General features: G+C 41.9%; 2 protein-coding genes across 2 annotated transcripts; one reads left to right on the top strand and one right to left on the bottom strand.

Annotated features, from left to right (window-relative positions):
* Positions 1-2,838: 2,838 nt before the first annotated feature.
* ALDH7A1 (aldehyde dehydrogenase 7 family member A1) lies at positions 2,839-19,449 on the bottom strand. The gene is made up of 18 exons (XM_082784395.1): positions 19,253-19,449; positions 19,094-19,147; positions 18,763-18,828; positions 17,006-17,086; positions 14,031-14,154; positions 13,310-13,442; positions 12,678-12,722; positions 11,589-11,666; positions 10,866-10,963; positions 9,820-9,861; positions 8,295-8,389; positions 7,296-7,380; positions 6,876-6,982; positions 6,015-6,131; positions 5,470-5,567; positions 5,232-5,305; positions 4,200-4,275; positions 2,839-3,345 (listed from the first exon to the last, which is right to left on the bottom strand). Exons 1-18 carry the CDS (start codon positions 19,424-19,426, stop codon positions 3,291-3,293), a joined length of 1,602 nt encoding a protein of 533 aa, XP_082640521.1. The 5' UTR covers positions 19,427-19,449; the 3' UTR covers positions 2,839-3,290.
* A 19,511-nt stretch (positions 19,450-38,960) lies between these two features.
* Positions 38,961-56,459, top strand: FEM1C (fem-1 homolog C). The gene is made up of 3 exons (XM_082783888.1): positions 38,961-39,056; positions 39,291-39,976; positions 50,776-56,459. Exons 2-3 carry the CDS (start codon positions 39,433-39,435, stop codon positions 52,083-52,085), a joined length of 1,854 nt encoding a protein of 617 aa, XP_082640014.1. The 5' UTR covers positions 38,961-39,056; positions 39,291-39,432; the 3' UTR covers positions 52,086-56,459.
* Positions 56,460-71,718: the final 15,259 nt, after the last annotated feature.

Below are 71,718 nucleotides of genomic sequence, written 5' to 3'. Positions count from 1 at the left end.
GGTTTCTGCAGGTTTAAGCTTGTGTCATCCATTTTGTGCCAAGAGACCTCTGAAATAATTGCACTAATTCATTTTGTTTTTCATTACTAGCAGATGTTGCTGAGTGAAACAGGGATCCAGGGTCCTGCATAATAAAACAAACACTGCTCCACTACCTGTCCGCCCTGGATGGAAGATTTCCTTGTCCAGCAGAAAACCGAAAATACTGAAAGACAACAATGAACACTTTTCCAATGGTTTTAATAATAGCACTGCAGGGCTGCTATTTGCAAAAATCCAAGTTGAATCCTGCTATTGGCAAGTCGTATTACCTGGCTCCTGAAAACAGCTCCAGTAACAATAGCCTGCTATTTTCTGTGCTATTAGAAACTGTGATAAGATGCAGTAAAATGGAAGAGTAGCAGCAGTTCACAGCCTGCAGTTTTGATTTTTCACCATTCATTAAAAAATTAACTGCTGTGTTTGTTTATAAGTAAAAATTAAAACAGCAGAATTAGCATTTTACTTTGGCTAAAATTAACATGTCCAAAAGAAAGTAAGTTACTTGCGAGACTGTTCCCGTCAAGGTCATTTCACAGTAAGCAATACTGTGCTGATAAATGAATTATTGATCATGTGTCATTTAACACTTGTTATTCACTGGTGTTACACAGTCAGAGGTAATTAAGTTTATGCAACGGTGGAAGCTGCTAGTAGAGTTTGTATTGTAACTGCAAGTTCCACCATGCTGCATATACTAGAAGCTCCAAGATGTATTTATGAACACTCAAAATGTTTTTCTTCAGTGAGATAAGCCAATGACAGATAATGCAGCTTAAAATCTCCTGAATGGACTTTCCTAACTAAAGCAAAAGTTCAGTAACAGGGTGTTTACGTTATCTGTAAGCTTACTTGACTTTATTACTTCGTCATAATCATGACTGTTCATAAGCATCTAAATCCCTTCCCAAACCTATTACTCTCTGCAACTGGATCCTCTCTTTAGGGCAGTTTCCCTAGACCTCCCTCACTGGAAGACAGCTAGTCAATTCAGGTAACATTCTTCAAGAATAAGTGACTAAATAAAGGGGTGGAGAGAAGCAAGATTGGAAATATCATTTAAAAAATCCAGAGTTGTCTGGAAAACAGATGAAATGTGATTATCACTTGCAATGCCATACTAGAAGTCAAATGACAATGCACCTAACATCATCTTTGCAACAGTATTTTATACATTCAGCAAAAGTCAGGATCAAATTGTAATCAAAGTGCATCTGATGTGCCTATTCACAGAGGTAGTTACAAAAGTATTTGAAGCTGAGAGTCTTCTACAAGACTACTCAAGTTTGTATTGAAGAAGGGATTGTTATACATCAAAATTTCAAAATAAACTTCAAAAATAACTTAGCAGATTTGCTGTAAAGCTCAGTCACCCTCACAATGACATTCCTGTATTTTTTTTCCATTCATACTTGTCACCATCCATTTTTGTTCTATTCCACCATGGCTTGATTTCATGTATTTAAAGCCAGATTGCACAGCTAACGTTATTCCTGCACACAGAAACCACTGGATTTGTGAAATCATTTTCTCCAAAAAAGTAAGGAGGCCTTTTATGTTCTAAAAAAAAACAAACAGATGTGACATAATAAGGTTACCCAAAAACGATTAATAAGCAGTATGAATAGGAAAAAGAAAAGTTTTGCTTATTTTTCATTGTTAAGACAATTTCATAAAGACATTCCATGACACAGAATGGTGTTAAAGAACGGAACTTCTATAACTGGTGCTATTTTCAGGAAAAAGAAAAAAAAAACGGAAATTAGATTGTTTTTTTGTGGTCTATCTGCTAATGATTTATATGTCTGCTTTAGGAATTTCAGTTCCTTCTATGTGCAAATATCTTTCTACATGCAAATTTCTTTCAAGAAATCTGTTCCCTAGTTAAATGGCCAAGCACAAAGAACTTCAGGAGAGTTCACCTGAATGTGAGAGACTCATGATCTCCAGTATGAAAAAACTTTAACTGCCTACTGTTTGCTCTTTAGGAAGTGCCACTCGAAACATTTTCCATAATACAGATGCAAATTTAAAACACTATTTGTTTTAAAACTAGAAATTATGATGAAAGAACAGCTGGTGTTGCACTATGCTGGGTCTCTAACACTGTTTGGACAACATTGCTATATGTCAAATCTTAGAATCAAGATAAATATAAAGCTACATCTGTGTCCTATAATCGGAGCTCAAAATGAACGGTTCTGCCACGTTCAGAGATTGTGGAAGCATGGTATGTATGTAAAACCTAGTGGAAAATAATTTTTTACCAAAAGTAATGCATAAAAAACCTCTGAAGTTACTCAGTGGAAAAAAATCAGCATAAGAGCACTGTGCCTTTTCTGGCCTTGCATTCTGAGCTAGACTCCCAAATGACCTCCCAGTGTCTGTAGTCTTCAGTCTCCATGAGAAAATGCCACCTAATTTGAAATTGCACACAAACAACTTGCCTTTCCACAGCAAATGCCTGCTAGAAAAGTATTCCCTCCTGGCTGCACATCTGGTTCTTCAGCTCATTTGATTGAAGAATGTGAAAAGGGCCATGGCAACCTCAATCAGCTCTCAAACCTTCTAGCCTAAGAGATGGTTACACAAGCCTGCAATAACCCTTGATCTTTCCCATTATTTCCCAACACATGGGGCAAAAGTGTCCTTTCCAAAAAAGATGCAGAAAACTAAAGTGGCTCATTTAGCTGAACTACGTTCCTCCCAGCTGTCAGCTCAGTGAGAGGAAATGGATGGACTGCTCAAAGTTTCTGCTTCAAAACAGTGAGCAAAAAAAACTAGAAGCCTAAGGAATTTCACAAAAGGTACGTTTATTTATGCATTGAAAAATAGCGCTGCACTGCCCAGCTCCCATAGCACCAGGTAACCGTAGGAAATTCAACATGTAGTTTGAAGTATAGACCCACTGGATGGAAATAATTAGCAAATTGTAAGGAGGCAAGAGATACAGACAATGATGATATTGAAGTACAATGATAAGGCAACAGAAGACTATCCAGCCCACCTCAATCCAAGTTTGCTAATTTTGGCCACCTTCCCTTCTTCCCAAAGACCGCAGATTTCTCAGTTGAAGACAGAAGTAGTAATTTCATACATTAAAAGTTAAGCAATTTTAGAGTATCTGATTTTTGACAGAATCATCATTGATGCAGCCAAGTTTTAGGCAATTAATTTTCTTCGCCATGGGGCTTAGAAGGTGCATGGTTCTGAAATGTTAGGCGTTCATGGCATGACCATTCATAACGTTGTTATTGAAACTTGATTCCTTGAGCCAAAGGTAAATCCTTGCTGTAGTTGATTGTACTGGAAGAGAAACAAGTATTTAGAGATGAAGCTCGATCACTGAGACAGATTATGCAGCCCACTTCCCAAGTACATTGCTTCTGACTGCTGTTAAATAGATATGAAAGACTTCTGGGAATGGTTTGTCTGTTCAAAGTCATCAGCTGTCTTTAGTTCAGTTTCTAGAACAGTATCCACATAAAGGGAAAGACCACATTCCCTGTGCTCTCTTCCTTGGTAGATCGAAGTATAATCCCTTATTTCATCTCTTAACAACAGAACATCCATATAGGAAATCAACGTGTGATTTCTCACATTCATATGTCTTCACACAGTAACCAAGTTAGCAAAGGAAAATGCCAGGGAGGGAATGGGAAAGATAACTGCTAGAGGCCAACCATCATCAGACTCATGGAAAGACACCCAACACTTCAACAAATTATCATCCCATTGGCAATAATGGCCCCCTCTCTGTGGGTGCCACTTCACGTATTTCCTGAAAGTTTCCAGTAATCTAATTTCTAGCTTGGTTTAAGATTAGGCAAGAGGGGAATCAAAAAATAAACAAATTATTAAATAAATAAACCATGTTTAAAGAATAAACTCTTTTTCCAGCTTTTACAAATTGCCCTATTCTGTAGAAAGAGGTTTTCCCTTTGAGGAATGGTGAGTAAAGATAGGTCTTTAAAGAAATCATCTTCTATTAGGAACACAGTTGTAAATTCTTACATGATGAAAAAGAAAAACTACACTTTTACATGTTTATCTCACACTTAGTGTAGATAACCTCCCGTAGTCACAGATTTATATATTTTGGACTTTAGCAAATCTATCTGTAATTTACACTTAAATGCAATTAAAAATGTCTGCCTTACCAAGTTGACCGTCTCATATAAAGTTTCCATGAATCGCTTCCAGATTCTCTTCCCCCACCAGTGTGCTTTTCACCACCTGTAGGAGAAAGGTTATAAATGAAAACATGAAAATTTTCTGGAGCATGGAAATATGGACTAACTTCAGGAGGTGAGACATTTGTAAAAACTCATGGGGTAAACTATTCCCTCTTCCTTGTTCTAAACCTGAAATAAATTACCAGAATACCGCTAAGTACAGCTCACATAGCTTGTTCTCTCCCTGTTCTCAATCTAAAAACCATCTGTCCAAAGTTGAAAGTCTCACCACACTGGCACCAGAGAATGCTGTTTTAAACATATTTTAATGTGAGACAACTGTACAAGAATGTGTTGGTTCTTATACTGTTTAAATGATCAGATTAATATTTCTTCTTTCCTATCCCATTTTCTTTTGTATATAAAAAAGAAAGGCAAAAATCTTGCGAGACTCTTGCAACAGTACTCTATGCTGTACTTTTTTGTAAACATACACAAGCATATATAACAAGTATGTTCAAGACTGCTTTAATTAAAACTCCATTTTAAACAGTTTTCCACTCAGACATATCTCTAAACAAGTTCAAAACATAATTCTGAGTTACATTACCTTAATGGAGGAACCAAAATGATACCAGTCTTTGATTTTTAAGTATTCCATATATTTTTAAAAGATGAAACCCAACTACCTCCAGTCATTTTTCTGTTTTCTGCTACAGCAGTGTGATTTGAAATTAACTTCATTCATTTCTTCAGATTTAGTAATTTAAATGGACCGATTAAAGTCTTGAAAAATAAATAAGATGAGATCTAAGCTACACTAACTTTACAGTAACAATGCTTTGACTTCCACCTGAAGCTTTTCTTTGCATGAAAAGCTAATACAGTCATTAGTTAAAAAATCCACTCAGCATTAAAAAAAAGAAACCTTAAGAATAATAGCAACTCTGTAGAAATGGTACCAGTGAATTTCATTGTTTAAAGGAAAAAAGAAAGCATACAGTGCAAGTAACATACCAAAAGCACCACCAATCTCTGCCCCACTGGTTGGGATATTGACATTCACAATGCCACAGTCAGATCCCTTTGGCCTACGAAAAGAGATAGGACACAATTACTGCTGAGGATCAGGAAAGGCTCCTTCCCTAAAATGAGGGCCGTAAAGTGTTCAACTAGCAGTATGTACAGACAAAAGAAGACACAAAATACAACAATCTTATATTTCAAGAATGTAGAAAAGTAATTTTAATCATACCCAAGCCATCGGAAAATCCTTCCCAAATCCTTGGTAAAGATACTGCTGGAAAGACCTTGTTTTACTTCATTATTCCAGGCAAAAACCTCCTCTTCCTCCTGTACAGAAGCATGTCAATAGCTAAACCACACCTTCTCAAAGCAAAGCAGTTAAAAAGAAGCTCTGTCAGGAAAACTCCAATATGTTACAACCAGAATACAAATACACTAAGTACCACTCGGCACATACACATGCAGCAAGTCAGAGATAGAATATTCCCCCTGACTGCACTGAAAAACATAACCTACTCTAGAGCAGGCAGACATGAGCAACAAAGATCTATTCCTGTACAGACTCTCATCTTAACAGCAGTGTTCTTCACAGAAAATATATAAATATAGCTACACAGTGAGGTAAGCTATTACAGTTCATGTCCCACAGTACACACCTATGGTTAGTGCTTTTTGAACTGTCAGGACAATTGCATGAACATGACACACATCAGAAATTGCTCTCCTGAAATCCCTGATCCCTGACACCAGACTATTTTCACATTGCTATTTTACCTTAAATTTCAGCACATACAGTATGGGAGCAAATGTCTCAGTGTGCACAATGGGTGCATTATGTGGAAGGCCAGTCACAATGGTTGGTTCAACGTAGTTTCCAGGACGATTTATAACCTTCAAAATATATAAAAGAAGAAACAACTGACTAACTTCAGCCAAACCAGTATCCTGCTTAGTACCATTGAAGGAAGGGAATCATTAATATTTTGGTTACTACAGCTGTACCTATCAATCAGACATCGGAGGTCAGACCATCTGAGCAGATAACCTGAATTTTACTCTTGCTTACAAGTTTAATATATAGAGGTATTACTTAGTCTACTAAACAGGTAACCAAATCTCAAAGTCTACCAGCTGTTAAAAAAAAAACAAAAAACAAGTTCCTTTCTCCTACTTGTAAGCTGATTAGAATTTTAAAGGCACTAGGAATAAAGATGCCTGTAAAAACAAGAATTATCAGATCCTTATGTCCGGGAGAGTTAAACATCACATACGATGAAGATGAGCAAGTGACTTTTTGAATCTCTAATGTTTCTTGAAGTTTGACATTGTGAATCCAGTCACAGAACAGTATTTTTTCTTTGTTATGTGTTTGTTAGGCACTATTTACATTGTCATTTGTATTTTCATCACGTGACTGAATGGACAAAGGCTCATTGCCATTTCTTGGAGTAGAGTAAGTAGAGCTATCTTTACCCTAAGCACAGGATTGCAATTCCGACATTCTTTGACTGATTAACATAACATCCTGTAATGGATGACATGACAAACCAAAATGCAATCTTGGCCTAAGCTACCATGTTGCTGTATTTCTTTCCTAGAAGACTAACTGCAGCAGGGAGAATAAAAGTAAGTCACCTTTCCACCACAGACCACAGAGCCACCTTGTTGTTTTGCTTGTTCTACTGCATCAAGAAACATTTTCACTGCTTCTTTGGTATGAAGAGGCCCATACAGAGTGTCAGCTAAAACAAACAAAGAAAAAAACAAAACACACACACACACAAAAAAATTCTTTCAGGACAACTTTTTATAACATTCTTTATCATAGCATTTTGAGAGTAACTATTTAACCTGTCCAAGATGAACAGTAACAGTAGTAGCTGGATTCTCCATCTCCCTTTCAGGGTTCGTATTCTGAATTAAACTAGCTATAACCATTCCCCAGTAAACTGCTAAAATTAGGTATCTTTGACCTATAATCATTTTGGAACTTAAACAAAAAGATGCAAACAGAAACATGTCTCCTAAGGCCATGAGTTGGAAAGAGCTACTTACAATCCCATGGATCACCAATGCGGACCTGGGCATAAGCTTTTGCAAGCTTTTCCACCACCACATCATGGATGCTTTCATGGAGGAACTAAAAACAAAACATGGTAAGAAGGCTGTAAGACAATGAAGCCTGTGCCACTAAGCCTGATGTACTGATGAAGAAAGTGCAGTAAAGTAAAGTAAAGTAAAGTAAAGAAAGTAATAATATGAGTATTATTACTCATATTCAGCAAATACCATATGTGAAAATAAACACAAGAGCAAAGCCTGATATATAAATATAGCTAGCACCACCATGAAAGCAAATCATGAAGATTTAAAAGAATCAAAGAAAAAAATACATTTTAATTTAACTGCATTACAGATCAATGATACCCACACATTTTGTAAACTCTTAAGCTAAGCATTTTGGTACGAATACTCAAGTGATTTTTATTGCTGTAATTTGAGGAATTACCACCCCTCCTATCTGCACAAAGTTAAACCACATCTTTCTTTACAAAAATTTACCCAATCAACCCAATTCTGGAAAAAAAATACACAAACACATGTGATACATTTAAATTTGCTCAGTGATTGGTAAAAAAAAAAACAAAGAAGGAAAAAACATGCAAGCAACACATGCACCCTTGCACTGCTGAAATTTAAACTCCACAAACCATAATTTGAAGCAGGCACACAGGAATGAGTTCTTGCAATGCAACAGAAGAGAAATACAGGAATTATGATGAGTTTTAATTTGAAAGTTTTAGGGCCATGTGAGAAACAAATTCAAAAAAAACCTCTCTGGAATTAGAATTATAGTGACAAACTATAATTCATCTGCCAGAAAAACTGCTGTCATATTTTCCTATCATATTGATTTTAGTCAGAATAAAAACGTCTAACAAATACTGTTTGTTGTTCTCCACAATATTAGTAATTGATAAGCATTTTCTGAACAAATTCGGAATTAATTTTAAAGTCAGAGCTACCCAAACAAGTTCATACACTGTTACTTACCAGTCTTCTGGCAGTTGTGCACCTCTGACCTGCCGTTCCCACAGCAGCAAATAGAGCAGATGGGATGACTAGGTTCAGATCTGCGTCTTCAAACACTTAAAAGTTAAACATCGCAATGTTACTTAAAAAAACAGACAAGATGAAAACTGATGTTTATGTGCTGAAGGTTCTCTAAACTTACAAAACCAAAAACACTAGAAAGAATATAATAAACTCTGATGTGTTGCTCAAGAAGCATTAGGAATGGCAGCACTAGCATAGTACACTAAGATACACAGAAACACCTCAAAACTCCCATTGTACCTGGAATTAGACACCTGCAACTGGACATAAACATAGCTTTGAACCTGAGAATTTGAACTAAAGAGCCTATCATGATAAAATTTGCAAAGTATCTCAGCTTCATTTTAATCCAAAAAATTACAAGCAATTTCTTGCCACTTCTTCACCTTCCCTCCATGAGTAGAAGTCTAGTTGCATAGAGAAACAATGGTAAAGGATATCTTGATAGCATTAAAAAAAAAGGTAGCTGTAAGGCACAGGTTCACAGTAGTGTAAAACACAAATGAGCTGAACAAATTCATGTGTCCAGAGACATGAGAATCTTATATCAAAGCCTGTATGTATAAGCCTCAGAAGACCCCCAATATATCATTCAGCTTAACCAGTCCCACAGAATTCTCCGTGTCCAAAACTATTACTAAATCTGGAAATAAGTCCAAGAAAGCAATTTTCTTGTAATCATTCAAAGTCAATTTCAGAAAAAGCAGGACTTTTATATGAAAAAGGAAACATTTCTCTTATGACAAAACAAGTTTACACTACTTTGTGCCAAACAGCACAGGCAAGAAAAAAGAAATGGATCATACCAGATTTTCAAAAGTGCTCAATATTCTAGATAGGCAACAACATTTGTTCAATTCACAGCAAAGGTGAAAAAGAAGGCTGTAACACGGTCTTCTTAGAACAGCAGCTTAGGCATTTAGTTGGTTTATATTTTCTTTCTGTCATACCACTCAGTGTTACAGAACTTGCATCATGCTTATCTGGGAATCAGAACGTGCCCTAAACTACATGAACCTGTAAAACAGGCTACTGAAATGAATACCTACATGCTTTACTTTCAAGTAAAATACTATCTTAGGTGTCATATATATACATGTATGCCTACATATATATGTAGATGTACTTATACTCTAAAATGCTAAAAGTGTCATGTTCAGAGTAGATTCAAATTTCATTAGCAGCATTGTCCACATCACATTACTGATGCCTACTGCTTCGCCAATTCAATTTTTCAAATCAAAAGTAATAATATGAATTTGAATTCTCATTTTCATCCTAAAGCACTACCCCTCAAGAACACCGAAGACAGAAAGAGAAAAAAAAAATACAACCACATTCCACTAAGGACTTTTTAAACCCCCCAGTGTAAAAATAAATAAATAAATAAAAATGCTATGAACATTTATATACTAACTTCCAAATAACATCTATGGGACTAAATTTCTACGCTGCATATTACCAATAATGGCGTTGTTTCCTCCCAGTTCCAGCAGACTCCGGCCTAATAAAAACACACAGAATTATATCAATTGCACGTGTTTATTGCACATTTCAGTAAATTTCAGTAAAATCATCTCTAATTAAAGCTAGGTTTCATTACATGTATTCTTCTGTATAGACAGTGTAGTCAACTAATTGCACTAGTTAACATAGAAAATTACACTGAATACTACATCTATCACATAATGTGAAGAAAAATACCTGGAGAACAGCTAGAGCAGAAAAAAAAAGCTTTTTTAAAAAAAATAGGTGAAAATAGCACTGGAAAAGAAAAAGAAGAATGCAAAACAAACTGCAGGATAAATAGTATGAGGCAGATGAAGAAGAGGAGGAGTTACTATTCAGACTGAAATGTATAAATTAAAAAAATAACACTTAAGCAGGCTTGTGTATTTCTATGGCACCTGTTTTATCTCAAATCTGAGAGAAAGAATCAGAATCTACTTCTAGGTGAACCTTTGCAAGGTGTTCTGAATTTTTCGACACTAACAAACTTCAAATATGCAAAATAAGGAAGTCTTGTTCACAATGAAACTTCTAACTAAAGAGTTAGAATCCAGCAGCTGTGCATGGACTCACAGCTATGCATCCGTGAATATCTGAAACAAATATGGTACCTCAAAGGTCCTAACTTTTCTCCCGTATTTATAAGTAGTAGAAGGCAAAGGAGTGTTTTTCCATGAAAGGAGTTGCCAAAAGACCATAGGCCCCATCTGTCCATTTGTAAATCTCTATACAATACAGCTACAGAAACCTCCAAATTAACTGCAGGACCATGGATTTGTGGACATCTTGGGAAAAAAAAATCCTGATATTGTGACTGAACTAAATGAAAAATGTAATAGTTAGTTCTGAGCTGTTTCCTCATCCTACTCCCATCAAGCTGAAAAAAAGATAACAAAGGAGGTAAGTGAAATAAGATGTAATTTTAAAATAATATGGGATTGCCCTACCTTTTGCAACCACGGAAACAAAAGAAGAAAAGATCCCAGCCCTGACACTCACCAAATCTCTCCTGAACCATAAGCGCTACTTGTTTGCCCACTTTTGTGCTGCCAGTGAAGGACAACAGGTCCATTCTCTCATCTCTTGCCATTGCTGTCCTGCACAACAAGACATACATTTATTAGAAGAGCAAACAGCTGGAAAAGACACTCACACCTTTCACATACACCAAACATAATTAAGTGACTGAGCAGACATCAGGAAAGCTTCTCACTCAGAAAAGAGGAACAACTGTTTCCCTCCCCTGTTTCATGCCAAACTGTAAGTTCATCACCTGTATTAACTTTGCAATTCAGCCCAAGCTACACAGTGAGATCAGTTCCCATTGTTGTGTTCCCTAAGAAGATAAGCACACCTATGATTTTTACTGGTTACCATATTTATTTTTTTCACTTCTCCTTCTGAAACTCTCAAGTATATATTTGTATTAGGAATTTCCACATTGCAATAATCACATGGAACACTTTTACTCATTTTGCACTTATATGCAAGTACACAGTCCCTACGTGAGCATGGCAAATGGCGAAGTATTCTCCTCTACAAGTGGTCTGAAATACTAACAGGCAAGAAAGTGAAAAAAAGTATATGATTAGTGGAATTTTATGTTGTACTTGCCTGTACAGGCAACTCCTGGAGATGGGATTAATTTTAAAACCAGGAATCCTTTCAATAATATTATTTGTCCTCTATCCACAATCACAAAACACAAGAAATGTTACCTACCCAATGTCTGCTCCACCACAGACCAGAGAACAGATTGCTCCAGGTATTTTGTTATCCTCCAAGACTTTGGCAATTATCCTAGAATCAAAGATGCAAAAATTTCAGAGATTTCTGACAGGTGCACATGAAAGGCAATGAGCCATTAAAACTATCTGACCATGCAAATGAAGAAGAATCAGGTTTAAAAAAAAAAAAAGTCTTGCAGTTAAAAAGTTTGCAAAAAACACGCACACTTCTCCATTCAAGGACCTTGGTGTTATAATCACTGCTCAGGCAGAAGTAAGACTCAAAATTATATCCCATATGTATCCACACAACTGGCATAGAGAAACATAGATCAGTGGCCATATGTAGTCTTTCTGGCCATGAAAGACCGTTAGAAAGAGACATATAACTTCATGAGGTTACTTAAAATACTTACAGGTAGCTTGTGGCCATGTTTTGAGGCCCATTTTAAAGCTACAAGACATACTAGCTAGTTATTTTGAAGGGGACCTTTTATACTTAGAATATAAAAATAAATCTTATTTTTAGCTTGCAGTAGGTAAGTATTTAAAATGCTAATACAGTAAAACAAAGTAGCAATAAACCTAGAATATGTACCACTATGACACTATGCTTCAGAGTTCTCTGTATCAGGAATGGGTTTTGAACCCTGGAAAGGTATGTTGTGATGTTACTAGTTTTAGATAATAAGGACTGTGTGAACACATCTTCAGGAGATACGTCTTCACAGACAGACAGAAGAATTTGCCAAAACCAAAACAAACAAAAAACAAAAATAGTGCTGATGTGGGGCTGAGACTCCCAGAAAAACAGATTATTCTAAAACATGAGTGTGTGATTATGGGTAGGTGAATTTCATGAGCAATTCATCTTTTACAGGGAAGCAAGCCACAGAGCTAGACCTTTTTCAGGAGAAGCACAGAACTGGTCCCAGAAAAGATGGTAATGGTACAGGTAACATGCTATATATACTGTATACATTTTATGTAACAAGAGAAAGCATTTCTCACCACTGAGCACTACCTCAGACAGAAAACAAGTTGTTTAAAATGTAAGACAGAAAGCAAAGAAACCAGAACTCACTTTGTAACAGCAACACTGATGAGGGATGTTGTAGGAGCACCTTTCCTAAAAGGGGAAAAAAATAATTAAATATGCAATTTCATGGTATGTCAAATACAGCAAACTTAGGCTGGTTATCAGATATATGTTAAGACAATTCATGTGTTTCTGTCCACAGTTGAGCATTCAGAGCTCCTACTGAGCTCAGCATGAACAAGAGCAAGGCCAGACATTTAAATGAAGCAGTTAAATGGCAATGAAGCTGGAGTGTAGAGAGAAAGTAAAGTCAATTACTTAACTGACAATACAATAATTTAAATTTTTAATTTGAACTGTACCAATTGTGAAAGTGTTTTTTCTTCTGTTGTTAATATCAGTGCTGCAAGACCTAAACCTTGTTTCTTCACTAACTTGCCATATGCCTGAGCCTTGTGCAGGTCTGGATCTCAACATTTAATAAAGAGGTTACTGAGGTTACCATAAAAGAAAATTTTTTTTGACTACAAGTGAACATTAAGAATACAAATAAATTAAGCCTACATAAATGGAATCAAACACACAGATACAAGTGATGTTTGATAACAAGTACATGTCTGAGATAATAGCTCTGCAGTTTTAAAATACTGTTAGCACATAGGAGAGCTGCATCATACCAGAGGCAAGCATTTCCACAGATCATTGCAATTGCACTGTTCCACCCATAAACTGCGACAGGGAAGTTGAAGGCCGTGATGATTCCGACTAAGCCAACAGGATTCCACTGCTCTATAAGCGCATGGCCAGGTCCTGGAGGCAAAGACACAACACACCGCAATTTGCAACCACTGAATGTTTTTCAAAAAGGAAATCACAAAGCCCTGTGAACAAGGGACTTTGCAGCACTCCTCTGGTCATCAGAGCGTTAGCTTCTGGAGAGCTGTATTGCAAGCTGTATTGTTCAGCCTACTGGAACAAGATTAACTAGACTTTTAAAAAAATAGTAACGTGGCAGCGTGAACTTTTTCTACTTTAACTCTTCAGTTAACTGAATGCTGGTTGCTTATTAATCAATAACCAACAAAAGGCCTCTCAGATCTAAGCACACCAACAAACTTTTTACATACTTTCCTCTACCGCCTTCACTACTGAAATGGCAAAGAGAATCTAATGCTTCAGAGAGCAGAGGAGAAATCTCTTGCCTCACTTGATACAAGTCCTAGGACAGACACTTCTGGCAGTGGTGTTACTGCCTAACAGCACATCTGTTCCTAGACAACATGCTCCATAAATAACTCACAGCACAGCGTTTTTGTTGAGATATGTCACTATATATTTAGGATATTACAACCCCATCCCTTCAGTAATACAGAAAAAAAAATTTGCACACATACTTACTTTCTGAAGGCAAAACAGGTCCACCAATCATTCGGGACAAACCAACAGCGTAATCACAGACATCAACATACTCCTGCACTTCCCCAACACCCTCGACATAAATCTTTCCCATTTCCAATGAGACCTGAAAACATTAAGAACAAGACACAATTCTTTTTTTTTTTTTGTAATTCATACTCGTTTCCAGTACTTTTTATCTCCTACTATTATTAGGTTTATCTGTACACCAAGTAAGATTCAATGCAGATTTTTTCACTAGAAGAGATTCACCTATTCCTAAAATATTCACAGCTTAAAGGAAAAAAAAAAAAAACCCACAATAGACAACCAGATTAAGAGTCACATTCCCATACAATAGAAGGAAATTAATATAGGAAATTAATCAGCAGAGGTAATTAATATATTTAAAGAAGTATCCAACAACAATGAGATTCACAGCTTTGGCTCAAAGAACATTTTTGTCAGGTCATTCGCACACACTTTCAAATCAGGTGTGAAATAAATTGGAAAGGAAGGATTCCTCTGCTCCAGCAAAAGAAAATCACAGAATCACAGAACTGTAGGGGTTGAAAGGGACCTCGAAAGATCATCGGGTCCAACCCCCCTGCCAAAGCAGGTTCCTCAGAGCAGGCTGCCCAGGTAGGCGTCCAGACAGTCCTTGAATGTCTCCAGAGAAGGAGACTCCACAACCTCCCTAGGCAGCCTGTTCCAATTCTCTGTCACCCTCACCGTGAAGAAGTTCTTTCGCATGTCAGTGCAGAACTTCCTGTGCTCTAACCTGCACCACTGCCCCTTGTCCTATCCCCACAAACCACTGAGAAGAGGTTGGCTACATCCTTCTGTCCCCCACCCCTCAGATATTTATATGCATTGAGGAGATCCCCTCTCAGTCTTCTCTTCTCCAGGCCGAACAGACCCAGGTCTCTCAGTCTTTCCTCATAGGGAAGATGCTCCAGGCCCCATATCATCTTTGTGGCCCTCCGCTGGACTCTTTCCAGGAGATCCCTGTCTTTCTTGTACTGGGGAGCCCAGAACTGGACACAGTACTCCAGGTGAGGCCTGACTGGGGCAGAGTAGAGGGCGAGGATCACCTCCCTTGACCTGCTGGCCATGCTCCTTTTAATGCACGCCAGGATCCCATTGGCCCTTTTGGCCACATAAGTAATTTAGATTTTTTCTTAAGAAAACTACTAATTTTATAACATCCCAAAGTGAGTTTGAGAGTTCCAATTTTCAAACATTGATGAAAACAACTGCTCATTTTTAGTCCTTTAGTGACCCAGGTGAGGTGTTTAGTAACAAGTTTTTTTTTTTTGCTTTTCTTCGGAAGTCAGTCCTAAGCTATAGCCTTCTATTCTGTTAGAAGCACGTATGCATACACAGCAGACATACTGTTTGCCGATGAGAGTAAATTGATATTTTAAGATATTTTCCTCCATAAGTAAGGAAATTTACTGACCTAGGAACTGGAAAGTTACCCATTTACTCCTACTTAATTTTGCAGTGATGCTATGATATCTACAGGTAACTTTATGCAAGTATCACCTACCACTTTAGGCTGAGGATTGCACTTTTAAAAAGCTGTTAAGCGAGGAGTCGGGTTCAATGATTGCCATAAGATTTTATTCTCCATGCAGAGATTAAAATAAAGCTGACTAAATACATCTCTAGGTATTGCTATGATGCCTATGGTTCCTATGTGAGCTACTCTGCTCACAGGAAAACTGCACATCTGATTTCTGCTTCATCCTAAAGAAAGGGAAGACATTTGAGAAGGGAGAGACCAGAATATAAAGGTTTTATGTAACACATTATTTGTTGGGAACAAATCATTTAGCATCTGAGCACCACACTCAGCAAACAGGATGCCTGGCCATCTCAAGGCAGAAGGAAAAACCCCTGTGGACAGCTATCAAGAGGCATCAGAAACAAATTGTTGAGCCTGTGGAAGTATTAGAAATACATCTGAACAATTGGCAAGGACATTCTGAGGCTAGGCTTTAAAGTCTCAATTGAACATGTAAAGGTGAGTTGCCATACTGCTCACTTTTACATATGCCAGTTTCAAAATCTACAGCCAAGAGAAGTCTGAATACCTGGACACCTACTACACAGCTTTCACCCTGAGATTCAGCCCCTATCCTGGAAGAGCTCATTATCTGTTTGGGAAAACTACAAACACACAACAAGGTTTCTCTAAGGAACATACAAACTGCTGTCGGTCCACACACTGGGAAGCTATAACGTTTCTGAATACAAATGTACTTCTATACCACAGAAACTCTCACAGGGAGCCAGCATCTAGGGAACTAGCAGAGCAAAGTTTTGTAGGTTAACAGTATGGGTTTGACTACACATGGAGTTATTCAAGGATAGCTGTTTCTGAATAGCAGCACATACTGGCAAGCCTTGTAAAAGGAAAGCGGCAAGCTCCCCACTTGTCCCCTTTTCTTCCCTAGTTACTAGTGAGCGTTTTAAAGGAATGGTCCTTCAACCTTTACATCCTACACAGCACTGCAAGAAGATCTCATTAAGACCATCTCACCTTCTGAAGCCTTATACCTCCACATGTCAATTCTCAAAACCCTGCAGAACACCAGAAAAGGGCTCAAGGTTAAAAGCTCTGTGTTAGAGAAAGATCTTTTTCAGGATATCTTAAGTATACGATGGTGCTCTATCTGGCAGGCAAGTGGGAAAACAGCATGGCAGCAGTTGTAACTCTCTTCAGTTTACAGGCTCAGAACAAATTACACTTGGTTCGCCCAACAAGAAATACCATTTTCAGTGTAGGGTGTCAGAATGCTATAATACTTTTTTTTTTAATTTAAAGTTCTTTATGCAAGTTAACAGAACCAACAGCACTTTAATGGTTACTAAGGTTAGTATTGCAGAGTAGTACATTAAAACAAGAGCAAAACAGTTTTGACCTTTTTTTTCCCCCCTCTAAAGTCAGGCTGCTCCTTAAAACACCTTACCAAGCTTCCTAGAACTTTGATTTTTTGTCTCAGGGCATCGCCAATCTGTCGTACTATTTCTCCACGTTTTGGTGCAGGGATCTAGTCAAAAAAAAAAAAAAAAGAAAACATAAGAATGCATTTGAGATTGAACATCTCTGACTTCTGCTGCATACATTATGCTCATTTGCTACCCCTGTAGCAAGAGATCACTGGTTGCTGTAATTCTTCCCCCCCTTCTCCTCCTAATCATGCATTCATTTTTATCTGCTTTACAACAAACTCCTACCTTGCAGAAACTAGTAACACTGCACATATTTACGCCTGTTCAAAATTTCAGTTCCACTGAATACTTACAGAAGAAGGCAGATTTCAAGTTCTTAGTTCTAATACTTGTGTTCAGCTACACCACTCACAAGGCCCCAGAAAAATCATCCAGAGTTCAGGAAACAAGCATTTTTTAAAGAATTCTTAAAGGTTTCTGAGCTTCTGCAGCGTACTTAAAATATTTTCAAACTTTCTTTTCAATTTAACAATGGCTACTGACACTTATTTCGTTAGCAGATGCTGAGACAGACAGAAGCCTCAATTCTTAGAAAAATTAAACCTACGTACCAAATATTAATACATTTTTTGATGTGGTACCAGTTTGTTAAATAAGAATCTATGGCTAGAGTCAATAATAAGCCATTTTCATAAAACACATACAAGATCTACAGGATTAAAAACTGCTAAAGAGCAGGTAGCTGGGAAGAGAAGTGAGGAATCCATAAATGATACAAACATATGTCTTCACAGTCAAAATCTTTTGGACAAGCTCATTAAGCCCAACAAAATTCACACACTAAAACCAAACAGCTTTGAGAAGAGATTTTAAAGCATTAGATCTGTTGATTCTTTTTTATTGTAGACTGCTTTCAAATTATCTCCAAACGCATCATGAGCTAGCATCCACTCACTAACATATTCAGAAGTTGTAACAAAAGAACATGTTTTAACATATCCTAAGAAAGCTGTTGTGTTTGTCCTAAACTTTATTCTCTTTAGATAAGGCAACCTGCTTTGCTGGATCAAGTACACAGAATGCATGATACCTTACAAAATACATCAAAGAAATGCCAGGTATCTGTAAAAACAAGCTTTTTATGGCCAGCAAGAGAACGGATGATGCCTGGAAATAGCTTGTACTGAGACACTAAGAACTACAGCTTCCTAAGGAGACAGAGCTTAGCTCTAATCTGATATAGCAACATAACACTAAAGCTTTGGAATAACATAGCTCTTTTGTGAAATATCAAGATTTGACTGGTGGTCAAAAAAGTGCAGTCAAAACTATCAGACTTCCTTACTCCTTGAAAGCAAGACTATCAGCAGGAGTTAGATAGCCAAATATTCTGCGAAACTCTCGCAGGAGAAAGCATGCTGCAACATGAAGTTAAAATATGCCCGGAGCAATAACGTGCTCGCTTACAAGGTTCCTGAACTTCAGCAGACCTGCTGGCGATGGCTTACAGGCACAAGCCTGCGTAAAGATGCCAGGCTTTTCAAAGCAAACAGTGTGCAAAGTCAATGTCCTCATCTTTGTACCTTAATGTAATGAATGCAAGTTGTCTGGCTTTGTTTCTTGGTCCTCGTTACAAACTTTTGCTTCAATGCAACGTATAGAACGTGAACATGTTTTTACACCCTCAACCAACAGGCCAACTTAAATAGGCCTTTAAATGCCAGAGACACGCGTTAAAAGACAAACACCGTAAAAGATAATTCTGTTCACTTACATCAGCCCAGACTTTCCATGCCTCTCTAGCCTTCTTTACTGTTTCTTCATAGTCCTCCAAACTCGCCTACGTAGGCAGAGAAGCAGATCAAAGAAAAAGTTAGTGACTTGCTCCCCACCCACCCCCCCAAAAAAAAAAATAAAAATAAAAAAAAAAAAAAAAGAAAAGATTGAGCATCCAACTCAAGCACGGGACATTTCTAGTGGACAACGCTTCGCAGAGGGGCCAGCAGCCCCTCGGCAGAGGAAGGATGAGCCAGGGGGCAGGGAGGGCTGGGGGCGAGCCTTTAGGGCAGCCCCCGACCCCGGGGCGGTGTTTGGGGCAGCCCTACCTGTCTGACGCTGGCGATGGGCTCGTTGTTGGCCGGGCAGTAGGTCGTCACCACCTAGAGCAGAAAGGAGCGCAGGGCGGGCGGTCACCGGCACGGCACCACCACCGCCACCACCACCGCCACCGCCACCGCCACCGCCACCGCCTCCCCCCGCCTCACCTGCCCGCTGCCTCCCCAGCGCCCATTGTAGACGCCCGGGTTCTCCTCCTGCAGGCCCAGCTCCCGCAGCCAGGCGTAGCGCGGCTGGCTCACCAGCAGGGTTGACATGGCGGCCGCCGCCCGCAGCGGCAGCAGCAGCGGCAGGGAGGCGGCAGCGTGGCGCAGCCCCAGCATCGCCGCCGCAATGGGCCCCGGCCCGCCCCGCCTCCGGGCCGCCCCCACGGCTACCGGCGGCGATTGGCGAGGACCGGCGGCGCCCCCCGGCACCTCCCGGTTCCCCCCCGGCACCTCTCGGCTCTCCCCCGGCTCCCTCTGCCGGCCCCCAGCCTGCCCACGGCCCGCCCGGGGAGCCGGAGAGCCCAGCCCGGCCCCCGGGGCTCCTCAGGGAGGTGTTTGGTTCCCTTGTTTTCAAGTGAAAATCACATTTGGGTGATGTAAACAAAGCATGGCTATAAAGCAGGCTGGCACGGTTCAAAACCCCTACATGCCGTTGTCTTCGCTGCGTACACGGTCAAATTTTCACTCGGAAAGTGGGTTTGGATACCATAAAACTTGTAGCAAACAGGCAGTCGTCCCTTCAGCTCTGAAGGGGATATATAAAGAATCCTGAACAAAGCCGCTTGAAAGGGAAAGCGGTGCATCTGAAAGATAAAACTCTCCTCCAGGAGGAGGATGAAATCTTACATCTGTCCAGAGAAGGAGCACAGCCAAGAGAACAGCCGTGCCTGCTCTCTGCCGCTGCCTTGACATCGTGCTTTTAAAAACTTGACCTCCAGCAACTACCCTACGGATGGTACAGTAGATCAGTCCCTGGAGCTGTTTGTTCACTGTCTTGCCTGCAGAGCCTATATCTTGCTGGAGCTGCAACAACACCATCCACTCTGTTCACATGGCCCACCGAAACCTGGCAGATAAGTTTCAGTCTCATACCTGACCTGGAGTGAGTTTGTTTTGATCTAGTGACCCGGAGGTGTAAAGCATCCCTTGAGCTGTTCTGTCTCCTGATGGCTGTTAGTCATAGAGCAAACCTTCCTCTCAGAAGGTTAATTTACTATAGATCAAATACATAGATGAAACGGGTTCCAGCCCTCTGAACAGCATGAAGCACCTGGCGAAGCTGGATCTTCAGCAACACCTCATGTGCCTCAGGGAAGAACAGGCTTTTGAAAGAGTACCCGATTCATTTAATTGAGAGGCCTTTGTGGACATAACTGTCCTTGCATATTGTTCACCCAGCACGATAAATCACCAGCAGAACAGAAGCCCCCAGCTTTGTGTTTGAAGTTGGCAAGAAGCCTTGTGGAAACCACAAACTCTGCTTCTGCTACTGAAACTTCCCACAGATGACCCTCACAAAGTCTGGCATTAATGCCTCCTGGAGGGACAACAATAAAGAGACTGGAGAGAGACTAGCACAAGGACACAAACTTTCTTTTAGTATTTAATAACAACATTGTAAACACATTGCCTCAAGACAGTCTGGGTCCTGAAGGCATTAATAGGCCTTGATAACCAGCGTCATCTGGGGCCTCCAGCCCTCACTACTACATACAGACCACGGGAGCAGGCATTTATTTGAGCTCAACCTTTCGTATCTTCCTCTCTGAGCTATATTGGAGGAGTCCTGGTCCCACCATGGACTTCATGAGATAGACTCTGGCCTGGAGGCTTCTGACCTCAGCCTGTCATGGTGGGTCTGACAGTCCACTGCTAGCTTGGTCCTGAGCAGCAGGCTGGCTTGACCTCAGACCTGTGTTGCCCCTGCAATATGGTCTTCACCATGACTTTGGGTCATAAGTCCCTATCCAGCTGGCTGCACTGTTGCCTTTGGCTCTCTGCCCCCAGGGAGCCACCAGCTCTTGCTGAGTGAGGACTGGGGACTGGTTTTGTACTAAGGTCTTTGAGAGGTGGAAATTTCTAAAGCATTTTGTAATCTTGTGCAGACTTTCACTTTTTTTTTTTTTTTTTTTTTTTTTTTTTAGCATATCATGTGCTTGAAGGGGTATTTCAAAATAACCTAGCTTCAAGATGTCTCCAGGCCATGGATTGGATTCTAGGAAAAAATAAAAAAGGGACTTAAATATCTAGCCTGGGTAGCTGAGGCTAGATATTCAAGCAACATGGTTTCAGTTTCTAGCTCCTCTGCTTTCTGTGTCACCATAAGTGGTTTCTCCAAGCTATGGCTGTTGGTAAAGTAGCTATTGGTCAAGCCAGAAAGAAAATTGAAACCCTGGCACTGTGCCTCTCTTGGCTCTGTTCATCTTTTTTGCTAAAGGGTGTCCAAGCAGTTCAAACTGTCAGTGTTACAGCTGGTGCCAAAGTCCTTCTAGGAGGGATACCGAGCTAACTTGTCTGTATCATATTGGTCAGTGAACAGATATACAATGCTAGGAGTATGAGCCACATTGTTTTTGAACTATCTGATGTAGTGAAGATATGATTAGACCTGCATGAAAGCTTAACATAGGTCCCAAGCTTTTTTTCCTGTCATACTGAAATCCACTTCTAAATCCAGGTATGCCTCTAAAAGCTAGAAGTGCAATAGAAGTGTGAATTCAGGCCAATGACTGAAATGCAGCATAGACACACCATGTGCTACAGTTCCGTGCCTGCAGAGCAAGAATAATAGGTGTGTTTAGAGGATATATAAAGACTGTGCAGCAGGGAGCTGTATGAGAGAGAAAAAGGCTCTCTCTGATCACAGTATATATTTTTTTCTACTTGCTCTGCATGATCATATTGAGCTTGATATTAAAATCTTTAAGGTGAATTTCAGCACAAAATTACTTATCTACAATAAGCCTATTTTCTAGCATGATCATGCTAATGCAATTTGAAGCCCTCTTGATTTGAATGTGTTGTATCCACTTGTGAAGGCATAACTTCAAGTATGTGACATTTAAAAGTGGCCATGAAACATTATTCTGCTGTAATGATGTAATTAGTGTTGATAAAATAATCACTGATGCCAAAGCTGTCAAATGGATAGAAAATGATCCATTTCAGGGATACTTCTGGAAAGTCAGTAAGAATATGTCCTTTTCTTGTTCATCAAAGTTCCCTTATTTGCAAATCAATTCATGAGTGGAATCAGCTGAGCACACTCAGAAGCACTTGGCTCTGGCTGAAGGAAAGCAGCATGATAGTGGAAGAAAGATGGAGGGGAGGCAGCTTGGCAGGCACTACCTCAGTCGTAGGTATGGAAAATATGGATTCTGTGAACACATGCTTTTGGGTTCTGGATTCAGTACAGTGTTTTCCAGATGTAGCCCTTTCTTGCTTTGTGCTTCGTTTTGTCATCTGTTGAAACAGGTACAAGATCGTTCCCAATTTATAAGAGTGTTATATCTGTGAAACACTATCTGTTTGGATAAGATGAGAGTGAAGGTTGAGTGTTTATGTTAAAATGAGGAGATAGAAGAGTTCTCAAACTGATGTGAAGTTAGAGCTGCTTCATCCTAGTACAAGGAGTTCAGACAGTGGGGAGGGAAATGGAAAGGGTTAAAGCTTCCAAAAACACACCTGAATCTTTCCTTCACACACTTGCAGCAGGACACAGCCTCACCCAGAACTGCAGACCACTCTGTCATGACAGTTTTCTCAGTTCATTCTCAGAAGGAACTATATATTTCGTTTTGTGGTAATATATTAGGAAATGGAAGAACTTTTGGCAATTCTTGTTCACTAAGCACTGAGCTAAAGTTACAAGGGAAAAACTGAACCACAGTGTTTTTCTTCGGATATGTTTTTTTAAGTGGCTTTCACTTTTGTATTTTGTCAGTTATATTTTCAAGTTAGCTATTTACTCTGAACAGAAAATAATACTATTTATGAATCACTTGAACGATAAACAATAGGCATATTGTATAGGCCATAAAGGCAGAAAATTCTTTGAAATATTGAAAAACAAACTGAAAACAGTTTGTCATGCAAACAATACAACATGGGCTTTAGCATGCACGCAAAACCCCTAAAACTTCACAGATTTAGCCCCAAGCAATAGTGCAACAGGCAACAGTCTTTTACTGACAACCATCAAGCACTGTCTTCAATCATAAGGATATAATACAAGAAATGAAGAGCAGACCACTGAGGTCTGAGCCCAGAAAGGAAGCTTGTTCAGCAACAACCTCTGCACTGTAATGTGTCCTTTCCATGCTCTACATACTACGATGACCATGGAATTAAAATGGTTCACAGGTAACAGATACCTTATAAAGTAAAGACCATCCCAAAAGAAACACAGTTTTCCTGATTTAAAGCTGCTAATATATAGGTCCTCTTTGGACTATGCAAACAATCAAGTAAACTATAGCTTCTTTGGGTGCGGCTTAAGGACTCCTGCCACCAGGTCACCTACCCCTTACACAGCCTGTTCCACCCGCAGAAAACACTTTGTAACACAACCATCATTGGAAACATTATACCACTGTAGAACTGGCAATCCACAGAAGTCACTTCACAAGCTAATGGGGGAATTTAAAATTTGTGTTCAGCCTAGTGCTTCAGCCCTGAGGCACTGTTGCTTTATCGCTATCAATGCACCCTTATGTTACAGCTGTGCAGCTTTCATACAGTCTGTAACTGCATTAAAAATGCCTATATAGCTTATTTTCAAAGCATAAACCGATAGTAATGATAGAATCATAAACATCCTGAGTTAGAAGGGACCCACAAGAATCATCGTGTCTAACTCCCGGGTCCCCAGAGGACTACCCAAAAATTAGACCATGTATCTGAGAGCATTGTCCAAATGCTCCTTGACCTCTGGCAGACTCAGTGCCGTGACCACTGCCCTGGGGAGCCTGTCCCAGTGCCCGATCACCCTCTGGGTGCAGACCCTTTCCCTAACCCCCAGCCTGACCCTCCCCTGTCCCAGCTCCATGCCGTTCCCTCGGGTCCTGTCGCTGTCCCCAGAGAGCAGAGCTCAGCGCCTGCCCCTCCACTCCCCTCGTGAGGGAGCTGCAGGCCGCCGTGAGGCCTCCCCTCAGCCTGCTCTGCTCGGGGCTGAGCAAACCAAGGGACCTCAGCTGCTCCTCATATGTCTTCCCCACCAGACCCTTCAGCAACCATCTTCTCCTCCAGACCCCTCATCATCTTTGTAGCCCTCCTTTGAATACTCTCTAATTGTTTTATATCTTTCTTACACCGTGGCACCCAAAACTGCAGACCGTGTTCAAGGTGAGACTGCTCCAGTGCAGAGTAGAGCAGGACAATTCTTGATGCACCCCAGGAAATGGTTGGCCCTCCTGACCAAAGTACACTGCTGCATCATGTTCAGCTTATTGTTGATCAAGACCCCCAGATCCCTTTCTGTGGGGCTGCTCTCCAGCTTCTCCTCCCCCACTCTGTATGTATAACCAGGGTTGCCGCCTCCCAGCTCCAGAATCCAACACTTGCTCTTGTTAAACTTCATAATGTTGGTGGTTGCCCAGCTCTCTAATTTGTCAAGGTCTCTCTGCAAGGCCTCACCACTCTTGACAGACTCAACAGCTCCACCCATTTTAGTATCATCTGCAAACTTGTTTAAAAAACCTTCAAGTCCTTCAACCAAATTGGTTACGAAACATTGAAGAGGTCCTAAAATGGAGCTCTGGGGAACCCCACTAGTGACAGGTTGATGTAACTAACTGCTTTTACAAGAACCCTCTGGGCCTGACCCATCAGCCAGTTGTTCACCTCTCTTGCTATGCTTTTATCTAACTGTATTCTGATAATTTTGTCCAGAAGGATACTGTGAGAGACAGTATCAAAAGCTTTACTGAAATCCAGAGAGATTATATTGCCTGGCTTCCTTTGGTCATGTAGAAGGGTGATATTATCATAGAAGGAAATTAAGTTTGTTAGACATGACTTTCCCCTAGGGAACCCATGTTGGCTCTAACCAATGACTGTGTTGTCCTTTAGGTGTTTTACAATAAGAATAGTTTTCTCCATAATTTTACCATGCACTGAAGTGAGGCTGATAGGCCTGTAATTGCCAGGATCTTCTTTCTTACCCTTCTTGAAAACTGGGATCAAATTTGCCAGCTTCTGATTGACTGGGACCTCTCCAGTTTCCCAAGACTGTTAATAGAGAGAGGTCCCGCAATGGCATCCGCAAACAGAGTGCTCACAAACCAACCAGCCTGATTGATCAAAATCAATGCCTTTAAAGCATTTTCCCAGGGCACATTACTAATTAGTTCCCTGAGCAGTCTGAAGTTTGCTCTCCTCAGATCTGGGAGAGCTCTTCCCAACTGTGTAGAAAAACAACACTCCAAAAATCCCATTGATTTCCAGAATTACTTCCTTTAGGCTCAATATATGAACATGCACACACCTGTGAAGGGGATTTGCATCCACTTCTTGATGGCCCAGGCCACTCACTGGTGAGCACTGAGGAGCATGGACATGCATGGACAGTCAGCCCATGCATGAGAAGGAGTCACACGAGAGCCTGGGACACCTTCCCACTTCCCTTTTATTGAGTCAGGGAGTTGTGGAGATGGCTTCCTCAGCTGGATCACACCTTGCCCAAGAGCTGGCATGTGCACATAGCATTTAGCAAGAGGACCAACGAGGACCCTGCTGGATACACATCATTCCTTTTCCATGACTTTTCTTTTCAGATATCGATTCTTTTCAGGTGTCGATCAGCTGATCTGAGTGAGACTAAAGCTTAGGTGGGCTGTTTCAGACAAATTACCCTCCAGTTGTAGTTCAAAGATCAGACTGCCAGTAGGCACTGAAAAGCCCAGGCTCACGTTCAGTGAAAATGTGTTACCAACTTACTTAACTCAAAAGTCATTAACTGATCTTTTGCAGCCAGCCCAGAAGCCAGGCATGAACAGTGCTGTGAAGATACAACAGACACATGCATGGACAGGTGCACAGGCAAACGGCACAGGGAGAAAACATGCAGGCTTGCATGCAGTATCATGCAGTATCTTGGCAGGGAGCACAGCTAAAAAGCTGTCCTCCTTGCTGTGTGCAAGTTGTCCCAAGAGAGTACTTTGTATGATGACCAAAAGTCATGCTTTTATTGCACATGATCAGTTCTCTAGATGTGGCTTTGGAAGGAATATTCTCTTAAAATGCTTGGCTATCATTCTGTGGCTGCAAAACATAGTTTAAAATGAAAAGGCTAAAGCAAGTATAAATGTCTGATAAAGTTGCCTGCAATGTTATTTGGTCATGAAAATTCACAGCTGATTGCAGAGAGTGGCTAGGACACAGTACAGAATTACTAGGGTAAGTATTCATGTACATGAGTGTTAGTACATAGGGTTTTATACCTTTCAGGCATACAGGTACAATATAAGTTGTCCAATCACTAATTAATACATGCTACTGACTACCAATCACAGTAAAACTTAGCAAAGCAACTTACCTATTACTTCAGCCATCCCTGCATTCAGTTTTGTACTAGTTACTTATCTATGACACCAGACTCTGTGGGGTGAGGGGGCTGGATTTCAAGGATGTGTGAGAGGTGGCTAGGATGCGAGTGTTATCCTGGTTGTTTTGCCTGCAAGGCTACTTCTCTGGCCATCCAAGTAGCTAGGCCTGTATCTCTGGGGCTGACCTTGCAATGAGCTGATGTCCTTCAGTTTGCTTGCTTAAGCACATACAACACCAAAGTCCCCAGTAAAATTCCACTGATCAATGTATGATGTAAACCAACACACTGTAATACTACAATGACTGATCAGCACAATTATTAGGGAAGAAATTTTCATCACAGTTTCAGCAGACTGGGAAATGTCAAGGGAATGGAAATGGAGATCAGCAGAGTGTCCTGAGGTATGGCCTTATCTAGAAATGGGGGTAGTTATAGTCCAGCAGGAAGAGTATATGAGGTAAATGAGTACACTAGGTATATGGGAAAACATTGCCCATGCTCACTCTGATTCCATCAGTGAACAAAATTTTAGAGGTAGAAGAAGTTGATCCAGCCCAAAACAAGAACCTAGTGGGCACCACCAGTGGTGAAATGTTTGTTTCCTTCTTCAGCCACTAGGGTAAAACCGTGGCTGCTTCCTCTGCTTTATTAATCTCAAATCTCAAATAAAAACAGAAATTATTCTGTGTCTCTCTGTCTTCTCCTTCATTACTTCTTTCCTAGTCCAGATTTGTCCAAGCACATCTCATATGGGAGCTTCATTTACCTCCAGTGAGTTTTATTACTGATATCTGGTGATTTCATTTTTTTTTTCCTCCTCTAAAGCTATTCATCTGGTTCAACAGAATCTGACAGCAGGACCTTGTAACACTGGAGTGTCTCTTTATATCCCGGCTAAGTCTGTGGAATAGTCTACTCAAAGGAGGGGAGCAACTCCGAGCAGGCCTGTCTAAAGCAGAGGGAGGGCAGGAAGGGTGAAGAGCTCTCTTCTTCCAGGCAGTCTCTAAGGCTCTTCTCTCCCATTTTTTCTAGCATTTCTTACAGACTGCCAGGGCAAATCAGGTATCCTTCTCTGTCATCCCATTTCTCTGACAACAGAGGTCGCTCGAGATGTAGCAACTGCATAGCACAACACAGACCGCTCTACTCTACTGCACGTGAATCAGTGCTCTAGCAAAAATTGCCTGTTCCCAAATGTAATTTACAGCCAAATGAAGAATTCATCTGGAAAGAAAAGCACAAGTTTCCCTAAGTGGCATTCACTAGAGGCAAATATGGACTAAATTCGTTTTTGGTCCTTTCTTTGTTTCACTTATGGAGTTGTTTGACAGTGAAATTGTTGTTCTTAGGATTCCGAGTTTACATCAGCCTGAGGTTAATGGTGATGCAGTTGTTTCTGTCTCAGACGCAGGGCTGAATTGGGCAAATGTCCTTGAGATAAATGAATGTGCCTGTACATGCGTGTGTGCACAGTAATCCCCTGGGAAGCAAGGAGAGGAAAGTACCATAGGTGATAACACTGCTCTCAGGTGAGGGATAAGATTAAAATTAAAAAAAAATTGATTGAAACGAGGCTTCTGGAGTTCCACACTTAGGCACTGAAGGAAATACCTTTCATTCAAAAGTGACAAGCATCCACAGCTTGTCACTTTTTTTTTCAGCTTACACACTTAAACAGACTTTGGGGTTGATGCAGATAGTTCTTAAGGTTGAAACCTCCACTATACGGAAAGGTGATGAGGAATGGATGGACTTCCACAGCCCTCCATGGAAGTTTCATTAAAGATCCCTGGCAGCTGATCTCCAATCAGAATTAAAATGGGCCATCAGCTATTTTATATATTTTCTTTCAAAGACTGAGACCCAAGTGGAGTTCAGGCTGCTTGGCTATGTTTATTGAACATTTTAAATAGTGATGTGCTTCAAGTTGGCTAAAAAAAGTTATCCTAGAATAAGGTGGTACAGTCTTTAAAGAGGGCTGAGTATATTTTTCTTTGTTTTGTTGTTGTTTTGTCACATTATATATTTTAAATTTTACTTCGTATACCTTTAAAAATAAAAGCACATGTTTATCTGTGACGTACAGTCTCATCGCTGAGATCATCTCTCTCTCAGATCTTGCATTAGAAAATAAAGCAGATATTCAGAAGCATTTCTTTTTTTTTTCAATGCAGGGAAAATTTGTTTCTTTGTTTGTTTTGTATTATTGGTATCATTTGGTATATATATATGGTATATTGGTATATTTGGTATTACTATATTTTTATTTTATTTTATTTTATTTTATTTTATTTTATTTTATTTTATTTTATTTTATTTTATTTTATTTTATTTTATTTTATTTTATTTTTCTTCCACCCTCTTGGAGTGAGAGTATTTGCTGCTTGTCCTCTTGACAACCTTTATTCTGCTTTTCCTTTCCTGGAGGTTGGCCTTTGCTTCCAAGAGAGGGCAGCAAACAAGCACAGTAACCGCATGCCTGCCCCATGCTAGGTCACATGGGATTTTTTTCAAGGGGTCATTAGTACAGAAGCTGTGTCTGTGTTGTACTGTAATTACTGCTCAAAGCACTTAGCTACTGCTAATTCATTCTCACTACAAAATCAAGCCTTCAGTTTGTTCTCTTTTCTCCGTGTGTGCTTTCAAACAAAAGAAATCGGCCCAAAGTTTTGCTGACTCATTAGAAAACCAGCCCTGCGCTATGGAAGCATGATCAAACAAACACCAGAGGCTGCTCCGGGGACTCTGTGTGGAAGGCACAGATCCCTTCTCTCTGCGCTCCCACTCCTGCAGCTTGCCAGGGACTAACAGTGAGTAATGAACAAAAGAGGTGTGTAAAGCTGTGCTACTGCTTTATTTCAAAATAGCAGGTATCTTCGTTGTTCAGGCTGACACCTTCTTACTGCAGACCGCGTGACTGATAAACCACTGTCCTGCTCTGCAGCAGGCAGCATTTTCTCTCAATCCTACCAATCCTGTAATTTCCAGAGCTACCCTCTTCCTGTGCAGGCCTGCATGGCCAGGTCATAACATATCCTTAAAGACATGCTTATCCCAATATCCATTGACTGGACCTGGGCTGAAGCTGTTTTGGAAACAAAAGTAATCTGGTTGGTTTTAAAACAAAATTTATTTCTACCACAGCAGGAGCTGCAGTGTTTAGGGCCCTGCCCCTGGGGGCAGTAGGTCCTCCTGCCCAAACCATGGGCATGGCGAGGTGAAAACACCGTGTGAGGGCAGATCTTCAATTAGAGAAGCAGGTGCTACACCCACAGCTGGAGAGCACCCAAGGCTCTAGGGGTCAGACAGTGCCAACATTTAATGATGGAAGAAGAAGAAACCAGGCCCAGCCAGTGTGTGCAGCACTGAAAGGTGTTAGCACTGTGGAGACAGCAAGAAGCAGTAGGTGACTCTTGCCACAGGCCTCACACTGAAACATGAGTGGGTTCATACGGGCCTAACTTCACAAACAAAGAAGGGAGAGCTGTGGGTCAGCCCGAGGCGTGGCTGGTGGCAGCCTTGGTGGACTGCTTGGGGAAGGAATGGCTGGGAGAGCACTCAGTCCAGCCCTCCTCAGGCCCGGGATGCTTTGCCACAGAAGCCTCTCCACCAACTCAGGTTTGTAAAGGGTATTACCAGTATTAAAAACCTCAGTTCCTCCAGCTTCTTTGCACAGAGGATGCTCCTTTATGTTTAGCTCAAGCTGAGCAAAGAACTATTAAGTTTTCTTCTTTCATATTGCCTTAATTCCTTGTAGATTTTTTGCTTTTTATTTCTCTTTCAATTTTTTCCTTTTTTAGAAAGGAGAGAACAGATGCTAGTCATGTCAGCAAATCACTCCCAGGTGCGTGTGCTTGTCATGACAGGCAGTTCTAACCCCAAACAGCAGCAGCAAGAGCCTATCAACCTGATTACAACTCAGAGACCTCAAGCTAATTAATGAACTGCACGGCCAATCTGCCAAAATCTGTGAGCCTGCAAGCACAGCTCCAACATTTTGCAGTGGTAATGAGAATATTGAGGCTGTTTTCTATTGTGACTCTGCACTCTAAGGTGATATAGAAAAATCTGAATCCAGAACTTGCTGCAGAACAAACCTGGTGTTAAACATGGACCAAACTTTGCATGGATGCCTTGTAGTAAACAAATCCTGGAAAAATGAAGTGATGCTGTGAATGGCAAAGCATAGCTATTATGCTACTGGCAGAAAATCTGGGTGGACATCTGTATGCATTTCAGTCTTACACCTCCTTTGTCAATGCTCTTAGCAAACAGGATCAATTACAACTCCCTGATACGTGCAAGGCAGCTGAATAACTTCCTGTCCTGTGAGAAGACCCCTTTTGCTTTGCAGGCTACTGATACACTGAAAGAGATGGTCCAGGCTTTGCAAAACAAGTAGGGAAATTTTTCTAAGAGTCTACAGGTAGGCAACAGAGAGAGAGAGATGGAGGTAGGAAAGGATGAGAGAGAAACTAAAGTATTTATGGTGAAATAACTGTGAAGGCAGACCATGTTCAGAATAAAGCAGAAGTGGTATTCTTTTATGTTGCTTAATAAAGGAAAGCAAACTCTTCTTTTTGATAAAATTAATGGTAAAATTCTCTGCCATGGCATGTTAATAAAGTACCACTGAACACACGCTGTATATCAAGGCATGACTCTCACCCAGCCTTCTTACAGGCTTTTTGTCTTTGTCTTTTGTGCTGTGCCAGAAATGCATGGTTTTCTATTAAAAATCTGCAGCTCTTCACATCCTGTATTTGATACTGGAAAATGTAAATAAAGAAGCAGTATTAGTCCTTTGTGAAAACTATATGTTATGAAAGGCACTCCCTGAAGAATGCTGCTGCTTTGAGAAACAGGCATGTAGATGTTTTTTGGTTTTGCTACATTTGTGATTTTTTATATAGAAAAACACATTTTGAGATGTGTTTTGTAATTTCAGTAAAAAAACATCTTGGGTTATTTTGACTTAACTTTTTTTTTTTTTGGTACATTTTCAGAGGAAAAAAATAGACAATTGTATTGGAGATAATGAGGGAGACTGTGTTTTTCTTCAAGGTAAGTGTTCTAAGCTGAAGTTGGAAAAGGAGAAGAGTGACAGAAACTGCATCTTTTTGAATCACTTGTATTTTGAATTGCTTTCCAAATATCCTAGCTTCTAAGCCAGTATGAATACATTTAAGATGGATCTTCAAAGGTGCTTTTTTCCTGCTGTGTTTGATAAGTCTGTTCTTTGTGATTTAGTAAGCCACCTTACATTAGATTTAAGTATAGTGTTGTATTGCTGGTGTGGAATGTAATTACTAAAAGAGCATTGGAAATCTTTGCCTTTTTTTTTTTTTTTTCCGGTGGAAATGCAATTAGAACATGGCAGTTTGTTGTTATTTTGTTTGGTTGTGTTTTTTTTCTCCTGAGTGACTGAAAAATGCCTGTTCTGAATGTGAGGACAGTCAGCTCCAACTAAAACAATTTGTGCTTTGCTGAAGAGAAAAGACAATGAAAGGGGCTCTGGTGTCAGGACTGGCGTCAATGCCGTACCAGTGGGGAGGCAGCTGGCATGGTAGCTGTGCTGCTGCTTGCATGCAGCATGACTGGACACGGTGTCTTGCATTCTGCCTCTGTTCCCTATTTTGCAAGCAAGTAGAATAACATCTGCGAATCTTTGCCTCAGAACTTCAGGGTGAGAATCAGTTACAGATACATTGCCTGCTCCATCCACCTGTGGGTCACACCCCTATGCCACAGGGAAGCAAATGCATGCATCCAGGGGGATGCTGCGTGCCTGCAGTCTCCTGGCCCCACCAAGCCCTGAGCAGGGAGGGGGCTTTCAAGCAGCCACCCCTACTGCACCTGGTGCTGGGTGCAATGCCCACTGGTGACAGGCAGCTGCCTGCAAGCAGAGGCCATGGTCAGGGGGGTGATGTGCTGCACTCCCAAGTCTTTCCATTACAGTGGCAGTCACTGAGCCACCAGAGCGCCTGGAGCAAAGCCACAAGGAGGGTTTCAGCTGTGGGAGGGTTTCTGAGTTCCTCTGCCAGTGCTGATTCATGTAAGTGCTGCTTATGGTATTTCATTTTTTTTTCCCCCTGGTGTAAATTGACGTTTTCCTGTGATGTTTGAAATGGTAAATGTAAGACTGCGTATCTATACTGTACGGCATATAAACCATACTGGTGGGAGGATTATGCATAGAAGGCAGAAGGAAAGGAGAACTGTAAAAAGTCTCAGAGAAACAGGAGGAAGAGTGGTCTGCCCTGGGCTGTTATGCAGCCAAATGTTTCCAAAAAGGGAAGCTCATTCTTGGGCTCAGAGCAAACCTCAGCAACCCCAAGACTCCTGTTCCTGAGCTACCAAGTCAGTACGTTGCTGTCAGCTGTTGTTTCCACCTCTGTGAAACCATTCAACCTCTGTAAAACCATCTCTTCAGGCTGCTCCCAGGAGGCACCAGTTGCTCTGCCAGGGAGAAGCCCAAACTTGCAGGCGATATCCTACCATGGTGCTCCCAGGCAATGTTTGAGGGCAGAAGTCCCCAGGTCATTCACATTTTGATGCTGTTCTCCTTCAGCAGCTATTTCAAATGAAAACTGTTCCTGCGAAGTGTTACTGTCTGCTCACACCTCTGCATGCTGCCACTGCACACTACGTTACTGCTGCTGCACCCAACCTCGATTTCTGAAACCTTTACCTTTCCCATAGCCCGATGTGTGCCTGTGTCCAGCCCTCCTGGTGGACTTACCAGGATTCTGGGTGTGCTGCCCAGCTCGGGGCACAACTGCCTGGCCATTGAGAGCCTGCCAGGGAGTTACAGACTCCAGCCAGATGAAGCTCCGGTCACTCATTTTGGGCTGTACCCTCTGCTCATCTGTGCCTCCTGCAGGTGTCTGCATTCCTGCTACCCGCAAAGTTCCCAGATTATTTAATTCCCAGTGTTAAAAGGGTATGCAGGGATACTGTGGCAAAAGGAGGAAGTTTGCATCCTGCACTAAAAATGATGAAGGAATGTGTGTGTCGTCCCGCTGTGACCTGCCCCTGTCTCACTCCTGTGGATGCGACTGATGGAGAGGCTAGCTGGGTCACCCCACCCCACCTCCGCTATGGTAAAAGAGTCGTGAGCATGCTGCTGGGTGAACAGCACTGCACAACACACCAGATGCATGGAATTAAGCCCGAAGCTGAATTACCTCTCTCCGGGAGAATCTGGAGCACTGTTGCCATGACTATAGCGTTTGCAGACTCCCGCCTGCATCAGAGCAGGCTGCAGTCGGCAGCCTCTGCACCACCTCCTCCCTCTGGAGGTCCCAGATACCACCACACCACCACCTGTCCCCTCTGTACGCCCTGACCTGGCAGAGGTGAGAGACTAGGACAGATCCTGGGGATGCTGAGCATTGTGACATGTTGCTGCACCATGGGACGGGGGGGCTGCAGAGACCCCCCGGTTTGACCCACCTCTTACTGGGTGGCTCACATGAGGAGACACCTTGCTTGGTGTGCGGGTGCTGAACAGCACAGGAAGCACATTGGAAAGTTTCTCTGCTGCATCCCTTCCACCCCAGTGGTGCTCAAAGAGCTCTGAAAGCTCAGCAGCAATCTCTGTGTCCTGCTATCTGCAGCTGCTAAGCAGGGACACAGATCCTTACGTCGCCACCTGTGTTTTATTTGCCAAGACTTATTAAGTGGAATAAGCCATTTGCCATTTTTCCTCTCTTAAATGTACATTCATGTTGCAAAATCTCTGGCACAGATCTCAGATGCTTCCCAATCTACTTGGCAAATGTGAAACCTAGCTGCCACGTCACCCCGCCCTGCATTCATCTTGCAGAGAAAGGGCATGGTAAAACTAGAAGCTCTTCTCGGAAAATTGCCATTCTCATTTGGCATAACCACTAGAAGGGGAAAAAAAATCTCACTGAGATACAGCTCCTCGCCCTTCCCACACCTTCTCCTCATTTTTCAGTGCTGGGGATGGTTTGCCTGAGCTCCCTGGCTGACAGCCAGAGTTGGGGGTACCTAAGGAAAGGACTGTGGCTGTGTACTCAAGGTACTAGTGGCTTAAATCCAAGAAATCTATAACTCCTAAATGAACCAAGGCCATCTGTGGAGAAGATGTTTATTAAGCTCAGTGCTGTTACTGTTAAAAAGCAAGCAAGCAGCTCCAATCTGCTCCAAGTGTGTCTTCCGAGGCGTGTTTGCAAGAAGCCCTAGTAAAATGTGTTTTAGTAACCTAATCTGCAGGAGAAAAAAAAATAAAAAAATAAAAAAAGAGTGGATGCTCATATGCTGGAGGAATAGAACAGGCCGCCTAGATGTGCAGGGAACTATCTACAGGGGTGTCTGCTGCAGACTGGCTCAAAAACGCAAAACCCCTGGCTAAGGGATTGGACTGGATGATCCTCAGAGGTCCCTTCCAGCCTGCACCATTCTGGCACGGTGCTGAGGGTCCTGAGGGTTTAGGTCAAGCAGGTTGGGTGTTTGGGGCTCTCCGTGGCCAGCAGCAGCTCCAAGAGAAGAACCGCCCTGGAAATGTCACCGGTCTTTCTGAGCAGACCAGACAGACAGGTGGAGGAGACACCCCTGCACAAGAGAACTGAGAAAGTCAATGGCTGAGCCCCAAGTCACAAAAAAAAAAACAAAAAAAAAACAAAAAAACACTGCCTCCTAACCTAGAGCAAAGCCGGGCTTGGAAATGGCTTTCCAACTGGCCCATGCCCTCTGCTTCTCCTGCAGTGAGCTGGAGCTTGCACTCAGAGGCAGATGCACGGAAAAGTCACTGTGGTCTAATAGGAAGCGACTTACAGGGTTGAGAGGCTGCAGGCTTGTGTCTGACCTGCTGCTGGCGTATATGGTCCGAAGGCAGAAAAAGAGAGCAGAAACCCACTCCTGCACACACCCACACACCCAGAAACCACTGTGTGCTGGTGGCCCTTGCCACCAGCCTTGTCCAAGCTGCAAGATGCTGCTGCTGACTGCTGGTGGCAGCTGGGGACAGCTAAAAGGCAGGGGCACCGCTGGCACTTGCAGCCAAGGTCCGGGGCTGGCGTAGCAGCAGCATGCTCAGGGTGTTCCCAGCCACCCCGCAGCTCCTGCAGAAACCACCACACACCCGTGTCGCAATTGTGGCCGCTGCCTGGTGCTCTATTTTTATTTTTTTTTTGTCCCTCATTGCTTTCGGTAAAGGCAGCATTTCTCTGGTTTACCCCTTCTGCTGACACCTACTTGCGGGGAAGTAGCTTTACCGCAGAGATGCTTGCTTCCAATGCTTGGGACTCCCCAGAGCCTGCTGCAGCTCCCTTCTTTTTCTGGAAGTATTCTGGGGAATCAGCGGAGGGGGCTGCTCTGATGAGCTGAGGGAGCTGAATATGCGTATTGCCAAATGCCACCTCTAGCCTGGTAGGCTTCATGGTGGGTGAAATGTCTGTTCTATATTTAGAAAGCAGAGGATGTTATGTATTTTCTATTCCACCCACTGTCGAAATCTCGTGAGTTTATTAACTACAGTTCTGTGTATCTTCACCAGCGCTGTCAGGTCTGTCCTTGCCTTGGCCTGGGTGCAAAGGAGGGAAAAGAGCAGGAGGACAATACTGATGGGGTAAAGGAGGGCAGCACAGAGACAGTGAGCAGCCTCCTGCGGGGTTTCACTTGTGTAACATACCAGAACAGGTATAGCCTGCGGGACATGAGAGGCCGTGGTGTCACAGGGACACGACCCAGATTTTAACAGAGCAAAGGTTTAGTGTCATCAATCACCTGTATGTGAAGCCACTGTGCATTCCCAGTGTTGCTTTGGTGGAGGATCCCACCACAGCAGAGCATGGTTCACTCCTGGCCTAGCAGCATGAGCATCACTGGCTCTGTCTAATAATGGCATGGTACGGGCACAGCAGGCTAATTTTTAACCCATTTGCTACCTACAGCTTAGCCAACTGATGACTTGAAACAACCATACTGATGAATATGAGAATATATTGCAAGTGGCAAATGTTGCTCTGGGAGATAATTTCTTTTTGGCAGTTGCTTTTGTTACGTTCAACTTCTGCTGTGTTAAATTTACAGGTTTTGCTGCTTCAGATCTGCTATGCAGCCTACTGCAGCCTCTCCCAAAAAGCCAGAATACTGTCATCAGAGAGGAAACATATGGTCACACACAGGCTAGCTGGAGTTTATGAATGGATGCACGAATTCAGGCGTGCAGGTCATTCACAATGCATGTTAGGAGGACACAGAAACACACAGTCACAACAGGGCTGAGGTCGTTGGGGACCTCCACTGCTCCAACCCCTGCTCCAGCAGGGCCACCCAGAGCAGGGTGCCCAGCACTATGTCCAGGGGTCTTCTGGAGATCTTCCCAGGGAGGAGACCCCACAGCCTCTGGGCAGCCTGTGCCAGGGCTCGGTCACCTGCACAGCAAAGTGGCCCTCCTGATGTTCAGAGGGAGCCTCCTGTGCCCAGCTGGTGCCCAGTGCTTCTTGTGCTGGCACTGGGTGCCACTGAAAAGAGCCCCACATCTCCTTTCACCCCCCAAGTCTTCTTTCCTCCAGGCTGAACAGTCACAGCTCGTTTAGCTTCTCCTCACAGGTAGCCAGCAGAGGAAGAAAATTGAGTTTGCCTTCTTAGAGGGAAATTCTGTTTTGACAAGCTCGGCAAATACTGACCTAAAGCTAGGTGCACATCTGCCACCACTTTTAACAGCAGAGATGTCAGAATCCCTGGGAACTGCAACTTCTGTAAATGTACTTTCAGACCCTTGAATTAGCACCAGAGACCATGGAGAGAGAGAAGAGGAAATATTTCAGCAGACACTTCAGGCTGTTAAAAAGCACGCATATGAGGCCATCTGCAAGCTTGCCTTGTTTGTACCTTTCAGAAATACCCATATCACGTGGAACAGCACCTGTTCCCTGTAGTATATTTCCATCACTAAACCACAGTACATATTTTAGGGAAGTTAACCTATAAACCATCTCCATTATATACACATACATGCATGTGTGCATATATATAGTTTAATAGCATAGAAAATTGGCATGATCTGTGCAAGTATTTTTAAGAATTAGAACTAAATGGATTATCATTTTCTTATTTCTCTCTCCGATTTCTCAATACGACTACAGAAAATCAGTGTGCAAAATATTGGAATGGTTTTCAAGGAGGTTATGGAGGTAAAAGCTCAGCTCAGCTGAATCTCTGGAAACAATGTGATATCCTTACTCTCCTGGGCACACGGGCAGAGATGCTCATTACCCTGTTGAAATGAGGTACTTGGGGAGCAGACCTCTACCTCTCAGTGTGTGTCCACCCTCATCAGCCCTTGCTCCAGCCTGAGGACACAGTTCCCGATCTCACCCTCAGCCAGGCTGGTGTAGGGGACTGGGTACAGCCAAGGCAGGACATGAGCTACACAGAGCACCTGGAGCATGGCTCCTTGCAATATGCATCACGGAGATGTGTGTTAGCTCAGGGCCTAGCAGAAGTACAGCCATGCTGGGGGTGCCCCTGAGCCATGATGAAAAGCAAGGTCAAAAATTTGCTGAAATTTCCATGTTAATACAGACACATTGGTTTCAGTGCCTAAGCTAAGAGCTGAGGTGTGGGTTAGGTTTTTCTTTGGTTCATTCCTTTGCGCGGGCTGATGTGAGGAGAAGGGAACCTACAGCTCTGCACTCGTCCTCCTCTGCCCTTTTGGGACACAAAGAACTGGATGGATAATGTGAAGTGATTTAGTGCTTTACAACAGGCGCCCTGACTGGAAACCTAATGCAAGCCCCAGAATGGTTTCAATCGGAGTTTGTACAAACTCTGTATGAAAAAAAAAAAGAAAAAAAAAAAAAAAAAAAGAGGAAAAAATCAGGCGTTGCGTGGTGCCCCCAATGTTCTCCCTCACACCCTTGGAGCCAGGGCTGCGGATACAGCAGCAAAATGTCCGCCACGGGGCTGTGAGCGAGCGAGGCAGGAGGGCAGAGCCCTGCTGAGCTGTGCTCCAGCCGGGCAGCCCCCTGCTGCCTCCTGGAGCCGGGCAGCCCACTACCTCCACGGGCGTGAGGCGAGGAGCCCGTCCTGCTGCCCCCTGCGGGGTCTGCCCTGAGGCGAGCGCCCCGCCATGGCGGCCCCGCTCCCGCCCCCTCCCCTCCCCGCCCCGCCCCGCCCCGCCCCGCCCCTCCCCTCCCCTCCCGGCCCCGCCCGCCGCCATTCGGGGCAGCCCTCCCTCCCGCCGCGCCGGAGCGGCGGCCTAGTCCCGCCCCCTTCCCTTTTTCCATTGGCTGGCGGGCGCCCGCGCCTCTCTCTCATTGGCTGCGGCGGGCTGGCCCCCCCACACTTCCTCGGGCTGCGCTGCGCCCGCTGGCAGGGCCGCGGCTGGCGGTCGGGCTGTCATGGCGGCGCGGCGGGGCGCTGCGCTCTGAGGCGAGGCGCGGGGAGGTAACGGCGGCTCCGGGGGCGCCTCACGGGGCCCGGCGGGGCTGTGGGGGGCTATGGGGGGCTATGGGGGGAGGGTGCTGGGCTTGGGCGGTGGTTGGGAGCCGAAGGGGACCGGGGGGGAGCGAGAGGGTGCGCGCCCCGCCGCCATCTCGGGGGGCTCTGAGGGGAGCTCTGAGGGGGGGTGGCGGTGTCTGTCGCGACTCGCCGGTCGCGACTAGTCTGCGTGCTCCGCAGGTCGCCGGCAGGCCGCAGGAGGCTGTTGTCGTCGTCGTCGTCCCTGTCGTCCCCCCCCCATGTCCCAGGCGCGAGGAGGCGGCGGGCGGCGGTGGTGCCGCCAGTGAGGGGGCAGAGCGGAGCGGCGGCGGAGCGGGGCCCGATGGATCTGAAGACGGCCGTGTTCAACGCGGCCCGCGATGGCAAGCTGCGGCTGCTCTCCAAGCTGCTGGCCAGCAAGACGCGGGAGGAGGTGGCGGTGCTGGTGTCGGAGAAGACCAACGGGGCCACGCCGCTGCTGATGGCGGCCCGCTACGGTCACCTTGAGATGGTGGAGTACCTGCTGGAGCACTGCGCCGCCTCCATCGAGGTCGGCGGGTCGGTCAACTTCGACGGCGAGACCATCGAGGGGGCCCCGCCGCTCTGGGCGGCCTCGGCCGCCGGCCACCTGAAGGTGGTCCAGTGCCTGCTGGACCACGGCGCCTCGGTCAACAACACCACCCTGACCAACTCGACCCCGCTGCGGGCCGCCTGCTTCGACGGGCACCTGGAGATCGTGAAGTACCTGGTGGAGCACAAGGCGGACCTGGAGGTGTCGAACCGCCACGGGCACACCTGCCTGATGATCTCCTGCTACAAGGGCCACAAGGAAATCGCCCAGTATCTGCTCGAGAAGGGAGCTGATGTCAACAGGAAAAGCGTTAAAGGTAAGTCGATTGCTTTATTTTCCTTGTGGTAAAGAGGGGTAGAACTCCCTCCTCCTCCTCCTTTAGGAGGCTGCGAGCACCCAGAAATATTCTTCCAGTCTCATCGTATGGATGAGTAAGAGATGAAGCATATTTAGCCATGTTTCTACTGTGTGTTTTTTTTCAGCATACTTCCTTGTTAACAGTGACTGCGTAACTTCTTTCTAAATTGATTAATTTTAGGCTTCAGATTCTTAAAGTCATACGAACATGGGAAAAGCTAATAAACTTCGTGTAAGCTGTGTAATATTTTTTGTGTAAAGCTGTGTAAACGCTTGTCTGTTTGTGTAGTAGTACGGTCCAAGCATATATTTGTTTTCATGCTGTTTCTTCAAACAAACAAACAGGCTGTACTTAAAACTGGCTTATGCCACTAAGACTATAGTGTGGAAAGACTCACAAAGAAGAAAAAATATTTCCTACTTTGGAAATGAGTAACTACTTTTGCTCTTCACCCACCTCTCCCTTCAAATTCTTGAATCCTTTTGGGCCCTTCATTTTCCACGTCAAAACAAAAACACGTATTAGGATTAAAGAAATGAGGCTTCAGGTGACTATGACTGCAACAGAAGGACTTCCAGGGTTGCACAGATCACTAAGGACGTGTCTCTGCCCGTGTTTTGCAATTATTCCGTCAAAGTGACAGTTTCTCTCACTTGGTTGTGATTGTAGTTTTGTGGGCTTCTTGGTTTAACCACTCTTTTTTTTTTTTCTTCACAAGTTGGACTCTTAGGTGAATGTGATACTGGCCTAAAAAGCATGCCAAGTATTCCAGGTTACAGTTAATTTTTAACTCACTGAGGCAGGATTGTGTTTCAGCAGTTTATTTTTTTACTTATATGTTACTAGTTATTATTGTAACAAAATACTTTGTCTGTTTAAGGCTAAATTACATGTGTAACAGGATACTATACAGTTAATTTATGTCAAAATTTACTTTATGTTTAGATTATTATACAATACTGTTAAATACCAAATGTGAGGGTGATCTCTTTGAATAAGCTGCTCAGCTAAGTATGCTTTCTTTCAGCAAATCATCAGATATGCGGGGTTAATGTAAAGCAAGATAAACTACCGATTTGTCATAGAGGTGGGCAGAGCAAAATAAATCTTCCTTTGTAAGGATTTAAGTTTGCTTATGAATCATCATGGACTTGTGATAGGACAAAAATGTCATTTCTTTTCTAGACAGGGTTAGTGGAATAACAAGCTAAGCATAAAATGTGCGTCCTTTTTTTGAACATATTCTTTCATAGGAAAGGTATGGGTAGAACAGAGCTGTTAAGCCTCTGATGTAACAGGGAAAGAAAAAATCTGTGGCTCTTCTTTCCTTTCATTTTGTGTCAGTAGAGTAGGCTTTAATTTATTCGTCCTTCTTATTTACTTTTCTACTACATTAGTTTTTTTTGTTTCTTTGCTTAAATACTTGAAGGCAGATGTGCTTTCCTAAGGATTTTCTCATTGCTCTCAGTTTCTTTATTATCTTAATTCCTTCCTCTCTATGCTTCTTTTAGTTTCTGGTGTGACTCGCATCTTGAGCACTTAACCAAAAGTTCCCAAGGTATAACCAATCCTTACTGATTAAAAATAAAGAAGTTGGATTGGATATGTTTTAGATTATTAAAATTAATTTTATACTTTGAACTGCAGAGCGCACAAATGGATGTGTGTAAATGTTACCTATTGGTCAGGTGTGGTTTGCCTTTTTGTGTTTGGAAATCCTCTCTCATGTGATAGGAGCGTTCTTCTTCTTTTTGATGTCTTAAGCCTGTCTGATCTCTGAACTTATTAAATAAGCAGTGACAAGGTAGAGGAAGAGAGAAAGTAACTACTGTAAAACCTGAAAGTGAATGTCAGCTGTGGAAAGACAAAGAACTGAGCCAAACTGGGTAGCCTTAAATTTTACAGCGGTATGGGTGTTGTGGTGGCTGAGGCTCGACAGCTCACCTTCTGAACTTTGTTTTGCAAAAAATGCTCAGTAGCAGCTAGTTTCAAAATGAGTGTTTCCAACAGGATTTATTCTATACTGTCACATTCCCCCTCAAAGTCTCTGGTCTCAAAGTCTCAAATGAAAGTTATTTTCATTTTTTTGCTTCACCCAGCTGTTCATTAAAGAACAGACAAAGAATAGGGGTGGTGTAGTAAGGAGGTAAAAAGAACTTGAGTGGTCTGCTCTGGAGTAGGAAAACTTGTTGCAGTCCCTGTATGTGAACTTTAGAGGGGCTGTCTCCTGGGCCATTCAGGGGGAAGCCCCTTTCTGTGAAAGAAGTAGAAGCTTTACCTAATAGAATTTTTTTCAGCAATTAGAACTACAGAGCTCTTCACAGGAACAAAGCTATGGAGCTTTCGTAGAGGTACCTTTGGAAAAGTGCTATTGTGGGAGGCAATTACAAATTGTTTTCCAGTTATTCTCAAAACCAGGAAAGGGTTTGAACCACCCATTGTGTTTTTTTACACCAGAATTTGATATTGTAAGGTAGGATTTTATTCACATTTTCGTAACTGGGAAATTCTAGGGCTGGGAAAGGTATAAAGATGTTTATGTTGATAGTTCCAGGGAAACTTCAAAATATGTTCAGATGAAAAAATTGGTATGGTCACAGATTACTAAAAATCTGGATGACTGCTGAGGCAGGGTGTAAAAGAGCAGCTGAAAAACGTAGTGAAATTCTAATTCTAAAATATGGGTAAAATCCTGCAACAGTGTTTAGGACTACTGAAACTCAGAACACAAAGGCTCTTGAAGGAGAGTTAGGGAAGTGCAAAAGTACATCTAGGGCGTGATTAGGACATCCATAAAAACTTCAGAGTCTGAGTCAGGTAACAGGCTACAATGAGGTGAGGTGTAGGTCTGGTGCTGTCTCTCAGGAGAAGGTGTTGAAGAAGGCAGTAACAGGTTGTTTGGGGTATGTAAGTGCAGTACTGGGAAAAATGGGCTGTAGTTCTGTATTTAAAATATGAGCATTTTGTTGGCTTTCATCTGATTTTGTGCAGATCTGACTCTCACAGTTGCCCGAAAGTTCTGTGAGGAATGTAGGCAACAAAAATGAAAACAAAAGACTAAGAAAAAAAAATTAGGTTACACAAACCACATAAGCGAGGGGTGGGAAAAGTCGTGAGTGTGTTATGAAGGGTGTTTTTTTTCCTATTAGAGCTATGGGAAATAACAGAGATACCTGCAGGTATCTTTTATTTTTCTTATTTTTTAGTAAAAGCAAAAACAGCCAAAGCAACGCTTCTCAAGTGAGTTAATTCAGCTTAATCTTCCTAATTCAGAGGCTTCTCAGAGATGTTACTCCTGTTTGGAGAAGCTACAAACTAAAAGTAACAAATCTTAATAAGTTTTAATGGTATAAAATGTCTAAAATAGCTAATTATTATTTTAAAAAACAAACAACTCTTACATCCCAAAGTTCTTACGTTGCTCTTAAAAGGAGGAACAGCATGGGTAATAAATGCTACGGTAGCAGAAAGCTGAGTTTTTCTCCTGAGGAGGTGGAACCCAAGAGGTAGCCCTTTCCCCTGAGGAGGGAAGCTTCTGCGTTGTTGCTGCGTGCGGTTTTCTGTTCGTCTGCATGGCCAATCTTGCCAGCAATCTGCAAGTTAAATGCTGTCTGACAGCATTGGAACAGTCCTCTGGATTCCTCAATACAGTTTCACTGACGTATTTCTGTGCACAGTCGTCTTGAGGCCAGCAGGTCAGCACAGGAAAGAAAATGCTTGCTGTTGTAATTCAGGTGGTAGCAGTCTTGGCCATGCCTTCAGACTACAGATTTAAGCTTTCTTGTTGATATACATCGGGTTGTGTTTGTCAGAACTGGATTTTATATTTAAATTAAAGTATTTTGTAATTGCCCCAAAAAACTACTTTGCTTGCAGACCATTTAAAAGAGATCTTGTACTTCTGACTCCAGACAAAACACGTAGGTCTCGCTTCATGAGCGTGGGCTATGCACGTTTTGATAATCTGCATTATTCTTCATCCTCTTCTTCCAGGCCTGCTGCAATAATGTAGATTTGTTCCTTCCTTTTCTGCAATTAAGAAGTTGAATAATAGATAAGGTACACAAGCAGTGATAGCCTGGATGGTCTTAATGGCATGGGGAATAAGGACTCTTTTTTCCAGAGTATCTTCTTGAAAGGGAGGTGGTTTTTTTTTGTTGTTTTTGTTTTTTTTTCTGAACATGGCTTGTAACTCTTTCCATTGCTCAGCCTCTTGGAATGTGGTCTCTGTCTTCAGCGTCATATTCTTGTGTTTTACTGATGGTCTTCACTAACCCAGTCCCCCTCCTGTTGTTAGCAGACACATCTGCTAGCTACAAGACTAGTTTTTCCCCCTCTGAAGTATTAGAAAATGCTGTAAGAACTGCTGGACAAGGCATTCCTTTAGGATCCTCTTGAGATCTGCACAGGAATGCTCAGTTGAAAGCACAGTTTTTGTCATTTATGGTCCTCTGTACCACCATACCGTAGCAGTTGGAGGAAAGCATGCATTCTGAAAATGCAAAACAACACTGTAATTCAAAATCTTGTTAAGTTATACTACATACAGCGCATATTAGCATATATTAGAATAGCTTTATAACATAGCACAAAGGATGAGGCTTGTTCACTTTGCTTGCTCAGTTTGGGAGCTCCAGAAGCGTACGGACCTCAGTCACTGCAGGTAGTTTATCAAGGTTATACATGCAGCGGTGCTGTGACAAGGGCTACTGCTGTTTCCGTGTTATTGTTTGTGTGGGAGACTGGGAAGCATAATGCTCAAACCTCTTGGGAAGGAGAAAATCTTTTACAGAATTAGGCTAAGAAATACAGGGATTAGGTAGATTCACTCTGATCATAGAGGAAAAAGTGGGGTTTCGTATGCATTAAAAATAATTAATTTTCCTTTGCAGTAAACATTAAGGAGTCTGACAGGTTTGTTCTCTTCTTTTTTTTTCTTTTTTTTTTTTTGTCTTGTATACTTGCCAAGATTCATTTTTTGTGGAAACAAAAGCTAAACAGATTTTATTTTTTTTTCCCCTGTGAGTAAAGGCCTTGCTCTAAAAGTGTCCTGTGCCTTTTTTTTAGTTATTATTTTGGTTGGGTTGTTTTTTTTCCTTTTTTGGTTAATATTGCATGACACAGTGCACTGCATTTTGTGGATATTTTGTGTGTGATGGTATGTGAAAACTTCAGTACAAATGTCTGTAAATAAAATAAGGAAGATTAAGTAAGGAAAGAGTTTAAACAAATATTTCTTCTTTATTTCAACTAAAAAGGAGATTATGTTGAAATTAAATGGTTAAAAATGAGCTTTGCATTGTGAATCTTGATGGTACAAGTTATCCTGAAATAATTTTGTGAGCAAGGGGAGCAATTATTCTTTTACAGAATGTGGAAAGTAGATTAAAACTTGTTGAGGTTAGCAATGCTTTGCAATTTTTACTTGATTTCTTCTTGAAGGGAAGACATACCTTTAGCTTTTCTTTGTTATGCTTACTGAGCGTAAAGATGTAAAAGGGATTTGTGTGCGCTGTCCACATTTGTAAGTAAATATCAATACATATTTCTTTAAAAAAGTACAGCAGCTGAAGGATTTAATTGCTTCCAGTGCGGTGTTGAAAATCAGTGTTACATGAACAGCTTCACTTTTAAAAGAGTGATTAATTTTATCTGTAAGGCTGCAAAAATAGATGTATCTGGCTGGTTTTACACGCTGGTCAATCAAATCTTTTCTCTCCTGTTATTTTCAGGAACAGATCCCGGATATGAAATCAGACTGATAATAAATTTTACTACCCAGAAATCTGATCAGGCATTATTTATTTATTTATTAAATAAGGAAGTAATATTCCATATATTAAAAATGTAATAAAGAAGTGGACGTACTTGATATTGTTTGCAAATCAAGTCAAATCACTTTGTGTCATTGTTTTTCTTTCATTGCTGTGTCACAAGCTACCAGTCTGTTTTGGGAATTATTTGTTTTGACACAGAAAGACACAACCTCGTTGTAAATTTGAGTCCCCACCCCAATTAGCTTTTTGTAATACTGGAAAATTAGGTAATTAAATCTGGGGTACATAGTAGTGATTGTGTAATAGTCATAATACTTTTAAGGAAGGACTATGACAAAAGAATGAAATGTGCAGCTACGATGTCAACTGATCCTAATTTTTTCCCTTACCTGTTCTTGCAAGATTTAGGAGGACTGAAGATGATGGTTATTCCCTTTTTATTTTGTTGTTCTTTTTAATTAGAGGAAGTTATTAGGTAATGTGAATAGTGATTTTTTTTAATACAGATAGAAACAGCTTATAAGCAGTATTAGCAATGCAGTATCCTGGCATTCAATTCCTAGCAGAGAAGTACTATGCGTACTGTAACATTGCCAGTCCAATTTCATTCCTATGCAAGAATGATGCTGATTATTAAGCAGCATGAAAGGCTCAGTCTTCTATATGTGATCAAATTCCCGCAGATTATTTCAGAATGGAAAGTAGTTTAACAAAATCTAATGAATTCTTTTTTGAATTATTCATGCACAATTAAAAAGCAACTAACAACAATAAAGAAAACCCACAACAAAGCCACGTAACAAAGATGTTGGTCAAATTCAAGTTATTTGTCCTTTAGAAAAATGCTTATCAGAGAATAACTTTCAAATAACTTCCTTACTTTCAATCTTTTTCCTTTTTAATACAGCAGTAGATACATTACAAAAAGACCGATTGGCTTCTGAAATGCATAGATAATGTTTAGCCACTGTTTATTCCTGTAACTGTAAACCAGATAGTGTTTCTGAAATGGATGAAATTTTTAAATTCATAATAATGGTTCATTTATTTCAACTGTTCAACTCCTGGGCAGTATGTGGAATGTAGACATATTATCTGTAAGGCCACTGCCACATCTCTCAAGTACTGCAGTATTTCCTTTCTACTGCAGTACTTACACCATCCAGTCAAACTAAGTGAGGTGCAGTGGCTGAAAGTTAGTGGTGATGGTCTTCCTTTTTCAGTCTGCCCATTGTTAGAAATAGCTCTGGTCACCAAGGGCTACTGCTGTGTAGGGAGCTAGAAAAAAATACCCTGATTCTGATAATGCTGGCAGTAACTACTGTTTAAGTCAATTGTAATACTAACATTATCTTTTTTCTAATGAAGGACAGTCTGATTGGAAAGATTAGTGAAGTTCTTGGGGGTTCTAGGCATACTCCCACATGTCCTGCAAGGCTGTGCTGTAACTTTTTGACGTTCTAAGTTGTTGGATTGGACCTGAATTTACCCAGGTAGTGGCTAAGCTTAGTGTGTGGTATTAGTGTTAATGTGTCATAGCATATAAGCCTGGCAACTGATAAGAGTTTCAAGAGCGGCATTATGTGGTGATGGATCTGCAGTGCGTGGTGTGAATAGCTACCATGGATTCAATTGTCAAAGCCAGCAAAGTGAATTAATTGTCAAAGCATTGAAAGAACTCTGGTGATGCTCTGGCGTTTTGTGTGAGTTGTCGTTAACATACTTCTGTGTTATGACTTCTTTTAATTTCCTAAAAATGTTGACCTGAAGGTAGAAAGCAGGTGCCGATTCCATTGTTGTGGAGCTCTGCTGTGAAGGATGGGATGTGGACTTGAACACCCCTTGAAATGGCTGCATTAGCTGACGGCTCAGCCGGCACCCAGACTTGTCTGGCTTTGCTGCCATCACAAAACACTGAAGTGCCGACAGCCCAGGGAGCAGCACTTTGGGTGCTGTAGTTGTGTTTTAACTGGATTTCCCCAGCACAGCAAGAAGAATTGCATAACGTGTGTATTTTGGCAAGTTCCTCTTGTGTGTTTGTCTGCTCGTGACCTCATTCCATCTTGGGAATTTGAAGGTCTCATGCCTGTCAATACTGAGGTACAGAGAGAGGAGATGACATTTGATAAACTACATGTGCCAAACTTCTAACCTATCTGAATTTGGAAAAATATGTTCTTGTGGTTGAAATCTTTGTTAGTCTTGGTAGAGGCTGTAGTGTGAGCAAACCAGTCCTGACTTCAAACTCTCCATTACTGACAATAATTGCCTAAGGTATTAACATTTGAAAATCACTTGCCGCTGTATGACCTGGATTTAGTTTCACAAGTCTTGATCTAATAGATAATTTCGGGTGCCACTTTGTGTTGGGTGTCATCCTCTGTTTACTTTTTAAGAAGTGATAATAAAATAATTGGCAGCTATTGCAAAATTTATCAGGAAAATAATATATTGCAAGTCAAGGTCACTGTATGAATTAATGTTACATTATTTTGTTGTTTTCTTGGTTTGTTTTGTTTGAAACTTGCACTTAATGGTGGTTGATGGATACAATAGGTCTGTAGTTGTCTTTCTGCTATAACTGCAAAAACCTATTAAATTTCAGCTTTTGAAAATAGCTCTTTGCACATCTTTTGTACGGATTTGATCAGTGTGGCAGGTAAATATGGTGTGTTTGAATCAAGATTGTCTTGAATAGCTACTGTTCCTTCTTTTCACTGTTCTGGTTATTGCGAGTGGAAGCAACAAGGTCTTAAAATGTGCTCTTAGTCCTTCCTCAGATGGTCCACAAATTAGTCAGAGTAAGGAGCAGCAGACTGATTTACATGTAAAGCTTTGAGAAAGTTTTCGTGGATAGCAGAAGTATGTTTAGGTTAAAGTGTTCTAATGGGTACACAGACCTTGGCCTCAGTTCCCCCACTAGAGCCTTAGTCACACCCTCCTGCTTTTTACCTATCTGTCACTTGTCAAAAACTTGAGGTGTTCAATAAATATGTTCTTGTCTTGGGGTCATATCAACAGATAAAAGCAGATTACTACACAATAAGCTAACTCAAAAGAGAGAATACAAGTTCACATTGTGAATCTGTATCTGGTTCTGCTTTGTGAATTTAGAGGACAATCATGGTGGTTTGAGCATATACTTCTCAATTTTGCTTTTCTGGGATTTTTCTTCATTCTTCAACTTCATATCCTCTTACTGTGCCCTGTTAGGAAAAAAAAAAAAAAAGGGGGCGGGGGGGAGTCCACAAAGTCACATACTAAAAAGCTAGAAGATGTTAACATTATTTGTATAGATCTACAGGAGGTTCCTAGAATTGAAATGGGAAAGGAAGATATCGATTTCTGAAATGTATTTCATAACTATGAATCTTTTTTTCTTGATATATAGAGACATACACATACCAACTTCAAATGTTCTGTATTTGAATTTATTATATTTAAGTCAACAGAAGGATGTGCTAGCAGAAAATAAAATGGAGGTAAAACTCCATTTAGTTTGTCTACATGCAGTGTTCAGCTCTTAAGACAGATTTCAGACATGCTTTTGATTTGTTTCATTGGCTAGGTAATAAGAATGAATTGCACATTGTAGAGAGCAGATCCCAGGAAAAAAAAAGTATGAAGGTAAACTAAGCTGTTTAGATTAGTAGGCTGTGTATCTACAAATACAGACTTTCCCAAACATTGGCTGAAGATTTCAAGAATTTATTTCCTAACTTGCTGTAGTTCTCTTGTAGATCTAGAAACAGCAAAGCTGACTGCAAATCACTGTCTTTTTGGCATAAAAAAGCCTGCCAAAAATTCAAATAAGGAAGTTTTAGGAAACCTTTCTTGCAGTTTTTAAAGGCAAAAGTCGATGACTATAAATGGACAGACAGCCTTTGGATAAGGTCTCATTTGAGACTGCAGAAACTTGCTGACAGTGTAACAGAAATGGATGGTCTGATAACCAGTTAACTAGGATTTTGCAGTGCTGATATGTAAGAAAAATTAATGGAGGGGGTGGTGGGTAGTTACATGAGCCTTCTGTAAATTATTTCGTGTTGATTTAGTGGGAGGTTGAAAAGTTGGTAAGCCTGAATCTGTAGTACATATAATATGTATGAAGAACAAGGTGGGTTTCAATTGTGTGGTTTAAGAACAACCAGTGGCATGAGGCTTTATGTTGGGAGAGGATCGGGAGAGCTTGTCATCCGTCTTCTTCCCTTCTCTTCCAGTGAAGTGCTCATATTTGAAACAGAACAAAATTTTCATCTATTTGAATCATAATAGCTAAATATTTAACTGTTGTGCCTGATGTTTTCTTTCTGATTTGCTGTGTACGTGATTTTCAGTGAAGTGGCTTTAGTGATTGCAAGAAATCTCAACACACTGTTAGTACTGGAGTGCCTTTAAATTAGAGAATATGCAATGACAGGCTTAAGAAGAATAATCTGAATGTAAATGATAAGACACAAGATAGATGGCTGCATGTTGTGCTGAAGACATTTTTTTTCTTCTTGTTGAGTTAGCCCAGCTTTAATTTTCATGCAGATCACATTTTTAATTATGTCTAGAGATACGGAGGAAGGAAACTTGATGAGGGGAGAAGGGAAAATACAACAACATGGAGATTAGCAAGCTTAGGTTTCTGTTTCATATTTGAAAGCAGATTAAAAAAATCTCGTATGTAAGGGAGGACTCTGTTTTTACTCTGTTTTGTTGTGTGGGTTTTTTTTTTTTTTTTTTTTTTTTGAGTAATGAGACAAAGGATCTTAAGACCTGTTTAAATCTTTCAGGTAGTAAAATATCAAACATTTTGATTTAACTTCCCTGTAGCCTTGGTATTTTAGTCAATCTTAAATATTTAACTTTTCATTTAAGCCTTTCATAGTCCATAGATGTCAAAGTATTTTTATTTTTTTTTTAACACTTAAAGTTGCTGGATTTAGGCTATAATTTAATTGTTTGTGTAATTGATTTTTTTTGTCTTACTAGGAAACACTGCATTACACGATTGTGCAGAATCTGGAAGTTTGGAGATCATGAAGATGCTTCTCAAGTATTGTGCTAAAATGGAGAAGGATGGTTATGGAATGACTCCCCTGCTGTCAGCTAGTGTGACAGGCCACACAAATATCGTGGACTTTCTGACCCAGCACGTACAGACCAGTAAGGCTGAATGCATAAATGCCCTGGAACTTCTAGGAGCAACGTTTGTGGACAAAAAGAGAGATCTGCTTGGTGCTTTGAAATACTGGAAGCGAGCTATGGAGATGAGATACAGTGACAGGACTAATATCCTGAGCAAACCTGTGCCACAAACACTAATTATGGCCTATGATTATGCTAAAGAGGTAAACAGCTCAGAAGAGCTAGAAAATCTTATTGCAGACCCTGACGAAATGAGAATGCAGGCACTATTGATTAGAGAACGTATTCTTGGCCCTTCTCACCCAGATACATCCTACTACATTAGATACAGAGGTGCTGTCTATGCAGACTCTGGAAACTTTAAGCGTTGCATCAACTTATGGAAATACGCTTTGGACATGCAGCAGAACAACTTAGATCCGCTGAGCCCTATGACGGCCAGCAGTTTGCTGTCATTTGCTGAGCTTTTCTCCTTCATGCTGCAGGATAGGGCAAAAGGCCTACTGGGCACTACTGTTACTTTTGATGATCTGATGGGCATACTGTGCAAAAGTGTCCTAGAAATAGAGCGGGCCATGAAACAAACCCAGTGTCCTCCCGATCCAATACAGTTGAACAAAGCCCTATCCATTATTTTGCATTTAATCTGCTTGTTGGAGAAAGTACCTTGCAGCTCAGAACAGGAGTATTTTAAGAAACAGACTATTTACAGGTTTCTTAAGCTTCAGCCTAGAGGGAAAAATAACTTCAGTCCGCTTCACCTTGCTGTTGACAATAATACTACATGTGTGGGTCGCTACCCAGTTTGTAAATTCCCTTCTCTACAAGTTACTGCTATCCTGGTGGAATGTGGTGCTGATGTAAATGTCAGAGACTCTGATAACAACAGTCCGTTACACATTGCTGCACTGAACAACCATCCAGACATCATGAATCTTCTCATCAAGTCAGGTTCACACTTCGATGCCACAAACTCACATAAACAAACTGCTAGCGATTTGCTGGATGAGAAGGAAATAGCAAAGAATTTAATCCAGCCCATAAATCATACTACGTTGCAGTGCCTGGCTGCTCGTGTTATAGCGAATCATAACATATACTACACAGGCCACATCCCTGAAAAACTAGAGGACTTTGTTTTGCTCCACAGATGATAGCGCGGAGCCCCAGAGTACTGTTTTTGAAGCACGATTTGGTGACTGTGTTTTCCTTGAGCACTGTTGTGGTACACCAGCGTTCCCTTAGCTTGCTCCATCTTGCTTTCATTGGCTAAAGTGTTGTTAGCATCAGATCTGCAGAGTTGGTTACCCAGTATTTAATATATGCCATATAATATATTTTGTGGGTTAATTAGAAATGTAATGCCATATTTAGACTCTTAAAATTGTCTGCCAAAGGCTTGTCTATTCTGGTCTTATTTGCCTGTTGGGTGTTTGGGACTGAGTTGAGTATTTTCCACTGATGTCTTTATACTATAACTGTTAATGTGGATTTTATACAGTTGGAAGGTCATCTTTTTTTGGTTTTGCTTGAGCATTTCTACTCTACTCTATTCTTTTTCTATGGACTCATTGCTGAACTGTTGAAGTTGGATGGACTTGTTAACATTTGCAACTACCATAAGTGCTTTTATCTTCTCTATGCACTGGCTTAATCATGACTGTTGTGTGTGAGCATATTTCTATGCAGCAGTTGGCCAATTTTGACCTAAATGTCAGTTTTGTTTTGCAGTTTGTTTGGACCTCTTTTTGAGAATGCTGTCTTCATAGCATGACAAATTTTGGAGCTACTTACCAGTTCTCCAAACTTGGGTTTGACTTTTTTGAGTGCTGTTACTGAGGTTGCTTTCCTCTCGATCCTCTGGAATTTGTACTAAATTTGGGAGAAGAAAATCCCATTTTCTCATGGTAACCCACTTGAATTTTAAATCTGAAAATTGTTCTGTTGCATCGTGCAGTTAGGGGAAGGGTCCTCGCTGTGTACAACTGACGGCTTCCCCTTTGCACTACTGTCTTGCTTGTGCTGGTTATGTGATTAGATGTTAAGTTTGCTCAAAGTTAAACCTCAAACTTAATGATACACTTTAATGAGAAGTAGATCAAATGTATGCTGTAGTTTAAATTTACAAATCAACTTTAGCTACAAAAGAAACTAAAGCATGTTGGTGGCATGATGCTTTTCAGTCCAGATCTAGACATCATCTAATATAATTATAACATAGTAAGTGGCTGTATGCCAGGGTATTGGAAGTTCTATAGAAGTGTCCCTTTTTCTTCATTTTTAAATATCTTTATAAATATTTGCATGAATTTTACATCTCTGTGTCAGCTGTACTTAAAGAAAAGCTGAAGTTCTGTTGTGTATATAGCTCCTGATTAAAGTACCTATTTTTATAATATTTGCACAACAGCTTAGCTTTTACAACAGAAAGGGCTCTTTTGACTTGATAAGAAATCTATAACTGAAGATCATAAACGTGAGTGCAATTCAGGTAATTCATACAATTCAGCACTTTACTGTTGATTAATAGCAGAATATATAATGGCACATTAGCCCTGCAAATGTCTTAAATTCAGTTCTGTTGAGTAGAATACAGTTTACTTGCGAGGTTAGTGGCCTAGCATTTTGGATATTGTTGACTTGAGGTGTCATCTCAGTGGTAGGTCGTAAGCATACCTATGGGTTTCTTGCTCCAGAAATTCAGCAAGTTGATTTAGGCTTTTGTCAGTTTTATATAGATATTTAAAAGCCAAATTAATTAGATAAAGGCAAAGCTGTTATAGGAGGGCCATTTTCAATTTTTACTTCTGATTTGATGTTGGAACATTTTTGTCTTTCGTGAATTAGGTTGAGGAGGAGTATATCTTGAGTGCATCTGAGAATAGTTCTTCCTTGTTTTTTGGCTATTTCAGGGTTCCTATTAGTGCATCTGTTAGTTTAGCCATTCTTGAGGAACATGCTAGGATGGTTTTAAACAAAGCTATGTTGAAAGTGCTGTTGATGTATTGCCACTTTTAGACTCTGTATTTTGAAGCATCTTTCACCTGTGTGTCCCATGCCATGTGTACATCCTATGAAATTCTGAGAATGAGGAAATCCTGTTCCTCTTGCAAATACGCAGCAGTAAGTTTCTATTCAATTGGCTGGATTTTTCTGATTCCGTACAATTAAAACACATGCCACTCAAGTTGTCACTTGTGAGAACAGTAGTTTGATTTTTGTATTCCTTATTTTCTAACTTCCTATGCTTATCTATTACTTTGTAAGCAGGGGTAGTTAAGAAATCACGCCACAGTAGAAGTGGTCCACATCAAAGCAGTTCTCAAAAATACTTCTCTTTCTATAGGTCAAAGAAAAAGGAATTCTTAGATCTTCAGAGTTTTATACTCTGGAATGTCTGCTCCTTAATGGTTTTAGTTTAAATTTCTGTCTTTATAACAGTCTAATATCCTGTTTAAAATTAGTTAGTTGGATATTGAGTCCAGAAATATAACCTAAAAATTAATTGTTAGCAAATCTTTGAATGGAAGACATTTCCAGGAGAAAGCATATCACTATTAAAAATACATAAATCTAGTGAGAAATGTTAAGTCTTACAGGGAGGGCCTATTCTGTTAACTGCTTGCTTTTCTTCTTTCTAAGAACTAACACATAATAGAAGTACTGATTTATTGTACGTAGTTCTGTCTAAGTATCTACCAGCATGCATCAATCTTGTGGTGTATCACATCCATTTAGAAGTTAATTTTTCACAGTCTTGAGGCTGTTTGCTGAACTCTTAAGTGGCGGTTTTGTCAGATGTGCAGACTTAGGTCTCCAGGTGGATGAGTTCATGCATTTAATTCCATTTCCATAGCCTGGTGTGCTTATGTTACTCTTTAACTTCTTACTTTATTTTAAAAGAGATCAGTACAGAGCCTGTGTTGGTAATATGCAGGGGATTAGTTCAGGATTTGCTGATTAGGAAGGTGGGTCAGGACAGCACCCCCTGTCTGAGATGCCAGTGCTAATGGGTAGTAACAGATTTGCCCCGATGGCCCTTGTTTCAGCCCAGTGTTGTCTCCACTGCAGTAGTAGATAACAATGTCATGGACCAGGTATTTTGTTTGTTTTACTTTTAGTCTTGTTACTTGTTCAGAGGTGGCTGTTAAGATGTTTTCAGTGAAACATGCTGATGTTAAATACAGTAGTACTGCTAGCTGAACTCACTGTGGTCAGGACAAGGAACTAAAAAGCACTCGGAACACAAATAATCTTTGTCACTTTTAACTTTCTTTTCTTTGTATTTGGGCTTTCCTGTGATGAAAGCACTGTTTCTGAGCTACCAACGCATGAACACATTGAGAACACTGTGGAAAAAAATGTGTGACCTGCAGAGGTGAAACAGGTTTTAAAATTGATTAAACAGTTTACAAGTGTGGTTCCCTAAATACAATGATACCTCCTTGCTTGTTGAGACCTCTTAAGGTGCATTTGGGGATTGGAAGGAGGGTATGGGGATAAAAATACTCATTTTTTTGTCCAATCATCTTGGACTTCAACTGAAATACTTCAGCCAGGTAGATGAAGAATACTCTAATAAAAAATAAATGCTGTTCCTACCAAATCCTAAAGTTCTCTTCCTGTTTTTTTATCACTTACTCTGGTAACAATGTTCGAGTTGCCTCTTGTATGTGTTCTGTTTGTTAAGTGTGGTGTAATGGCACTTTCTGAACGGCAAGGCAACAGCGTGGTTCCTTTTCCATATATACTTCACAGCAGTCCCTGGTTATGAAGTAATTTTGTACATTTCTGTAGTTCTCAAAAAGTTCTCTTTTAACAAATGTTTTGCAACTGGTTAAAATTAAACTCTTTCCATTTTTACAAAACACTAAAAAAAAAAAAAAAAAAAAAAAAACAGAAATCGCTTAAAAAAAAAAAATAGAATGCCATAGCAAAATCCTTGCATTTTTTTTAAAAAAAGGATAAGAACCTTTCTAGGGAAAACGTGCCTCTCCTTAGTTTTATATCAACTGCAAGGTGATAGTGGCAAGATATGTTGAAAGAGCTTCCACACGCTTTGAAATACACCAAGTGAAATGCATGCTATGCTCTAAAATGTTCACAAATATGACTACATAAAATTAACACTAATTTCAATCTTTTTCGACTGCAATAAAGTCAAGTGGTATTTAATGTTTCAAAGTAATTTTGAGGAAATTAATGGGAGACCTATTAGACTGTCCTTAACTGTTGGGGTTTGGGCGTGAATGTAATTGTTGAACCCTCAGTGAGGGCAGAATGAAAAGTTACTGTTTGTTTGGTTTTAACTAATTTTGTGTTTCATTCTACCACAAATTTCCTGTGCAGGGCTAGTTCCATGTATGGAAATATTGCAGTTAATTTTTTACGTGAAATAATTTAGCTTTAACAGTAATGTTAAAAAGGAATAACAAACACATTTCTCTGCTCATACTCCATTTAGGCTCCAAATGCAGATTATATTAAAATGTTTTGGAGAACACCTGTCTGAGTCTATACATCTGTTTTCTTTAGGGTTACCCAGTACTGGCTGATAAGCCTTTTTGTGTTGAGTATGAAACATTAAATGTCAATGCTGCAGCTGTAGACTTCAGTTGTCACATCATTAGGAATTATACCTAACGCAAAATTTTAATTCTCTTATGAGAGAATTGTTTAATTCTCTTTCTTACTGTGAAATGGTGATCCACCCAAACCTTGAAGTTCTGGTAATTGGTAGTGGTGAGGAAAAGGCTTAAACTGAATGACACATACGTTCTGTATATCTGTAGAAATTATCTAGGCCAGTTGCTAGAAAATGCAGTTAGTCATGCTATTAACTCCATGAAAATGGTAGTGTTAGCTTATAGCATAATAGTAACTTGCCAGACTTTGTAATAAATGAACAACAGACACACATTTTCAAGAAAGTTGAACAAATTGATTTTATTCAAGCTTGTGAAGTGTCTTCCCTATTGCTTGCACCATTTAAAAAAAAAAAAGTAGAGAAATAGTGTTCTCACCCTTGAAGTACTCTATGAGAAGATCCTTATTAAGAGGAAATAAAGAATGGAGGACTTTGAAGAGCATTGCCATTGTAATTTCAAAAGGTCTCTGTAGGCACAGTTGTAATCCTGTCCTTAAAGACGTTGTACACTTCATTTCAGAGAGCTGAAACTTTAGTTTTAGGCCTAGTCAGTAACAAGCACCACCACAAAAATGATCTGGATGAGAAAAGCTGATCTGGAGCTCTCACAATAACACACTTGTTTCACAGATGGCTTAATGAGTTGAATATAGATTCTCTTAACTAGAAAGGGGGAGAACCAGAAAGGATCATTCATGTTGTTGTTCATCCCTCTGCAGTTGCAGATGATGCTAAATGCTTCATCTAGGAGTGGTACTGGCCACCTTAGCTCTATACCCATACAAAATGCTTGTTGTCAGTAATATATGATGGCTGTCAGTGAGAGACCAGGGTTCATGGTACAAAGCAGCATAGAAAGAGGGCAAAAGAGGCCAAGCATATGGGATATTACTCTGCCAAAAGCAATGTATTTGTGTTTTTTTTCCCCCACATAATATTCAGAGGACTATACACTATGCACAGTGGAAAACAAGAATCCCTTACCACCACTACCACCCCCAAAAAACTTACTTACCTTGCTGTTGCTCTCTGACCTTCAGAAAAGAAAGGGGAGGCAGAGTTGATGGGAGTGGACACAAAGTTATGGACAAAGATGGTATGCACGCAGGAGGAAAAGAAAATTACTTTCTGACCCCTGCGAGTGCCTGCCAGAAGTGTGAGGCTGTGATGTTAATGGAAACCACGTCTCCCACAAGGCTGTAAGAAATGCTGGTTCCTCTCTGAAGTTCAAAGTGTTCCTTCCGTCACATCTCCTGAAGATTTATCAAGTTGTAAGTTCCTGGCTGAATTTCTCTTTAGAAGTTTATTTGGAACTCCAGTCCTTCAATAATGATGAAATTAATTCCCATTCAATGTTTTCAGCTTTGTATGCTTGATCCTTTAATAGTTTCAGCACTTCTTTGTCCTTCATACGTATACAATTACCCTCTCAACTTTCAGGTGATAAGGCAAAAAAAGAAAAAAGACACATACACAACACCAAGCTTTCTTAACTGTAAGGATGACGGATGACTGAACAACAGAAAGTAATTTAGTCGACTAAGCCAATCTTTTAATGGTTTAGTTCTTCCTTTTTCCTTCCCTTCCTTGCATATTGTATGTATACTTAAATTGCATGCTCAGTTGCATTTTTTTTTTAACTTGCCAAGTCTTTCCTCTTTTATGGTAAACATAGAAAACCACTTTCTCTTGAAAAAATCAAATTATATTGTCCTGTTCCAGTTTTTGTTAGAAACTATTTTGCTTGTTTGCTTGACACAAAACATTATCCTAACTAAAAAGTGAAGCAAAACGGTGGATGATCCACATGGATTATTGCTGTTTTCCTTCTCTTTCTTCTTTCTTGTGGCTAGCAGGCTTCACTATTTATTTTAAATTTCTTGCAGTTTTGTTAGCTGTAAGCTGGTAAATCTTTTTGCCAACCTGTAAGACTGAGTTCTCTGGGACTCAGTGCTGTTCTCTGTTTTTTTCATGAAGGGAAATACACAGCCTTACTTACCATGCTTTTTTTCTTCACACCTAATGTGTGAATTCCAGGGAGCTGGGAAAAAAAATAAATAAATCAGGACCTACTGTCAAATAAAAAAAATCCTCTGAGAAAGATGCTCAGTGAGTCACTAAACTGGGAGTGCACATGGCTTATTTCAGACCTGCCTCGCGCTAAGCTTAGAGCCGAACCACAGCACACCCCACATCGTGCCGGGACCAGTGCTGGTGCCATGGCTCAGGTTGGGAGCATGCTTTTGAAGTGAGTCTCCTGACTGTCCTCGCTTGGTGTGTTTTGGTTCATATCACAGAGTTGTCTCAGTCCCTGACCTGGATTCCTTTTGAATGAAACTGAGCTGAAAGATGCTCTTCAAAAGCTCACGTAACAGGCTCTGGCGACTAATGGGTGTTCACTTCACGGGACTAAATTAAAAGTTATTATGAAATAAACCCTTTTCCCCTCTTCTTTTCCACTCCTTTACCCCAAATGTGTGCAGTACAGACTCAATCCTTGGCACCAACTACTCTGCTCTAAAGATCTGCTCCTTCCCAGTTCAGATGTGGCCACAGTTTTGTTTCCCTTCCTGTGTTAAACATGCGATGACACACGCTGTATGCGCTGTGTGTTTTTTTTTTTTCCCCTCTTCCTCGTAAGTGGTTACTGCCTCTCCAAAGTAACACCCCGCAATTTGCGTTATGCTTTGAGCTGGAAAATGAAAATGAGATAATGTACCTGATTGCTAAGGTGGATCTACCACATCATTAGCTGCTGGAAAATGAATCAGCTGTGCTCTACGTGTCCCTGGTACTTCCTCCTGACAGCAGGACTGACCTTAGTACAAATGCTGCCATTCTGATGTAAAGACATATTTGCTCCATTACTGAAACGCAGAAACCAAGGCACAGGCTCAGTGCCCTCTCAGAGCGACCTCGGGAAGCTTGTGCTATAGCAAGGAGCAGGGCTCAGGTCATCTGGCTCCAGGGATGCTGATTTTGAGACTCTGCTCCCAGTATACTGTGACCTTGGTAATTTCATATGTAAAGAGTCTCCTTTGGGAAAGTGCCACCAAAAATTTCTTCTGTTTCTATAGCTTCCTTTCTTAGGGAAATGAGGCTGATGGTGGTGCACAGCCGTACTGTATGTGTCTGTCCTTACACAATAATTTCTGACGATGTTGGCTGGTTTAATACATCCAGCAGAAATAAAGCAGTCTTGGAGGTGATGCTTTTCTGTATTTTCCTCAGCAGACTGGGCAGAAGGCAGGGACCCTAATAGCAATTTCCACTGAAGCAGAGGGATCAGCATGAGCTTGCTTCTTACTAGGTGTGAGGCAGTCCACCTGGGGTTATGTTACTCGTGACCATGGAAAAAGGGCTCAATCACATCCCATGCTTTATTAGCCAGCAGCAGCTCCAGCAGCTAGTCAGGACATATAACACATTTATCATGTCATATATCATACAGTTCTTCCACCTGCCCATCAAGGTGGTAGCATCTGACTGATGGATTGTCCTGGTTTTTAGTTTAATCTCCCTCATCACTCAACGTCCTGAGCCCTTACAGTTAGCAGTAACTTCGTTGTGGCACAGAATATACAGGAAAACAGACTAAGGTGCACGAAACGAGAATCCTAGGGCCATCTCTGCATACTGGTTGTTTCACTAAATCAAATCAGTGTTGCCTACATGCCAAATCTGTTTGCAATTTGCTCTGTTGAGAGGTTGTCATTGCCTGCCAGGAGGGCTGGGGGAAGCAGCGACTCCAGTTTCGGCTGCAGGGGTGCTGGCCTTGTTCGCCTCCTGGTTTCTGTGACCTTGGTGCGTGTTACAAGCAGGGCCAGGCTGCACAATCGCGCTCTTGCAAAACCCTGCATTTCAAGATGGTAACTATTGTTTCAGAAAGCTTAACGCTACATGGAATGAATACTGGAGAGGGAAATGTGAATCTGCTGGAAAGCAGTTCTGTGGGAAAATGGATCTGGCACTTGTGAAATGTTACCCTCTAAGGTCTGCTCTGTCCTGTGTCTCTGGCAGGATTTTTTTTTCCCAATCCTGCTGAGATCCCCAGCTCTGTATGTGCCTGGGGTCAGCTTCCCAGCTCTGCTGGGCTCCCTTTGCTCAGCCAGGCTCTTCCAACAGTGGCTCCTCGCCCGATGCGGCTGGCACTGGTGGCCAAAACTGCATCCCCGCTGCCAGCAATGCCTGGTGGTGAGCCTGAGCTGAAGTGCCTGTCCAAAAACACTTGTTCCGCTCTCACTCCATCCCTCATGACCCTTTTCCATGGTTGTTTCCTGCTCCAGGGAGGCTCCTGCACCCCGCTCACCCTCTGCTGCCTAGAGCCTGTGTTGAAATGGGAGCACCTGGGAAGGTTTGGCCCTTGCCAGGCCTTAAGCAGCAGGTCCCTGCCAGGCCTGGCTCTTCAAGGGAGGTAAGGCTGCTATGTGGCTGCTTGGTCTCCTCCACAATGTGAGATGTGGGCTCTGAAAATCACTGCACGTGGTATATTTTGTCTCACGTGAGGCTGTGGATGCGTACAGAGTGATTGTTGCTGGCGTAAGCTGTGGCGATTCTGTAAGCAAATCTTGTCATAAAGTCAGTCATGTTGGATTTATTCCCATGCAGAAGGTATGTAAAACTCTGCCCCTGATTAAACATGAGGTCCTACACTTACAAACTTGCTGATTTTGCAGTTTGTGGCTTCTAAAAAGCTGCCTTAAAAATGTGTCACTCTCAGTCTCTGCGTCCCACTATTTTATCCACCAGGTTGCTGCTTCATGAACCTGTTTTACCCTCCTGTGCTGTGGAAAGATGTGCTAACACTAGGCATGTGACACTGCACGTGTTTCCTCCCAAGGCGTGTGCTGGCACCACCAAGCTGGGAAGTGAATTCCTGGTGCCCCTGACTCTGTGTGCTCTGCCTGGCTCTGTCGTGCCATGAACAAGGTGAGGGTCACCTACCACAGGGGATAATTCCTAGCAGGCTCAAGAAAGTGTCTTAAAAATAGGTGATTTTGAAAATCTGTAAGTGGTTACTGGAGAAACACATATTAATAACCAGAATTAAATATGGAAATGATTTCTTAAATCTAAAAGGATCAAAAAAGGAGGCTGGACATAAACAATTCCAGAAAATGAAACACCAAGCCTGCTAGGGTTGCATCTTGGGACAAGGAACATCTTGGGACAACAGGCACCTGCTGGTGAGACTGGAGAAGCAAGTAAATTCACTTCTGTCTGAGCCCTGACCCTGTTCACACCCAGACTGAGTGCTAACTTCATCATGGCTGGATAATTAGACCTCTGTGAGCTTAGAGTAAATAGCACTGTCTGCACAGAGCTGGCTGAAGGCTTCTCAGCAAAGCAGGCAAAAGAAAATCTATTCTTGAACTGTTAAGGAGTTGTGTTTTGGAATAGAAGAGTGAAAATGGCTAGAAGGGGTCTTTTGAAAGGAGGAGGGTGTGATGGGCAGAAGGACTTTCAGAGGCCGTGAGTAAATTATGAGCCCCATGGATGGATGTGTTGCCATCCCCTCTGTTCATCAGCTCCTCAGAGTGGTCACTCCCAAAATCCTGCATCTTCCCCACAGCTGGACAAAGGCCTGGGCTTGTTCCTGCTGCAGTGAGAGCAAGGGACAAGGCCGAGAGCACACCCTCGGCCCTTGCAGTTGCAGCCAGCAGCGACAGGACAGCGATGGCTGCAGCCACAAGCCCCCTTCCTTGTCCTCCACACCAGCAGCTGCCACGCTCCTGCTCCCCAGAACAGGGCCTGCAGAGGTAGGGGGCTGATCGAGGCGGCTGCCTGCTGTGAGCTGGGCCATCATCTGGAGATAAGATGTGAAATACCAGCCAAGGTGCCTGACCGCACTGGTCTGACCACAGGTGGTATGGAGGCGAGTTGGTGGGGTGCCTGTCTTTTCTATTCACTCCTTGAGCCCTTCCCCATTTAGTCTTCAACTGTGCAATGCTGGATTTACACGGCCAGAAACAGCCCTGAAGGAAAGTGAATAAAGGGCATGCAGCTCCTGCAAAGACTGGGTGGTTTAGCAGGCAGTGGTAAGTTTTATTTTGGGGGTGAGAGGGTGCTGGAAGAATGCTTGGTGGGAAAATGAAGTATCGTTGCTGTGCTGGTGGCAAAAAGCAGCACAAGGCAGCTACTATAGATAGAACATCACTGTCTCTGCTCACATATAGTAAGCTCCGAGGCTGGAAAAGAAATCTGAAATACCACCTCAGTAATTTTAGCAAGCCTTGATCCCCAAAAAAGAAACGCAAGTACAAATCTAGTTTTGTGTCTTTTCTAGCAGCTAGGATTTTATGCGTAGTCATTGAACCATTCTCTGACATGGTGCTAAAAATTGCTAAACTCTCTACCATGACTGATGCTAAATTACTGCGGTGTCTTCTGTAAGGGGCTGCTCAGTACAAACCTTGCTCCTGCTAGGCAGGGTATATGTGCACAGTCAGCTCTTCAGCAATCTGCTCAGACAAAAGGGTACTCCTGAAGTGAGGAAATACTCCATCAAGGTCCAAGGCAAAAATGTTCTAGGCGCTGCACAACAATATCAGAAAACCAAACAGCTACTAAATGCTGAATAAATCCTTGTTCAAAAGAGTAGTTTCAGAAGGTGGGAAGAAATGTACATCATTTTCTTCATTCAGGAAACCTGTCTATTGACAGCTGGAACAACTCATTTCCTTTATCTGTAAGAATTGGCTCAAGACCTCTAGAAGAGAAGTTATAGCAGACATTATCCAGATCTTTTATTATATGCTCTCTGAAAGATGGCTGATGATGTTCCTTCCAAGAAAGTGTTTGTTAGCTTGCAGTGGGAAACAATTCAATAAACATTCAATTAGACAGCTGATTTCTGGGAACATTGATGTTGTTATCCAAATCAGGGAAGTAATCTGCTTCAGTATGGAGGTGGGATATTTTTTAGTAGTCAAGGATGCCAGAAAAACTTACGAATCAACAACCTGCCTAGAATTTGTATTATCTGTCTCCCGCCTGAACATTTAAACCCTGCAGACTGCTGCAGGGTGTCCTGAAGCCCTAGGACTTAGCACCTGGGGCTGAAGGCATGTGGGTTGCGAACAACAACTTGAAAGAGGCTCAAGACATTCCTCTGATGTTAACAAGGCAGGGCAGCAAGTGCGCCTGCATTAAATCAAAATCTGTGTGCATAGCTCACTGCATAAGTATGTATGTGCATATGTGGCATAATAGTGTGCGCATAGGCATGCACTTACAAATAGGGAAGCAAACTCTTTTTGCTGCAAGAGCTGTGAACCCTCCTGAGTAATTAAGTGTGCTTTTAACATATCTCTTTATGTTTGCCTGAAGTGGCAGAGGCAAAGCAAACCTAAAGTCATGAAGAGGCAAATTCAGATAGCTAAACCAAGGCACTAAGAGAAGCAGAAGTGTTAAAACACCACTGTTTCATTGCTTGTGGGGCTGCTTGATAGTAGCCACAGAAAAAGAAAAAAGAAAAAAGAAAAAGAAAAAGAAAAAGAAAAAGAAAAAGAAAAAGAAAAAGAAAAAGAAAAAAGCCTGTGCACTTTGACAAAGATGTTCATAGAGCAGAAAACCAACCAACTTCATGAGATTATTGAGTTTTATGTGCATGTGATGCATTTGATGCAATTGCATACACGGATAGGTAGACATTATTTTTCTATTTTGGCTTGGTTATATAAAAATGTGACAAATTAATGTTTAGAGGACAAGAAATCCAGCCTTTGTTTCCTTCCCTGCTGTGAGCATTTTACAATTAATTGCAAGCTACCACATGTACTGCTGTGGCCCTGCTGCCACAGCAGAGATATCTCCTGTATGAAATCTGGCCGGTGTGCGCACAACATCACCACTAAGGCTGTTCATTGAGTGGAAAGAGAACAAAGAGTGTTCTCCAACACTGAGAAAGATATGACATTTTGGAGAACACCTACGAACTTGAGTTCTGTAGATCCCAACCTCCACTTCCCCCACAAACACAACTACACGTAAAAGAGAACTGTGATAAAATGACCTTGTCTTTTACCTCGGAATGATCATACCAGCTGTGAAGTGGAAGCATGGTTTGCTGGAAACTTGCAAAATTACTCAGCTGAGAACTCATCTAATTCTTCACAGAAATGAAGGTTAGAAATCTCTTTGGCCCGTATGCAGAGTCTGAGAGAGTTCAGAGCACAGTAATTCTCCATCATGCCAAGTGAAAAGTGGCAGTGGAGAGAGTGTGGTTTAGTGAGCACGCACCTCAGTATGTAATTACTATTACTCAGATATGTCCCTAGCTATGTTGTATGCTGCAGAACATGTGCTAGTAAGGCACACCTCCCAAATGGCAAATTACAAGCATGTGTATCAACAATAAGAAGCTTGCAGAACAAGTATCAACCCATCTTGCCTCGTCCCTAATTTTAGAGTTGTGTTTTATAAAATTATATGAAGACATAAACGTTTGTGTCTGTGACGTTCATGTTCAGAAGTGAAACAGTGCTGAACTACAGTGCTCTCATTTGCAGACAGCCCAAATCTTCGGCACTCAGAAGTGAGTTGTTTTCCAGCCATATCCCCATGATGATGATTGTGAAAGCTCACACTGGTATGTAGCCTAAGTAAAGCCAGCTAAAGCTGCTAGAAAAGGCAAAGACATGTCAGGATTACTAATACTGGTTTCCAGAAGTCAGTGAAATTTAGGAGAACGCTTTTATAATTCTTATTTTCCTGCTGTCCCCAGCTTGGTGCTGTGGACACTGGACACATCCCCACAATCCACATCTGGGTGACGTGATCCCTCCACAGCACTTCTGTGGGCTTCTTTCAGCTTGCATCATGAAGGGTGAGCCACGAGGGTAACACCTCCCTTGGGAGGGTACCTGTGCTGCTTGCTTCTTTCTGGTACTGAAATCACTGGTACACTGCTGGCACGCTACACGCTGACAGGCAAGGCTGTAACAATGCCATCATATTGGTGAAGGCAGGCACTAGCATGTTAGGCCCCCATAAAATCTAGGCTGTGAGAGAGTACAGTGAATGTCTGATAAAGCTAAGTGAGGCTGTGTTTTCAAGCACATTAAAACCTTTCAAAATGTATTTGCAACATGCATATTATAAGCTTGCATTGGCAGATTCCTGATTTTGATGGTCTTGTGGACAACTCTAGTTCTTGTTCTAAGGTTACAGATTGGAGTGGTTTGGGCACAGCTTGTTTAATAGAGTCACAGCCCATCCACTCCTTGGTTGTACTGGGCTAACAGCTAAGAGTGTGGTTCTGCTCAATTTCTTCCTGAAAGTATCTCCACTGCTGCCAAGGAGACTGGAAATGTATGTTATGTCTGACTCTCAGCCAAATGCTAAGCATGCATGTGACACTGCATGTTTTCTAGCTGTTGGTTGCATTAGGTAGTCTTTCCCAGGATAATCCAAGCTGGAAGGGAGCTCAGGATGTCTCTTGTCCAACCTCCAGCTGAAAGCATGGCCAGCTATGAAGTCAGGCCCGGTTGCCTCAGGCTTATCTACTTGGATCTTGAAACTCTGGGTGGTGTGTGTTTCTTACAGAATTATCTTTGTCCTCTGCTGAATGTTTGGAAGGAAAGATTTCTCAGCTGTGCCCTTCAGTGCAGAATTATGTGCGTGTTCCACCCGAGTCAGGCTGTGGTATGTGGCATTTCTGCTTTTTGTCTTGGCTGGCACAATGCACCAGCCTCTGCAGAGTGAGCTCCAAGAACATATCATCTGTGAGCTGCATGCATTGTTTGAGCTGTGTTTCTCTACTTGGATTTGTGCTTTTCCTTTTTTTTTTTTTTTTTTTTTTTTTTTTTTTTTTTTTTTTTTGTCAGTCTCATATTCATTTAATGGATCAGCGTAGCAGCATAATACAGGTTTCCTCCCTCAGCATTTTCTGATAGTCTTCAGTTCTCTTATTTTTCCCTTATGCTTCCTCATCTCCAATTACTCTTCAGCTACCAGATGCTCTCCGAGTTCCCTTTTCTCTCACCTCTCTGATCCCACGCTTCTCCTTCCAGCATCTTCTAGTCTCTCTGAACAGCTTCATCATGCAGATAGACATGTGTGTATATAATTATGCAGAAGAGCCAAGTTAAAGGGAAAATATGATGACAAAGTCAAACAATTAAAAATTCAGCAAGGACTGCCAGCAGTCCCGTTTTGCATTTCCACGTGCACGTGGCAGATCAAGCTGCTGATAATTACACGATCGGGTTATTTTACTCTCAAAACCCTTCCTTGTTCACCAGGCAGGATGTGATTCTGCTTGTGAGTCAGGGCTGTGTGTTGAAGGAAGTGGTTTGCCTGTCAGGAGCTGGAAGGTGTGCAGCACAAGGACCTGACAGCTGCAGGAGGGGCAAAAGGACAGCCCTGTGGTTAAGGCGACCGGCCAGCTGGATGCCTCCCAAATGCTGCAGGACTCGAGCGGTGCGAAGGGAGTGATCTAAACCACAGGACTCATAGGAGGTTACACCTGGCATTTCTCGGTTCCTGGGTGCTTACACGTAGTACCTGTTATCGGAAACTATCTTCACAGCTGTAACTCGAGTCAATAGGAAAGACTTGGTTTAAACATATGAACAGATACTGAAAAGTTGACTGACTCCTAATTCTTAAAAAAATCATCTCTCTCATGTTTTGATTACCGAAAACTAAAAGGAAAGGAGGCAGAGCTTACAAAAGCACAGTTTCTGAAACTCTAAGATGAAAAGCAGGCTTCAGTCAGGTATGATAAGTGAGGACACAAGTTCACCTCTGCTTGCAAAACGTCCTAGCTCCACAGGCGTGCTCGGGGTGGAGCCTGTCTGGCAGCTGGTACTGGACGTAGGGCTGTGCTTTGGGGCTGTGGTGTGCTGCTGGTGACGGTGGTTGTGCTCCAGCATCCCCCAGCCTTAGTCAGCACCCATCCTCTGGGAAACACAAGCACCACTGATCTGCCCTCGAAACTGAGGCAGGCCAAATGCTTGGCTTTTACCACAAGAGATGAAGTTTTGTGTGGGAGCCGGTGGTGCCCTACTGCCCCAGGTGCTTCTCTCCCATGCCAGATGTCCTTTCCACCCTCCTGCCTTCTCACTTTCCATGGCTGAACCAGAATTCACCTTCATCAATGACAGAAAAACACAAATGTATAGACTGCTACTCATTTAGGAAGGGGTGGACTTTTGCTCCCGCAGGCCCTCTGGCAATGTGCACGCTGAAGTCTGATCCCAGTACCAGCAGCGTGACATGAGTCAGGGAGGAGTGCACACGCCTTGCACGACTTCCTTATAAAAAGCATTAACTGCCCCGAGCACGGCACCCAGCCTGTCATTTCGGGGCAGAAATTTCACACGCGCGAGCGACAGGTGCCTCAGAAACCCCCGGGCCCTGCGGGAGGGGCCGCGCTTTAAATACCCGAGTGACCGCATCTGTTTGGGGACGGGTCCCCAGGCAACCGGCGCCGCTGTGCTTCATCGTGTTCCATGTTGCTTCCAAGGGCTATCACCTAAACGGGTTGGTAGCTACAAAAGTACTCAAGTGTGGAGATTTGAGCTTAAAAATGGCCCTTAGCTGAAAGCTGCTAGAAAGTGAATTTTTCTCACAAAAATCTGAGGCAACCAAGCTGCCTGAGAAAGAGCTGGAGGGGGAAGAACAGGCGGTATGTTGGAGTTTGAGTGCATGTAAAACATAAAGGTGCGTCCCTCTGTGGCTGAAAACCAAAGAAACTGTGAGGCCTCACCCACCTTTCCCTCCGGGAGCTGCAGCCCAGCATCTGTCACGCTTAACCTCTGCAGTCAGTCACACGAAATTCAGCTGGGTGAAACAGACAGGTTATTTGTCATGAAGAACATATACACTTTATTTTTTCAACCTCCTGTAGAGCATTAGGGGACACCTCCCCTAAAACAAGCACCTCCCAGACTCTGTCAGCGAGACCCCTGCCCAGGAGGGGCCTGAGGCCTGCTGTGGGTAGGGGCAGAGGGTGTAGAGGACATAGTCACAGCTTCACCCTGCTAACCAGGGTGTCCTGCTAACACCCTGCTGGTCAGTCAGACATACCACTGGCTAACGAGCAGGTCAGCTCAGTGCCAGGCTGCTGAAGGAGACACAGGAGCCTGATCATGCCCCTTGCAAGGAGCCACATGGTTGGGAAACCAGAGTCTGTACGGGGCTCTGGCTTGCCTGGAGCTATCCCAGAGCATGCACTGATTTTTGTTGATATGAGGTTTGACAGACATTGCTAGAAGTGAACTAACTGAGCAGTGTGAGGTCTAAACAAGTTGAATATCTCTCTTTTGCTAATAGGTGTAAGCTACCTTAGGGTATGAGCCTGCCCCGGGCTGTATGAATAACAGGAAGAAGTAAAACATAACACTGAAAATCATCCTAGGAAACCTAATAAAGAAGTATTACAGGCCACTAAATAGCATTAGCACAGTAAAAATGCATTGGCACAAGTAGGAAGGCTGGGTGTTGGGCTGCCAGTATGCCCGGTCATGGCACCATCGTTTTCTTTTGTAGCAGAAGGAGCAAGCAGTGTGTAATCTTTCACACCGAATTTTCTGCCTCGCTTCCTCTATGTCACAACCTCAATGTTGCCGTAGCATGTTTCAGCATGTCTGCATTTGATAAAATGTAAGTTAGTTGAGCGTGGAGATATTTGAAAGGGAAAGATTTCCTTGATGCTCCCTTCTTCTGAACGAGAGCAGGACGTGTGCCCCAGCACAGCGTGTGCATGATGCGAAGCTAATGTGACCTTGGCCAAATACTCAGGAGGAAGCAATGCCTGCTTCATTTCCAAGAAACACCGATTTCAAAAGAGGTTAAGATCAGACATTAATGGGAACGGACACAGAACTTTTACAAGACTACTCCTGAAGGATGAATTTGTTGGATGGATTGTTGTTTATCTTGCATCTGCACCTTCACTGCACTTCAATATTGTTTTAAGACCACTTCTTAAAATATATTTCTCCACCCAGCAGCACAATCACAGCTTGGTGAGAGGGACTAACATTGGTGGGACAGTGTAAAGGAGCGAAGATAAATTTAAACTCCTGACAGCGCAGCTGCTTGGCTGTGTTGCCTGCCTCTCCCACCTACCGTGATGATGTTTACCCCAGCTCTCTGGTTTACAGGTCCACACATTTGTTAATACCAAATATCTTCACGCTGCCAGCAGCCCACTCAGATTTAATCTCTGCAGGTCCTGTTGCAGTTCATTTGTCTGGTCACAACCAGATTGATGCTGACAGAATCCCCAGGAGGAAAGAAGGGCAACAAACTGCAGCAAACATGTAGATGTTTTTCCTTTCTTCTTTTCTATCTCTTTCTCTTTCCTCTTTTCAAATTCCACTAATTTTACAAGCCTTTGGAAGCACAAGCATTAGAGGCTGGTTCTTTAGGTCATGCCATGACACTCTTTCTGTGCTGAAATACTCAGGTGGCAGGAAGGTTATCCATTAATATCAAATGCATCTACCTATTTTGCGTGTCTCCATCCATGCACCCCAAGTCTAGAAGGATGAAGCACTCAGAAGAAGGCAGTGGGAGCTCAAGTTGTTCAACAGCTGTGCAAGCAGAGCATGGGCATTGCAGACTGGGCAGAGGAAACAGAGGAGATCCTTGAGAATGATGAACTGAAAAAAAAAAGAAAAAAAAAAAAACACTTTGAAGATATCTGTGGTTAAAAAAGTTCTAGGGTTCATTTTCCTTACTCTTGATGTTTTTTTCCTTATTTGCTTAGTAGTGCTGAGGGCTTAATAATCCTTGGGATCAGCATTCTTTGTAAACAGGAGTCACAAGCAGGTCCGCTGTGGGACCGTGGTGGAGCAGCCCAGGGGCCAGGCTGTGCACTTGCCTGTTGTGCCCCACTAGAAGTACCTGGTGGAGGTGCTGGTGATGCTGTGCTGCTCAAGGTTTCTCCTCCATCTGCTGCTGTGGGGTCCCTACTGCCTCTCGGAGTAGGCTGAGGGCTGTATCTCCACATGTAGTGGAGATATTATTATATATATTGTGTAATGTGTGTGCAAGGGAGTTACAGAAAGGGAAGCTAAAAGTAAAATAGAAAGAAACTCGTGCGTGTCTGGGGTCAGTCCTTCACTGTTTGTTCTGATTTCTCTGTAACTCTGTAACATGGAGGAGTTTCCACTTGTAGATTCACTTCTCAGCAGTCTGATTCATTTCCTTAAAAAAAAAAAAAAAAAAAAAAAAAAAAGTATTCTAGGGAATTACTTGATTAATTTCTAATTTAATTGCATAAAACATTGCATTGTAGAATCTTTCCCCAAAAATTTCTTAAACTTTAAGCAAGATGAGATCTGATAAGAAACTAAAAGTTTCACGTTTCAGGTTGAAATTCACCAGTCTGTGTTCATGTGGAAAGAAATGGTGTGGACTTGCTTTAACCTAGAGGAAAGTGGCCTTGGTAGCAACAGTCTTGGTATCAGACCAGGCACAAAAAGCAATTGATCTATAAAAAGAGTTGAAACATTTCCAGGGCATCTTGTCACATTTCCACTAACAAAGCTTCTGAATGCAGTCGTTGTAATGTGAAGTGACAAGAATGACGCAGCACAAAGTAATGGGAAGTATGGCACTTTTGGGTTACCTTCTAGAAATTTATTTGTTAACATCTTGGTTAAATAAAAGAATGTGTGTGTGTGTGTGTGTGTGTGTGTGTGTGTGTGTGTGTGTGTGTGTGTCTGTGTGTGTGTGTGTGTGTGTGTGTGTGTGTGTGTGTGTGTCTGTGTCTGTGTCTGTGTCTGTGTCTGTGTAAATACAAGAACCCTCCCAAAGGACACTTGGTTGGAACTAATATTTTCCCTTTTTTAATATCAACTGGCAGTCAACCAATTATTTAGTATTACCTCAAACTAAATTAAGCTATTTATGTTCTCCTGTGTTTCAGAATGAACAAACTAAATTAAATCTTAAGGCTACATTATTGAAAGATGTTTGTGTAAATACTTCAGTTCGATATGAAAAACTATTATGTCTTTCAGAAGACTCGAGAGTTGGAAGCTTCCCAGGAAAACGTGTGCTTCTCCTGAATAACGTGTGTAAGGGCAGTATTTCCTTGCTGGCACTCAGGAGAAGGTGACTGGAGACCCAGCCCAGGTTAGAGGAGAGGAAGATGTTCGCTGCAGGGGGGTATTTTGGGCCCT

Source organism: Aythya marila, assembly GCF_965140915.1.
Source record: "Aythya marila genome assembly, chromosome: Z".
In the NCBI taxonomy this organism is placed as follows: domain Eukaryota; kingdom Metazoa; phylum Chordata; class Aves; order Anseriformes; family Anatidae; genus Aythya; species Aythya marila.
This window is presented reverse-complemented; position numbering and strand designations above follow the sequence as displayed.

What these genes read in the sequence shown, in the direction of transcription:
- ALDH7A1 (XM_082784395.1), bottom strand. Translation starts at nt 19,426, where the DNA reads ATGCTGGGGCTGCGCCACGCTGCCGCCTCCCTGCCGCTGCTGCTGCCG. An exon ending in TGTGGTGGAGCAGACATTGG is followed by an intron (nt 10,964 to 11,588) that starts GTAGGTAACATT and finishes CTTGTTGTGCAG; the next exon opens with GACAGCAATGGCAAGAGATG. An exon ending in AGGAAACAACGCCATTATTG is followed by an intron (nt 8,390 to 9,819) that starts GTAATATGCAGC and finishes TTAACTTTTAAG; the next exon opens with TGTTTGAAGACGCAGATCTG.
- FEM1C (XM_082783888.1), top strand. Translation starts at nt 39,433, where the DNA reads ATGGATCTGAAGACGGCCGTGTTCAACGCGGCCCGCGATGGCAAGCTG. An exon ending in CAACAGGAAAAGCGTTAAAG is followed by an intron (nt 39,977 to 50,775) that starts GTAAGTCGATTG and finishes TTGTCTTACTAG; the next exon opens with GAAACACTGCATTACACGAT.